This window comes from Alligator mississippiensis, chromosome 14 (genome assembly GCF_030867095.1).
Source record: "Alligator mississippiensis isolate rAllMis1 chromosome 14, rAllMis1, whole genome shotgun sequence".
Lineage (NCBI taxonomy): Eukaryota > Metazoa > Chordata > Crocodylia > Alligatoridae > Alligator > Alligator mississippiensis.
In genome coordinates this window covers 45,014,252-45,065,998 of record NC_081837.1, presented here as the reverse complement: position 1 = coordinate 45,065,998, position 51,747 = coordinate 45,014,252, and the positions used below count along the sequence as shown (strand labels likewise).

General features: G+C 50.2%; 1 protein-coding gene across 1 annotated transcript; it reads right to left on the bottom strand.

Moving 5' to 3' along the window:
• Positions 1 to 227: 227 nt before the first annotated feature.
• Positions 228 to 35,572, bottom strand: LRIG2 (leucine rich repeats and immunoglobulin like domains 2). Its single transcript, XM_059717432.1, has 18 exons — positions 35,378 to 35,572; positions 23,104 to 23,175; positions 22,489 to 22,563; positions 21,817 to 21,951; positions 20,838 to 20,981; positions 20,552 to 20,695; positions 19,481 to 19,624; positions 19,067 to 19,210; positions 16,062 to 16,142; positions 14,516 to 14,587; positions 14,304 to 14,372; positions 12,055 to 12,218; positions 10,415 to 10,735; positions 8,617 to 8,898; positions 7,410 to 7,859; positions 6,687 to 6,836; positions 4,975 to 5,256; positions 228 to 4,261 (listed from the first exon to the last, which is right to left on the bottom strand). Exons 3-18 carry the CDS (start codon positions 22,557 to 22,559, stop codon positions 4,032 to 4,034), a joined length of 2,883 nt encoding a protein of 960 aa, XP_059573415.1. The 5' UTR covers positions 22,560 to 22,563; positions 23,104 to 23,175; positions 35,378 to 35,572; the 3' UTR covers positions 228 to 4,031.
• Positions 35,573 to 51,747: the final 16,175 nt, after the last annotated feature.

Genomic DNA, 51,747 nt, shown 5'->3' with positions numbered 1-51,747 from the left:
CCGGCCAACCCCCTTCCTCAAGGAAGAGAAAGGATGGATGTTACCGAGCACCCAGTCCCCTTCTAGCCGCATTTCCAGGGTTACTTTGAGAGGAGAGCCAGCTCCTCCACCACCCGACTGGAAAGGACTGACCAGCTTTGCTACATTTTTCCCCTAGGGAAAAAACTTACAAACATTTCCTGTTTAAGCGCTGAATGTCCTGCATGCTATGGAAGCCACACCAGAGGTTCACAAGGTACGTAGTGTTTTATTGAATGGAGGTATATTACAGTAGACAAACGTATGTTACACATGCTATACAAAATATACATTCTTAAGTGAGAAAAATATAAATAGAGACTAGGAAAGGGGAAAGCTTTGCTCACACTGTTGTAGGTACTCCCAGTACCAGAGCTGCTACTGCTTTGACATTTGCATAAAGGTACCTGTCGTCGTCAAGCAAATAGACTATCCGCTCTGCGCAAGTTGGGGCTCCTGGAAAACAGCCGGGGGAACCTTTTTGCAGAATAAGTTTTTCTCCAGTGTGAATGTCTAGGAGCCGTTTCCCTTACCGCTGCGGATGGGAAGTTAGCCTGGTTCTCACAATGCGAATAAGGCACATTCCCGCTTAGCTCACCTTTTTAGTGGCAAAGGCTGTTTACATCCAGCTGAGAACCACTATAAAAGGGAGGTGCCGTTGTTCATACAATGACAATAAATCTGCTCTGGCGCAGGTAGGACAAGTTCCCTGACAAGCCCTGGTCCCAATTCTGCTCGTTGTACGAGGAGACGCTGCTTCTGACCTCTTCTGCCCATTCCTGCATGTTTGCAATCATGGAGCAATTGCAAACAGAGAAGCCTGAACAGCATTGATTTACGCTCCATACAAGAGACAGGAGGGAAAGTCATTAAGCGTTTGCCAAACCGACAGAGAGGACAAAGCACAACAGGATTATTTTCCTGCTGGCAAGACGTCGTGGCTTTCAGTGTGCCACGGATCAACTAGGCCACGCTGACCTTTACGATGTATGACCAAAGCAGGCAGGAAGCCTGGAATGAGGCAAGTTTTCCATTACAGCAATTCCATGACCTGACATTTCTGCTATGAATTTAGCCTAATGGATATCAGCAGGCTTCTGCAGAACAGAGATAGGCTTGCATCTAAAAAGTGACAGCGTCTTCTTTGCTAATGTTCAGAGAGAAAGCCTACTGTAAATGTATTACAAGCCACAGAAAGAGACTTCAGTTTACTTTCCCTTTAAGCTGTAGTGACTAGATTATGTGCAATACCCTAGAAGTATTAAAAACCTCGCAGTACCGTGGGGCTACAAGTTTGGCGCTCGGTTTCACTTAATCAGAAGCTCGGGAACAATTCTGGCCCCGCTCCAACGAGGCTGCTGCGCTGCTGGGCAAGTCGCTTCGACAGCCCAGGCATCCCTGCCATCACCAAACCCACTGAGAACCTGGGCATCTTGCCATCGCCAGACCCATGGCCCCGGTTTACCTGGCTTAGGCCACCAGCCATGTCAAGGATCACCTCTGGAAAGTAACAGAGAGCCAACACCAGCACACACAACTGATCCCTGCCTTCAGGGATTTTGAGCGGGGGTCTTGGAAAGAGCAAGTCCCCCGACACCCCCACCAAGTCGACACTAGGCACCAGCTCTCACATAGCTCGACCTGCTGTTTGGTGCAGACGCATCTTTCCTGTGAAGTGAAGCAGTGCTGCTGGTCCCACAAACGTGGTGAATTGTCTACGAATTGAACAGAGCCATCGATCCCTAGGAAGCCAGCCCTGGGGCCCCGTTTACCAGAAGGAAGGTGTCGCGCTAACCCACTCGAGCTCTGAGCACACTGGGTTGCTGAAGATGCAACATGGATGAGATCACCAGTATTAAACAACCCCCTCCACTTCCACCTGGATGTTTTTATCAGGAAGCAATGGCTTTTGGGGAACTCTGGTGCCATGCTGCTTCTCTGCGTGACATACGTCAGCAGCGAGAGGAATTGGCAGGTAATGCTCTCTCGATCTAGGGGAAAGGTGGCTAGAAAAGGGGTCTGATTTGAAGCCTATTGATGCTTTGCCAGAGGCCAGAAATGTTTTCTTCATCACCCATTCATCGCCTACCGCTTGGGCAAAGTATCCTGGCTCTACTGGAGAGAATCAGATTCACCACAGACCTAAAAAGGCCCAGGATCTCACTGCTGGCATTTTACAACAGGGCCACAAGCTTTCTGAACAGCAGGTTCACTTCTCGTGCAACGGTGCGAGGCAGAACACCTGCAGAGCACCACGCACACCCTTCCGCCAAGGGAATCACAGGCAGCGAGGGCTGGAAGGGACCTCAGGAGGTCACATCTAGTCCAACCCCTGCTCCAAGCAGGACCAGCCCCAACTACATCATCCCAGACAAGGCTCTGTCCAGCCAGGTCTTCAAAACCTCCAAGGATGGAGACTGCACCACCTCTCCGGTTAGCCCGAGAGGCCCAACACTGCACCTTGACGTCCTCCCTAGGGTTTGCCTGAAGTGACCTGGCTGTCTAAGCAGCAGAGGAGCGTTTGTCTGCTGCACGCTCAGCATTCGCACTTACTGCAAAGGATTCCTCTGTGCCCAGGCCCAGCAGATCTAAGCCTCACATTTTGCAAGTTAAGGCCTTGTCTGTGCTGCTATTCATACTATAAAGCCAGCCTTGGGAACACCAGGTTTGGGAAAAGGCAAGCTGCACTGGTACAAGACAGTCTGCACCAAGCTGCTGCTGGCACCCTGCAGCGCAGCTAACTGGCCCCTGCCTAATTCAGGTGCCTGTACTGATGGCCGCCAAACCAAGGACTAAAGACAAATCAAAGGTACTGTTCACTTAGCCGGAGCTCTCTGCAACCTATGGGCCAGGAAGGCCTTTTAAAGAGATGAAAGCTCAGATGCTGGCAGGACATCAGCCACTCAGAACTCTTTTACGCTTGGTATTATTTCCTTAGATGTGCATGAAGAAGAAGAGTCATTTTGCATTTTGGAGACACTGCTGAGGTGTGTCAATCTCATGGTGCCTGCTGTTACGAGCGCTGCTGGAAGCTGCAGATTAGAATCAGGTTTGTTCCTACAAGGTTCCTGTCGGATTTCACGCTGTAGCAGGGAACAGACAGGTTTCAACACAAAGACTCACAGACCTTTGCAGTCAGGTGTAATGGGCCAGACGGGCCCAGGCCTCCTGGGTACCTACTGGAAGGGAGCAGGCTGCAGTAACACCAGTCAAGCCTGACATCCACTGCTGTATGTAAATGAGCACAATTCATTAGGGTTACTCTTTCACCAACAAGCCTGCACTCTTCCCAACAGGAAAGACACCTCTATTCTTTGGAAACAAGCTTTCAATCTCAGAAAACCAAACCATAAAACTTCTGGTTTGACAGGCAGCTGTCAAAACTAGAACTGAATACATACACTTTGGCATAATAAAAAATATTTACATTACAGCCAACACATGTATATGCTTAGTGTATACAAAATATTTATAAATGCAAATGTATTTACAGCTAGAGTTCATTAGTCGTAGGAGGAAAAACAACCCCAAACATAAGACTGACACAGTAATGCGAAGTGCTGCTAACAGTCGAAGGGAACGCAAGCTGGCCAACAGCTGTACGCTTACAATCACTAGCGAATTCCAAGGGGACACCCTAAATGCTTCTGCCATCCATCACAGAAGGCAACATGAAATAGCTATGCCTTCTTGGGAGCATTTTCAAGACACGCATCCACAAAGGCTGTCCCCACATCAGACTTTACGTGCTCCCGTACTTCTGCCGTGGCTGTCGCTATTCTCTCTTTCACCAGAGCGTTCAGCCAAACCGCTGCACCTTCCCGCCTTTAACACCAGCAAGTCCCGGAGACAAGAGCCCGTGTCACTACCCTACTTGCAGCAGAGTCCATCTTGGTCCACTCAACTTGGAATCGTAGACATGCACGTACAGCGTGGTTGGCCATGGGGTTCATCCTGAGGTAGTAATAGAGTCAGTTGGTCTGAACCTGCTTCCAAGGTTTCTCCTTGCTGCCTTATGTAGTTTCACTGTAATCCTGCATGTTCCGAGTCCTATTAAAATCAAAGTTATGCTCACATAACCTGTGGCAAGGTCTGGGCGAAGCAGCTTGCTCTCGGTCGTCGTCAAGGACGCCCTCGCTTCGGAGAGCTCGAGGGGCCTCGTGTACTGATGGTTGATGCAGGCAGTGCGAGCGCGACAGCCCGAGGTCTTTGTTTATTCCCCACAGGGGTAGCTGGAAAGGTTCTGAGGGAAAAAAACGAAGAGGGATCTGAGTTCGTGATCAATGCACCAAGTTTTAAACAGATTTCTGACATGCCATACGACTTGGCAGAAAGGGGTTTGTTAAAAAAAGAAGGTTATTTTCTACTTTGCTTCCAAGTACACATTTTCCTGGAGGCCTCTCTCTGTAGCAGGCTGTTACTGTAACCAGCAACAACATGCTTGATAGTCTTTCCATGTACACCAAAGCAGTTCCCTGGAAGAGACTCGCAACAAGACCCAACTATCGAACCTACCAGACGTTTTTCAAATGCTTTGAAACACTGAGCCCTGCTGGATACAAACACAAAAGCGCTCTCTGGATTTCCCGAGAGATATCTGCATGCAACTCTACTCTGCAGCTGAGAGGATCTTGGCGGAGGAAAATACCCGATAGTCAAGGGCAAGAGATTACACCTCACAAGCGCCACGAGGGGGGAACTGCAGGTTCAAAGGTGCCGTTTTTTCAGCAGGAACTGCCATGTCCCTCAAAGCCAGGAGCATTTGGTGCCAATTCCAGCCTCCTCTCTGCTCAACGCAGCCAGGAGCGCAAGCACTTAGCAATCAGATCAGCTCTCGCACGCACTACCGCACCCGGTCAGATACACGGGAGTAAACGGTACCAACGCAAGGGCAGCAGACAGGCCGGCACCCACCTGACAGCACAAAACAGAGCAGACAATAGGTCCGGCACTCACCATTCGTCTGCTGAGAGGGGAGTTTCTTCTCACTTATTCTGTCATGGTTGGTGAGGAAGACGGACATCTCTCTGTCTGCAATTAGGTTGTCCAGGGTGCTGGTGTCATGCTGGACGTGTGCTGGATAGGTCTCCTTGGGCATCTGCACCATAAGATTGGAGAGGGTTTGATCCAGCGGGTCATCTTCTGTGATGTACGCATAAGGGCAGTACTCTCGGGTCCTGGAGTAGATGTTGGCGTTGTCGTAACAATCCGAGCAGATCACTAATGGACCCGTGCCACCTAATAAACGCGATGCAGAACAAAAACAGTCCGTTTAGAAGGGCTGAGGTGCCCGATTTCTACAGCTGCTTTCACAAATAAATCATGAGCACATAACATTACAGTGGCATGGCTTCAAAAAGCCTGGCATAGATTAGCACTGAATCCAAGGAAGTTTGCTCACTTTTTCTGGATGACTCGGAGGCAATGGCCTGATATAACAGATGTGGTCCTTGGAGGCTGAAGCAGCTCTGCCAAGGGCGGCATCCAACCCAGGCACCTCTACCAGGGCGCAGCAATTGTGAATATCTAGAGCAATGCCTGCGTGTTGCTCTGAACTCTCCTACTGCATCCTCCAAGCAGCGGCGGAACGGACGAACCCGTCCTTCCATCTGCCTTTTCAGAGGTTGAACCATATATGTAGGCACGTCATGGGGGCGTGCAGGTTCCACTGTCCTTCCTGTACTGTAACAGGCAGCCTGCATGGCCTTGATGTTGTCTGATGCCAGACCACCCTCAGGATTTCTCCTGCACTATGTTGAATGGCATGTCATGCCTCTCCCATAAGAGGGAGCTAGGTCTGTAGGACTGCACCCTTGTTGGGGGAAGGTGAAGAGATGACAGCAGGGGCATATTCAGCTGACCAACTGCTAATACCTGTCTACAGCTAACTTACAGCTGCGTGCTAAACATACAAGAGAACGTAGCTTTTACACTTCCAAGCAGGAGACACTCCTCTCGTCTCTGTCTCAATCACAGGCAGCAGGGAGGAATGGAGCGGGGCATCAACTAGCCCCACTGGATACCCTATCCCCTTGGGGGCATGTCAGGCTTGCAGGGAGCTGGCATGAGGCCAGTGGGCACAAGGCCCCAACCGTTCCAGCCTGGAGCCACCGACCAATTCATCAGGGGGACGCAGCAAGGGATCGGAGATGCCCTGTTCACCAGGGTGCCTCTTGGGGCAACAAGGAACCATGGTCACAAACTGACAGAGAGCAGATTTAGGCTGGATATCTGGAAAAACTTCTTCACGGTAAGCGTGGCCAAAATTTGGACTGGGCTTCCAAGGGAGGTGGTGCTCTCCCCTATCTTGGGGGTCTTTAAGAGAAGGCTGGACAGGCACCTGGCTCTTCCCTGCCTAGGCGGGCGCAGGGGTCGGACTCGATGATCTGTTGAGGTCCCTTCTGACCCTAGCATCTATGAATCTACGAGCTCGTCCACCCACAAGAGTGAAGCATATGTGAACACCACCCTAAGACTAAACAGAAAACATCTACTTACAGAAAAATACACCGAAGTCTTAGAATTACTTGCCAGCCTTGTAGAAGAGTCACCTTTGGGCCTAAAGCCACATTTCCTGGCTTTGTACAAGCTGTTATTAGTTACCAGAACTCAGAGCTACGCTGGAGTGCTGCTGCAAGGCAAACAATGTGTGCAAGGGCTGTGCTTACCGTCCGTGCCTTTATGCACGTAGCCACTGGCTGGAGGCATAAGCTGCTGATGACTTCCTGCCTCCGAATTGCTGTAGCCTTCCTGAGGTTCTGACAGAGTTCCCTGGGATGATAAGTAACTGGGAATATCTGCAGGTAAATTCATCTCCTCTGAAAGAGATGCAATCAATAATGACTGAATCAACACAGGTGTTGTCACTGGCTGGCAGACCGATGCAGAGTAAGAAATGGATCCCACTTGTGCACCGTCCCTTCTCCACTTCAAGGAGATGAGAAAATCACCAGCGTTGGCTTAGTCAAACCCCCACCCAAACGGAGTAAAATAAATGATGGATCTTGTCCTATACCCTGAGGTCTGCGAGTTACTTCAGGTTACCAGTTACTCCCAAAACCGCATATTTCATTTGTTCCATTCAGTTCAGCAGGGTGGCAGGACACAAGCATCAAAGTATGACGTCTAAACAAACGACTGTGCTTAACATGGAAGGCTCCAAATCTGACTCCTTCCCTAGCCCAAAGGGGAGCAGATATAAGGGGCACCTTGAAAAATATACCCAGTCAATTGCGTGCCGTGAGCAAGAGAAGTTCAGCTATGAGAAACAAAAGACTCGTCTCTCTGGCCTAATCCAGGCCTGGCAAATCGGGGGCTTTACATTCTTTCTGTAAGTGTTTCACACGTGACTGCCTGAAACAGAACAGAAGCAAGCTAGTCCTGCGTTTTACCTGTGTTAGTGATGCTGTAGTCTTCACTTTTCCTTCTCATGTGATAGATAACTATGACCCATACCAGAGAGGTGCCCACAACACAGCAGACCACAACAATAATCACAATGCCAACTGTCGTCCAGCCATCTTCTTCATGCACAATGCCACCTTGGGACGAATCGCAGTTTGGGGAAGACAGGACATTCAGGTAAATGTGGCCACGCTCTGTGCCTAGCGTGTTGGACATGATACACGTGTATTTCCCAGCATCCTCCAGGCCAGCATCCACAATGATCAGGAGCTGATTGGCAGCAGCAAAGAAGTGCCGTTCTGTCACCGTTAAAGGCCCATCATCTTTAGTCCAGTTGAGGCGCGGGGCAGGGCTGCCGCCAGCGATACACTGCAGCACAGCGGTTTCCCCACGGGTTACTGTCCTGTCTTCCAGAGGCCTCACAAACGAAGGGGTTTCTGGCAGGAGAGGAGAGAGGCCTTTAGTTAACCTGAAAGATAAGGGCACTGAACCTTGACTACAGTAAGCCCAGGTGCACTGAAAGGGATGCAGAAGTCTGCCTAAGCCTGGTCTCCGGTAGCGAGATCAAAGCAACACAGTAGTAAGGAGGTACTCTGCAGCTGTCATGCCAACTCAACTGAATACCGTCCCACTGAGTATGCCAAAGTGAACCTCAGGGCACGGGCAACAGGGTCCCCACGTGTCATTTCTGCTCCTAAGTCAGCATATGGCCACAATATTAAGAGGCTGCAAGCCTTCAAGAAGCCTCCAGCCCTGAAGATGCAACTTTCCCTTTGCTGCTAACTGGCACACTCGAGGCTGCTCTCGAGTTCCCGCAATGTAGCAGAGACTATCAGGTCTACACGCTCCTCGATCAAGTACACCCCTTAAATCCTCTCTTTTACAACTCACGTTAGCATAAGCTGTACCTGACAGAAGTGGCGGCACAGCAAGCACAACCGAATGGAAGCTACCCTCATGCATCTCATCATGCAGCTAGACGACAATGGACAAGGGAATAGCATTACAAGCTATTTCATCAAGTTTGGGATTCAACTGTAAAAATCACATGTCCGCATTGTGCATGCCTGCCTGCTGGGGAGAGACGGGCCAGAGCCTTTAAAGCAATTGCCCTCTCTTGCTCCCTGCTGCATTTACAACTAGAAGGAAGAAAAGGAGAGGATCCACACAATCCCAGACCCACACTTCACTTACCCAACACCGTCAGTGTGGCGTTTGCCGACAGACCTCCAGCGACGTTCTGTGCCATACAGCTGTAGATCCCCATGTCTTCTATTTTTACATTTGCAATGAAGAAGACATCATCTTCAGGCATAACGTGCATTCGCCTCTCACGTGCTGCCGGGAAATCCGTGCCGCCGTCTTTCTGCCAGGAGATCTGGGGCGTGGGGTGGCCCTCTGCGGCACACTCCAGTCGAGCCATAGCCCCAGTACGGATCGTGAGATCCATGGGGGTTTTCAGGAAGGAAGGCAGTTCTGCACCAGAAAAGACATCGTGAACTCAGCGAGGGAAGCATTTCAGCACGTGGGATACAGCAGAAAGCTAGAGGAATTGCTGCATGATAGCAGATCTTACTCCTTGCTGCAATTCTACCCCCTCATACAGGCTGATACAGTCAGTCTCTTATTTTTGGTTTCTAATAGTGTATGATATGGGCAAGGCTCACTTCAACTAGTCTTAGCGGGGAGGGACAATATTTCAGCCACTACAACACAGCGAAAATTGAAGGAAAGAAGCGTAACTTAATCTCCCCTCTCGAATTTCAGGGCTGGAAAGAACGTCACAGGTCATCTAGCCCAGCACAAATGCAGGATGTGCCATTGCTGACCCTTCCCAGACAGAAGTCCCTCCAGACTCTTCTCACAAAACTGCAATGAGGGAGATTCTGCAACTTCCCTGGACAGCCTGTTCCACTGTTCCAAGAAAATTGTGTGGAAGTTTAATCTAAATCTTCTCGGCTGCAGTTTAAACCCATTATTCTGCATCTTGGCCTCCGTTCCCCTCTTCTTTATGGCAACCTTTCAAATAGTTAAAAACTGCTCTTTAAATCTCCTTTTATCCCTACCTAAACACAACTAAGTTCTCAACCCTGCTTTGTACAGATGCATCCCAAAACCTCCATCAACTAACTTGTCACTCACTTCTGGAGCCTCTCGTTTCTCTAGAACCTTCTTAACCTGCAGAGCCCGGAAGGACACTTGATACCCTCACGGATACCTATCCACCACTGAGTAGAGTAATGCCGTCACCTCCCGTATCTTACACATGACCTTCCCGTTAACACCGCCCAAAACTGCATTTGCTTTTTTTTTTTTTTTGCAACTGTGCTACATGGCTGACTCATTCTTACCCTTCCCCGGTGAAGGGAGAAGTGAATGCATGTCTGAATGGCAAACAGCAGTTTCCTCTATGGCTCTGGTACAGGCTCACCACCTGCAAGGAAGTCTTTGCCTTTCAAGCAAAGCTGGAAATACAGACGCCCCCTAAGAAAAGGGATCACTGCTCTTGAAAGACCCTGCTGCTGCACTTACCCAGTATCTCCACGGGCCTGGTTTAACATGGGTTTTTCCTTTGCCTTCATCCAGAACAAGAAAACGGGAAGTCTAAAATGGCACGGCATTTATATTTTAGCCCTATTACTGCAGTTTACGTGGAAGTCACTAGTTGGGTCTCCCTCAGCTCTGTGAGCCCGAGCAGGACCCATCCTCGCATTCACGCTAACTAGCAGAGGGAGTTTTGCACCGAGGAAGGATTACGTTTGTCATCGTTCTCAGTATCTTCTTTACCTGCTCCGACTGGGGCTCTTCCATGGACCTAAATGGATCCCTAATGGGATCTTTATAGAACCTGAAGCTAGCCTGGCACAATTACAGGGGAAGAGGGGAGAAGCAAGCTTTCATCTGTCACAACTAGCTTCTAAAGCATTTTTCACGCAAGCTTAACAACAGCTCTCGGTTAAAAGCAAGGTCTTTTGTTGGCGTAACTGCTTACCGTTGACAGTCAGCTTGGCTTTGTTGGAATAGTTAGAACCAAAATGGTTGGTGACAATGCACTGGTATTTCCCTTCATCGGTGAAATTCACGTTGAAAAGGTGTAGGACTGTGGTGTATTCAAGGACCTCGCCTCCTTGCTGTTGATACCTGGCAAAATTCTCTATCTCAGCATCGTACAGTACTTCACTGTCCTTACGCCAGGCCGTGGACATTGGTGAATCGCTGCTGCTGACAGCAGTGCATGTCAGAGTCACATTCATGCCTCGCAGAGCAACTGTGGTCTCAGGATGTATTCTTATCTGTGGTTTGGGAAAGTCATCTGCAAAAAACGATGGCAGAAAGATTAATCAAGTTTCTCCTTCCACACGCAGCTGATCTTTCTGAACAAATGTTAAGAGGAATAGTATTTTATGAAGGAACAGTGCTGTTTTATCCTGCAGATGACAGATCCATCCTCACTATCTGTTCTCCACATTCAATTACCTTCAGCTTGAAGTCAGGTGGCTATAGGAAAAAGGAAGCTGTGAAACAGGATTATGACAACAGGTGGTCGTAGACGATAAGCAGTAAGAACAGAGGAGTAACCACAGCAAGGTCTATTGTGGGGCCTTGCATTTGCCTTGGCCATCTGGAATTTGCTGCAGATTCTTCACACCAATGCTGAACTGTGCTGCGTATTTTTATTTTCAAGGGGCAGATTGTACGGCAAAGGCACATCCTCAAGAATAACAGAATTAATCGTGCTTGGTGCCCGAGAAGCAACTGAAAGAAATACCTTAGGGAAAACTGAACAGTTGCATTATGCCTTAGTGACCTGAATCCTCTCACTTGCCTGCCATTAACATATAGCTGTTTTACTGCCATTTGTTTTAACAAACACCTTGATATAGGCCACAGCACTGAAAAAAACTTGGAGGACTGGGGCGGGAGAAGCTGGAGCACTCAGTTGCCTAAGATAGTAGTTCTCTTTCCTATGGAAGAAGAGAAGCACAGATGGAGAAGAACAGTCAACTGGCTAGAGCGCCCATCTGGAACTCAGGACACCCAGGTCAGCCGTCTACTCCCTCTGCGACCCTGGTCCTGTTACACAGCCTTTGCACATCAGCTCCCCATCTGTAAAGCAGGGGTAATCTCACTGCCCTACTTCCCAGTCTAAACGTGAGGATAATGTGTTGCAGTCTGACACATCCCAAACCTGTGGTGAGGAAGGCTAGGTGAGCACGACAGGATGCTCTCTGCCACGGAGCCCTCATCACCTGCCGCACCAGAACTAAAGGGCCTTGCTTGTCGGGTACTTAGAAAACCAACACTCTGGTGCCCAACAGCTTCTACAATGCAGAAAACCCAAGGCACTGAACATTTATTTGAAACTGCGTCAGGATTTCCTCTTTCAGTACGATTCTTCACTACTCAACTGCTCCAGAGTCCAGGGAGCGTAGGCAAAAAACCCACTGCAAAAAAGAGACAGCACTAGAGCAAAAAGCCAGTGGCAGGCTATGGATCACAGAGACACGATTCCTTTTTCTGCTGCCAAGACCTAGGCTATCTTACTTAGACGTCACAGACTGGCTTCCAAAGAAGCATGCATCTATTTAGGCATTGCAGCGCCCTTAAGTCAAAGAAATAAACAATACGAACCACAGACAAAATCTTCAGGGTCCACATTGAGAACGCTGTGCCCAGCTAGCCACTCGGGGTGAGCACAACTAACGTTAACAGCCTGCTCCAAATGGCTGTCACTGAGCCACTGAGGCAGCCATTTCAACTGGCAGTCACAGAGTAAGCTGCTGGTGTTCAACATCCTGCAGAAACAAGGAAAAGGTGAAGTCATTCTTTTCTTGATTGAATGCCCCTCCTCCATTTGCAGTGACCTAAAGCTGCCAAACGTTACTAGGATATATTCACTTGCAGGTATCTGGCGTGCACCCATCAAGCAACAGTATCTTCAGCCAAAAGTTTCTACTGCTTTTAGCAGGTGTCACACCAGGAACTGTGACTCAGGTGCCGAAAAGATTCATCTTCCAGAAAGGAGTGGCCTACCACTAACACAAGCCGGGCTTCTTCAGTAACAGATGGAAAAGGTGCAATTCACAGCACAAGGGATTTTTTTCTGCTACTTGAGAGCTATTTACCCTCATCCACCATCCTATAAACAGGAGGCAGTCTAGAAAACCTCACAATAGAAAATGCCTGATGTCTATAACATGGTCTTCTCACCTCCCCCCTCACAAAGACTGGCCTCATTTTCATCTGGTAATCTGGCCAGAATTAATAGGATTTAAAAAAAAGATTAAAAGACAGTTGCTTGTAAGAAGGCTATGAGTTATGCTCAGGCTAGCTTGGGGTGTGTAGGTCACCTAGCATTAGAATGGTTTACATGTTTGAAGATCACGTGCGATCTGGGCAGCCTGTCTGAGCAACAACAACAAATCTCTGTACTACTGCAAAGTTTATAAAAAGGCTTTTTCCCCATAAAGGGAAAGCAAAACATGATGGTTGTCAAGTGCCCTGGAAAGGCTCCTGATGGAACATTTTTCTTGCTTGCTGGCTGCATTCCAACTTATTTTGAACTTTTTACTGTATTTCACAACATGCAAGTTGAGTTTTGAAGCCCAATTTTTAACTCTTAAAATTTAACCTTGACTTATACATCATATCACCATCTCCTGAGAGCAGCACCGGGCTCAGTGTTTGGCTGGCACGGGCCAGGCAGAACCCCTCACAGGGGGTGGGGACGCGCTAGCCAAGCGCTGAGCCTGGCCCTGGCGAGCAGCACCAGGCTTGGCAGCGCCGCTCGCATGGGATGGGGCTGCACCAGCTGAGAGCTGCTACCCCCAGGTGCCTGGACCACAGAGGCCGGTATAAGCCGATCCCTTATTTCTGATCCAAAAAGGGAAGTCAACTTATATACCACATCTACAAAATTCCTAACTTTGGATCAGAAAAATGGGGTTGAATTCTACACCAGGTTGACCTATACACCATGAAATATGGTATGCAAGGAAGTAAGAACTGAGGCTTCGGTTTGAACAAAGTTCTCTTAATTACGCAAAAATTGGCCTTTTATGTGCCTTAGTTAGTACCTTTGGGTAGACAAGTACACAGTTCTATCATCTGGCCTCAGAGGGGCCATGTGCAGAGCTGAACTTTGTAATAATGAGGGGAGTAGTGCTAACAGCCACATTAGTAACCATAATGGCACCACCCGCTTGGTGGACCATCAAGGGATATAAAGCCTGCTCTAAGATAGAACAGTAATGCAGTCATGCACAGCAAACATTTAAACCTGGGTTTAACTTTTTGTAACTTCTTCCTGTTATAAGACATTTTCAGGCACAATATTCTCCACTTTCAAATTTTAATGCATCCTTCACAGCAAAAGGAGAGAGCATGCCAAACTCTGCTGAACTGGCTGATTTGCAGCCTGCTGACATGCCATCACACGGCACTATCAAACTGGGACAGACACAGCCCAGAGCTGCAAAGCCAAATCCGAAAGAGACAGGAAACCCCCAACAAAATCAAGAGCCAAGATAAGAACAGCTAACCACAGCTTTACTGATTAGAACATTGCTTTTAACTCCAGCACCTATTCAAGAGGTCTCTCAAACTATTCTTAAACAAGACAGAATAAACACAGGGAAAAAATGTGCCCAACGCTGCAAGAAAAAAGAGATACTTTACAGCATTTATGTTCAGGAAATGAAGATACCCATTTCATAGCAGACCCTAGATACCAGCAAAACAAAAGCCCACAGCATCTAACTGATTTTTACAAAGCTGTTTCTTATTCATATTTTGTCACAGAACTGCGACCCAGCAGAACCAACTGGAAGCTGCAGGGGATTCGATATGGGGCAGTATGCCACCAGCAAACATATACTTACAGCTCTTTGAGGCGAGTCTGAGAAAAAGCATCTTCTTGGACGGACATGATTGCATTGTTGTTCAAATCTCTGTAAATTAAGCAGAATGTCACACAAAGCACTGCATTTCATATGCTACTCTAAACAGTTACACAACTTGCATGCTGGAAGGAGAGAGAAATCTGACATTGATACAGAGGAAGCTGCAAGATCTGCAAGGCAAGAATACTTACAGATGTTCAAGTGCTTCAAGGCCCGAGAACGCTTTCTTTATGATGGACTTAATCTGGTTTCCTTGCAGAATTCTGAAAGAAACCCCCCACAGAAAGAAAACCTGAAAGTCAATATTAGTTCAAGAATACAAGTTCCTTGTAATGTCTGATAGTCCAATAGAATAGGAAACCCACAGTCATACACAGCACTTTATTAACTGGCAAATTAAGGCTCAAGTGTTTGTGTAAAAATCTGACAGGCTAAGTACTACAGCTCTGCAGAACAGCACTGCCCACCGTACGGACCTACCAGGAGGTCTTTCCTGACCTGGACAGAAACCTCCTGTTAGCACCCCTGCATACAAAGCCTTCCTCCTTCCCCCAAAGAATTTTGAAGTGAAATCTAATATTCTGACAAGGCTGACGAAAGTTAATCAATGCCCACTGCCAAACCCAAGTTCCACCCGTGGCACAAGAAAAAGGAGAATTCCAGAAAGTTCGAACGCTGCAGAGGCAGATGCTCTTAGCCTGCACAAGCTACTGCAACCATGCAAGCTTTCAGGTTATTACATACATTAGACATCAGAATTAAGTTGTTTCTTTTTGGGAGATGAAAATGCCAGGCACCGTTAGTTCTTTCTATGCGAACAGCTGAACCACTGGCTCGCAATCTCTCTCGGCAAAGCTTTCAGTAAAATGCTACCGAGAGCAGTTTTAGGTATCAACATAGCCAACAGAGCTATTTTAGAAAGCACAACTGAGACTTCAGGTCTCAAGCCTCCTTTCTGAAACGGTACTGGAAATGGTTTTGTTCTACATGTGCAGGCACTTCTCACATGTTTGACAGAAGCTCAGGGGAGATCTACCTCTGAATACAACTGGTAAACAAGCAGCTGATTTCCTAGCCTGGGCCAAGGACCTGGGCATACACTAGTGCTAACAACTCACACAGTGGTCATGCACACACCCATACGGCTTATATCAGTGTTGGGAGCAGATAAATCAAAAAGCCCTCCCAGAGTACAAACTACCAAAGTAAGCACTAATGCAGCATCTCATCACTAGATGCTGGAAGCCAGGGAGGGTATGACAAGGGACAGATCACTTCAGGTGTATCCTGTTCAGATGCTTTCCTTCTAAAAAAGCCACTCCTACCACTGTCAGAGGATACTGGGTTAGATGGGCTACTGGTGTGATGCAATTGGGCACTTCTGACATTTTATGATGGCAGAAAATCTGCTAAGAGCCCATCTACCTTGAGGAAGTGGCTATCCCAGGACAAAAATAAACAGTTTACACCCACATAATTTACAGCAGCATAGCTCCCACCTTAGGTTTTTTCTCGAGTTATTCTGTATTGGATTCTATTAACTGCATTACTTGGTGTCTGCACTGAGTAACATCTAGCACACAGGAGGTACAACTATATATAAGCATTGTTGACTGGAAAGACTTTTTGTCTTGTTTCATGTTTGAACTTAAACTACTTGTCAGTTAATATTTCTAGCTTCTTTTTTATTCCAAATGCTTTGAGATAATGGTCATTTCTATGGCTCATAATACGTACAATTTACTGAGCTTGTTGAGACCTGCGAAGGCTTCACTGGCATCTTCTATGGCCCATGAGATCTCATTGTTCCGCATATCGCTACAAAAATAGAAAAGTCTTGCTTACACACTTGGAAAATTATATCGCTCACTAGTTATTAGTAACCATGATAAAGAATATTTTTGTATAAATAGTACTGGGCTTTTGTGCAGCGCTTTCCAAAGGATTTTTTTACTGTTTCACAAACATTAAGCCTTGACATGATCAACAGGAAAACAACTGCTACAAGACAGGAAGACAAAAAACCTGTCCACGGCCACAACGTCATTGGCAGAGCCACAAACCGAACCCAGAAGCTCCAAGGTGCGGTCTTTGAGCCAATATTTACGAAAGCACGACTGACAATCTGGCTAATGCTCGTGCGAGACAAGTCCTTTACCAGAAACAGGGAGCAACTCCTGAAGTGAGTTGGCTTGTTTAAGTCAATTAAGCAATATGCTAGTCATGTTAACCTTACTGAGTGACAGGTTTGTAATAACATTAGCATATTGAAAGATTACATATAGATTGCAGCACAGAGCTGCCAGCCAAGATGGACCATATTTCCAGAGTGAGTGCGAGTGTTCTGCTCACAAATCTTGTTACCAGCTAATCAGATTTCTGTCTGACCCTTGGACAACATTTGTGTCCCTAGTAGAGCAGAAGAATAAATGATAAAAGCAAAATGGTGTCTGTGGTGTGGACAGGATTAGATGCTTCAGCTGGGGAGGGGAGGGAAGGATAATAGTTGCAGTAATATTTCCTTATCGCCTGAATGTCAAGGATTCATCAACGATTTTTCCTTCAAGCTACAATTTTCATCTGCCTTTCAATACTTTCGTACAATCGAGGTTATCTGTAGATATGGCAGTGTATGATGTGGGAGATGTTAAAGTAAAGCAATCAATATTTTAAATGCATTCATTTATGAGCCTGAGCTGACATGCAACTGTCATAAAAGAAGTTCTGAAAGTTAAGGACAGCGATAGTTAAATCCACCATTTAATATAAAAGTTGTTTCCTGGCGGTCATTTTTGGGTAGGTCAATTACCACATAGGAATACACCAGAAGTCCCTGACTCAGGCATTCCCCCTGTGGCAATCACTGCTATTTATTTTTATTCCTCCTGTTTTGTAACCTCAGCTGTTTGCATTAGCATCCTACAGCAGCATCTTCCACAATACAGATCTGTCTGTTCTATTCAGAATGAATTTAAAGGAAAGCTAATTAAGAGCATCCAGAATTCCACCGGGCAAATATTATAAACGAGGGTCTGACCTCTGCCACCTTTACTCACGTTGACAAGCACGTGCTCACAAGTAATTTCACTGACTCCAATGAGCAGCAATGCTCTCCACTCTAAGCAGAGGCCACACAATCTAGCCCAAGCAGCAATTTATGTGAATGCCAAATCAGAGCTCTCCCTGACAGACTCGTTTGTATTTTGTAACATATTCATGCTAGATGATACATGTGAGGTTCTTGATAAAAAGTGTATTCCAAATAAGTGGCACTGCCTGGGGCTACATTTATTCAGAGGTACTAGTCAAGTCTCCCAACTGGAAAACTTGCTTCTGGAGTTCTCCGAGGGTCTGCCCATTCCAGACCTTTGCATTGTTAGTACTGGTGTAGTGTTCCTGCCAAGTCCGTCACAATAATGCAAAGTAAAAAACAAGGCGATAAGATTGAAGACTTCGGAACTTCTCCTCTGTTCTTAGATGTAATCTGTTCTGCACCTGTTAATCTAATGCATTTATAACCCATATATAATCTGCAGTTTCTCTATGGTAACCACACGCACTACCTTTCAAGGAAAAAGTGGGGTGTAAAAGCACCGGGTACAAAGAGCAGTTTTAAGCCTGTCTTAACACTGAAATGTCAGGCAGGCAGGGGACAACAATGGAAATAATTTGACTATTATTCTGCATGCTTGAAGTAACTGCACTTACCTGTACGACGTGAACAAACTCCCCTGCCCCCTTCTCAACAGCCCAAGAGAAAAAGAGAACCTCATTGTGTGCACCAACAGTTTGCTCCTCATGCTTCGTTAGGCATGAATGCTTGGAGCCTTGTTAATCACCACTGCCCCTTGTCTGAGAACATTCCCCCATCCTGAACCAAGTGGCCTGTCTGTCAGCTGTGTGACGCCCCTTAACAGCCCAACAAAATCTACTAATTAATCTGCTCTTGTTCTTTTTCATGCTACTCTAAATCCAAGGGATTAGTTTTAATTATTCCATTAAAAGGTTGCACTAAGGTTAACAGAATATGACTGCTTACATAAGTCCCTCTGGTGATTTTGCCTATTTAGGCACTTCTTAATGAACAAACAGAGAGTTATAAACTTTAGCTCTTTTTCCAGTGAGCTCTGTTTAGGAAAATTAGAGGGTTCAGATCTACTGAGGGTGTTGTCAGTAAGTGCCAGGATGGACTTCTGGCAAAATAGAAGGGAATAGAGTATTCATTAGGAATACTCAGTAAAGCTGCTGCAGAAAGCCTGCCTTTGAATGGAGATGGCACTGCATACCTCTAGCCAGTTTGAGTTTTCGGTCTTTGGAGTCCAAACGATACACAATGAGAAGTTAAATTGGCATATGGGGTCTGGACTGACAGGCTATCCCCATAACTAGCACTTAAAAGACTAAGATGACCACACCACCTCCCTTCCCAAAGGAGGTGAGGTAAGACTGTCACTGGTGGTATACATTAATTAGTTCTGTGGGTTCACAGGACGCTCTCAAGGGTGGCTGAACTCCTGCTTTCCACCTGCACTAAATCTGCTTTGTTTATATATGTATTTATTTCTCGAAATACAGCCTGAAGTCTGGGCCCCTGCAGACCCTGCTGTCACTAAAGGCAAAGCGGAATCCCAGCAGCCACAAAAACTCACAGGCTGTTTAGTGCGTTAGATCCCCGTGTCAGCAGCATTCATGGCCTCTGCTGCCTTTATTTTAAAAGCAAATCAGCACCTGCCTGTACTTACAGAATCTGAAGATTTGACAATCCTTTAAAGACACCATCTGCAATATGACTGACTCGGTTGTCACCCAGGTTTAATTTTTCCAGTAAGCTGAGTCCCACAAAAGCAGATTCATCCAGGCGGGTCAGCTGGTTGTATGACAAGTCCCTACAAACATCAGAAGTACACTGTAAGAGGGCGGGGAGGAAGGACCAACTGAAGGTAAAAATATCAAATGATAGGCCTTGAGGAATTAAATCCCCTTGTTCAGACTTATTCTCACAAGCTTTTCATTACAAATTATGCAGTTTTCCACAAAGGCCTAGAAAGGGGACTGTGAACTTTCTTCAGCAATCTTCATTCTTGCCATACATGTTCAATCCAATCTGTTCTTGGTAACATCACAACAGCCCCACTGAAATTCAGCCCAGCACTTACAGTTCAGAAAGCCTCTGGCAGAACTCCCATGCATCTGGGCTGATCCTGTTAATGGCATTCTGACTAACGTAGAGCTGTTGCAGCGACCGCAAGCCATACAGCCAGCCCTTGTTTACTTCAGTCAGGTTATTATGTTCCAGCTCTCTAAAGAATTAGAGAAAACATTTTTCAAACAGATATTCAATGAGGCAACACATATTTTTGCAATACTCCCCAGCCGTGGATTTCTAAGTAATTTATTAGCACTGAACTCTCCAGCACCCCGATACACATGAACATACCCAGTTTAGAGAGCCCACTTGGGTAAGAAGAAACCCAAACCCACCACATGCACCACCAAAAGGTTAAGTGACTAGACCAAGGTCACCACGAGCGAGCAGCCAATCCAGGTTCCTGTCATCTCTTCCTGCTCTTGCTGTTTGAGGAACACGGATTCTTGTTTTACAAAAAACAACTCCCCTGAAACTTTTGGAAGCACAGCGTGGCTAACGTCAGACACTAATACAGCTAAGACACTGAACCCATACCTCAGTTGGAAGGCCATCCTATTTATAATGCCATCATCAGATAAATCAGTCAGACCTTGTTCCATTATGTATTTTTCTTTGGAGTGCCATTCCTCAGGAGGTTGGGGAGGGGAAAACAAAATTATCTAATTATTGCTGTAAGGCAGCACCAACGACTGGCTGACAACTACAACACCTAGGTTGCAGGGGCTGACTGGAACCCACTATGGGTGGACACAATTTGTTCAACAGCCAGGAGACTGCAAAGCCTTAGCGAAGTAGCAGAAAGAGTCAACCAGAGGGTGAAATGCTCTGGATGACCTGGGTGAAGCAGAAAGATGGCAGAGGAGACATGCACTACTGTCCATGGACCCTCTGTAGTTTCTCTTCAAGGTCAGAAGCCATAAGCTTCCATGGGGAAGAAGGACAGTGTAAATACATTTGTTGTGTTGCTCACTGACAACTGCAATGAAGCCTGGAAACATGAACAAATGTTCAGTGAGTGGCCCACTCCCAGAGCTGCAACCAGGACCCCCAACACAAATTCCACACCAAACACACTTACAATTCTTCAATACTATCCAAGCCAAAGAACGCTCCATCCATAAGTTTGCTAATCCCATTACGCTGCATCTTTAATGACTTTAAAGATTCCAGACCCTGGAATGTAAGACTTTCCACCGTTTTAATCCGGTTCCTTTTAAGTTCCCTTAAAAAAAAAAAGGAGGGGGGGGGTTGAAAAGATAGCTGTATGTATTAAGACATCTTCAGAAACACTTCGGCATCCACCAAGAATACATGCTCAAGTGAGTGATACAAATATAAGTACTAGGCCGGGGGCCTCCACTTACAGGAACTGCACATGAGGCAATTTGAAAATCTTTGGTGGAATCGCGCTGATTCGATTTCTGTTCAGTTTCACCACCATTAGAGAGCTGGAAAGATTATCAAGGCAACCCGCTTCCAGGGTAGTTATTCTGTTGTTACTCAGATTCCTAGGAGGGGAGAAGAAAAGAATTCTGGAACTTAGAAAAAACTCTACTAAACATGGCACGTACGACTCAGACTCGCTAACTTACACTAAACCTAAAGATTTCTTGCAAGGCTGTCAGGTCCCCAGTGTTGGGGATTTCAGCTCCAGTATCACAACTCAACTTGTCTTCCCAAAGGAACAGCTGGCAAATGATTCCCATTCCCCCCCACCCCCCAATTCTCTAAAAAAAACAGGCGTGACTAAGACAAAAAGCAGTTAAGCAACCTGCCCAAGATGAACAAGAACAAGCCTTCACAAGGAGGCCACCCATTCCTGCTGCTGGTCGTCAGAAACAGGCTTCCTGATCTCACATGACTTCTACCAGAGCCAAGAAGATAAAAATAATTTTCAGTGCAATGTGAGGAAAGAATGATGAAGACCTTGTTTCAATGTGTGCAATGAATTTAAAGGAAGGCAGTGGAGTGGGGGTGGAAATCGCATCATGAGGTGCACAGTTCACCATGACTCTGCCATCCATCTCTAAATAAACCTAGTGTAGATGGGCCCTTCAACTCTCAGACTCCCTTGGGCAGGGGACCATCACTTCTCTATGCAGAGCACAGGCACTTCAGGGTAGTTCCAAGGATAAGGATCAGAATCACGTGGCAAGTCGACCAAGGGGTCTGGACCGACTCCTCGCTCCCAACCCAAGTCACTAGGAAAAAAAACAGGGGCATTTGGGGGGGGGCACTAGACTGTGACAACCTAATCTTGTAATCTTGTGCCGTGTGATGGCATGTCACCAGGCTGCACATCAGCCAGTTCAGCTCATCACAGGCCAACTCTCTCATACTTACAGGTACTTCAGCTGCATTCGTGGGAACGAAGACGCTTTGATTTCCGAGATGAGGTTAAAGCTAAGATCTAGGTTCTCCAATGAAAGATAAACTTGGAGTTGCTCAGCATTTATCTCTGGAATGGTATTGTGAACTCTACAAACAAGAGAGAGCAACTTAAGGACAATCACTGGACCACACTGCAAGCTCCGCACCACAACTAGCTATAGGGCTTTGGGCGAGACATTTCATGTGTGCTTCAGAGTGCAAATGAACAGAGCCATATGTGTTTTGCATCCTGGCACAGCCCCTCCCTGCCACCCTGATGGCTACAATCTGTCGGGCTGCTTTTTTAAAGCAAGGTTTGAATTCTGGGGGCCTGGTTGCAGGGAGTTTTTGAATTCGGAAAACATTTCCTCCACTGCAGCAAAACCACACACGTCTCATGACAAGAGGACAAAGGGGACACCCAGTCGACTGGATTTCACTTAATAGGGGCTGCTGGTTTTGGGGCGGGGGCTTTTTTTTTTTTTAAAGAACAAACTACATTGACCCTGACACTATAATTCTGAGAGGTTTAAACAAGTTTAGGGGTTGTTTTTTTTAATCTGGTTTTCAACTTCTTTCAATCTTCCCCACTTGTTTAAGAGAAATAAGTTATTTTTCAACGTCGTTAAATAAATATTTACTTACAATGAGAGAAGAGTAATATTAGAAGTTGGTTCTCCAAAGTACGGAATTTCACTTAGCTCATTGTAATTCATCTTCCTGAAAGAGAGATTTCTTTACTGGCATTTTAAGAAGGGAAAAAGCCATTCTAGACAGCAGGGTAACTGATAAACATTTCCCCTGACACCACAGCATTGTAAACCCTCCAGCTGTATTCATGACATTCAGCAGTGGATAAAGCTAAGAGACTCCCAAACACCAAGTATAGAAACAAATCTGAAGAGAATAATAGGAAAAAGTCGTCTTACCCTGTACGTAAATTAGTTTAGCAGGATCAAAACTTAACAGTGCTCAAAAACCAATGCCCAGTTTCCAGTTTTAAACCCTGCCATCAGTGCTAGTCCTGCTAGAGCAGGCCTCTACAGGTGAGCAACTCCTGGCCTAGCGTGTAGCATGCAGGTAAGGGGGGCAGGGGGTGGGGACAGGAGACCACCTCTTCTACCTTGCTTCAGATATTTTTCAGTAATACAGACCAAGTCTCTCGACATGCCTTAGGAGTCCTAGCTTAGAAACTAATTAGGAATATGCAGGAACTCTGCACTTAATTATTTAAAACAAACAATAACTTGATTAACTTACACTTCTTGCAGCGTGTGAATAGACACTTCAATGCTCCAGTTAGATGACAGTAAGTGATTATGACTTAAATCCCTGGAGGACAAAGAGAACCGGGAGGTTATTCTGCAGCCTGGATCCAGGTCATTGTGTGCTACATAATGCAAGTCATTTAATCTGAAATCCGCAACAAGGGAAGTTCAATCTCTTTGTGTTTCTGGAATGCATTATTCATATTATACTAGAGGAAAGGTTTCTTTGAGCTTGCCATACTAGTTACTTGTGAAGACGACCCAGCTATGTTTTATGCCACTGTTTGACTAGGTTAACCTTTTGTTAAAAAGCATGGTTTGACAGGATAAAAGGTCATTACTGCTGAAACACCTACTGCAAGGATGCTTTATGTGATTTTAGCAGCAAACTTTTACAATACCTCAAGGTAAGGAAGGACGTAGAAGGAAACCCACCCCCCACACCCTTCAGCACCTCAACCATTGGGAAGGGCTTTACAGCAGTGACCCCATCTTCTCTCTCCTTCCTCCCCCACCACGTGCAAAACTTTTGACAGATGGCTTCACTGGTAAAGGTGGGTTTATTTTATGTAACAGTCTCTGCACAAAAAGCACACAAACGAGGAGCGGGAACACAGTACTGCTTTTGCCCCAATCATCTGCTTTTGCTTATGGGGAGGGAATGCAGAACCTGGGCAGCTTGCGAAGGCCAAGTCCTACTGGGCCTTTTCATCTCATCCCCTTCATCATTTTGCAAAATCCCCTGCTCTTGCCCCTGACCAGGTGTAAGAACTGCTATCTGTATTACACAGGCAATGATGAGATGAGATAAAGCTCCTTAGGGCAGGGGCTAAGACACATTCTGAAGCGACTCGGGGATCATCCAGAGCAGGCTTACAATGGAAACTTGGTTTCAGCCTTTGTTATATAGAGAGACAACTAGCACTTTACACAGAGCTGGTCATTAAAAAAAAAAAAAAATCCACCGTATTAATGCATTTTGGCATCTCTCTGGATCCGAGATGAAACCCAGGTGGGCTTGTCCTGACAATCCCAGCCTGGTGTTTTAACAACACCGAGTTTGTGAGACAAACTGTTACCCGTCTCTGTTACCTGTACTATCTCATCAGCACAAGCGCCGTGTTGACAGACGCATGCATGTTTGAACAACGGCCATCACAGCAGAAAGTCGCGTCCCAGTTAGCGCAAGTCAGACCTATCAGCAAAACGTTAGATACTTTCACCCTGAATGGCTATTATAGCTGTAACCATGATAATCAAGTTAAGCTGGCACAAGCAACAGCCCGTCACCTTTGTGGGGCTCTTTCAGATGTGGTAAACCGTCACGCACTGAATTGCTTATAAAAAGTTGAGCAACTAAAGCCTGGAGAAAGTTAGGACGTACGCAGCACGTGGCACAGATGCTTCTAGACACGTTGGTAAGTCTTTATAGGCAGTTTCTAAGCAGAACCTTCTAATATAATTGCATGTTCCACGCTTTAATTGGGTTTGCAGTCAGGATTGCTTTTGTGTTTTAAGAGAAAGGAATACTCTTCACGAATGTAACAAAAGACAAGTTTGAATTTGAAGCAAGTTCCATCAGGATTTCAGTCCTTTAGCACCTTGAGAGCGCTCCAAATTCATTTCCAGAAAACATCCTTTGCAACTCGTCCCCAAGGTCTGGGCACGTGCAAGCCCTTCTGACACTGCTGCCGTTAGCAAGGGGACCCAGGCGGGTCAGAAGTACACACGGAACGGGATCTTTCTGCTGATTTACCTCCACAAAAGCACTTTTTTACTTCATTTCGTAAGCCCGAGTCTGGTAATTGCAGCTCCACACGTGCATTTTACACCACAACGCTACTGCTCTATCACAGCTACTCTAACATTTCTGTGAGCTTCGAAGCCAAGTCTGCATAATCTTATTTTTATTTTCTTGTACTTCTATATTGTTTACCTTCCTCCTGCTACAGTAACGTTTTGCAGAAGAGACCTCTCTTGATCCTACGAGAAATGCCGAGGAAAATGGACTGTCAAAGCAAACTACGCAATACCAATAATCCTGTTACAACTGCTACAGCAAGAGAGAGAGAGAAAGAGAAAAAAAACAACATCAGATACCTTGTTAGCTTCTGAACCTTCAAGCAACTAGTTGCACAGACTGATCGCACTGTTAACTAGCTGATTTACGGTATTCACCGAGTGGTATACGGTACTGTTTAGCAGCCAGAGCCTACACTGTTAGGCACACTACAAACATGAAGACAAACCTTTCCAAGACCACTAACAAGTCAAATTACGGTAGGAGCTGCAAAGAACGTTTCTCCAGCAGACCGATTAATTTTCTAAACATAGTCCTTAGAGGTCTCCAAAAGGATACGGGCTAAAAACTCTTCCTTACATAAAATGTCGTGAGCTATTCATTTCTCTCAATACCAACACTATGTGAAAGGAAACACTTTTATCCTGACACTTAACCGAGGAGATAAAAAAGCCCACCTTTACCAAAAGACTAAGAAGCCACTCATTTTTAGAAGCAGGCAATATTTATCTGACAGTGATCTGAAATTTAAGAGTCACAAATTAAGCCATGCTTGAAAGACGGTTTTTGCTCTTCCCCAGAATCACCTTCAGGTGCAGCGAGATTTATGCTTTCTAGACAGAGTTTCGGTACGGACCAAGACGACCCCCAGAGCCTCCTAAAACACCTTCCAAGCGTGCGAGGCAAACATTGTCTATGTTGCAACAGTGACATTGTTTGAATCACACACACACCCCCCCGTCTCTTGCTTATAAACCTCTCAATTCAGAGCTTGGTTGAAGACAAAACGGTATTTTTGTAAAATCATGCAGCTTGTTTATGCGGTTGCGACTGCCACATCCAGAGACAAAACAACTGGCCTCAAATTATCAAGAAGGCTGAATGAGGATGGGGAAACCATGAGCTACAAACACCAACAAATACCTACAGATGCAAACATACTGCATTTGATTTGGACAACTAGAGGGAAGGGCAGATCAGAACCAACTGAGAAGTGCATTGAAGAACAGGGATCTGTCCTCTTTGCAAGCTCTTTAGCAGTTCCCAGTTGCCATGCACTGCAGGGCTGGGATAGGCAAGCATGTCTTTTCATAGATTTGATGGATTCCAGTTCTACACCATAGCCACGCTGCCATTCAAACGTAAGGAGAGAAGGCAGGTGAATCCACAGGAATCCACACAAGTCAGCAGAAGCGGCAGCAGAAACAGAAGAGTTTACCTGCCGTTCTACAAGGGCAGCATTCGTCTCAAAACCGCTGTTTACCAGTTGAGTTCTGAGGCTGGCTGCCAACAATATGTCTAGCCTGCGATCTGAGGACTTCCCTGGCTAATGTGCTAATTCGGGAAGTCAAGTGCATTGTACAAGTAGAGACAGTTAATCCATCTGAGGACCCTGACAGTGGCCAGTCTTAGCTGCTTTGGAACAATTGCAAAAACCCCCTAACACCACAATATCGTACAGCAGTGCGTTGTACTGGTGTGGACTTACCACTCAAGACTCAGCAATTGCATATGCATTTCAGGTTTCTAAACATGCTTGACCTGCCTTGGGAATTTTCTCCTCCAAAAACACCTAACAGTCCATCCCTCACTACATCCGAGACTTGTTACAAAGCCAGACTGAGTCTTTATTCTTCAACATCAACTCGACCTGAGGTCCCTTCCGACCCTAACATCTATGAGCAGTCAGTAATATAGCTTACCTTCCTTTCATCGTTCCCATTACCAGAAACCCTGATGCTGTTTGAATATTTATGGGCAGATGAGAAAAAACAGATCTTCAAGAGAGAAGAAATAAGGCCTTATTAATGTTGTGAACTAAATTCCCACTCATGCTAACCTATAGGGATCAAGCTGTAATAAGCGATGAATTATTAACATTCTTGATATCATGCAGAGTCAGAGGTGCTGCTAATGTACTCATTTAGTTCCATCAGGATGTAAATAATTCAGATAAGACACGCAGAAAAACAACAGATTTGTGAATGATAACTTGGGCCTGCAAAGAAAATTTCAGAGATAACCTACAGAAAGCTATGGAAATCACTCAATGCTTTTTCTTCTTCCGAGACGGTGGAGATGAAATGGAGCAGTCTGCAATTGAAATTCTGGGCCCAATAGCTTTGTGGACTTGTTTCTACACTATGTACTGTTTGTCAGCAGCAAAAATAAAAAAAGAGGGGAAAGTCAAGCAAGCATTTAACCCCCACCCCACAGACCTACATAGGAAAGTAATAAAATAAGCTTATCTTCCTTCCACCTAGTTAGTTATTGGGGCTGTAGCTCTTTTTGGCACTAAGCTGCAACACTCAGGAACTAACCGATTTTATTTTAATTCACATGGTTACAATAGACGAAGGACACCTTAAAGAGCGCGCACAACAGGTCTGACATGATGGTAAAATACCCCAGACCTGCCCTCCTGGGATTCTGCCGCACACACAGACAAGGCTACAGCTGCAAAACCTTAAACCTTGCCCCCCAAACTTGTCCCTTAGGACTTTCACAGATCATCTCTAACCCAACCCACGCAACCCCTTGCAATCTGGACTGGATCTCTGGCAAAAATATCAGGAATGAGCCATCTCAGCTCACCCACTGCCGAGCACAGACCAGCTCCTCATGGAAGTGGTGGCTGGAGTCTTCTACCTCCTCAGCAGCAGGAGTGACCACTGGTCACCGACCAGTGATCCCAGCTCAATCAGACTGGTGGACTCCTACCACTTCCAACACCACTGAGCAGCAGCCCAACGGCAGCCCCGGAGCCCAGCCCAGTTGCTTGTCAAGGAGCTGCGGACACACAGGCGTCTGAACTCTGCCCCTCCTGCCTGGTGAAAGGGTCACTAACACCAGAAGCCTCTTGACCGAAACAGCCAACACAGAGCTCCGAGGAGGAATCCTTCCTTCTCCCTTCAGTTGTACGGCAGTCCAGCTCCCCACCCTGAGCCACCTCGAAGAAGCTAGCCAGAGGCCAGGTGCAGGCTCACCTCTGTTGGCTGCCGGGGCAGAGGGAGACAGAACAAAACTTGTGGCAGATGCGAGTCCCGCTGCTAAGCACGCTATCAGACGGTGCCCGGGTACTGCAGCAATAAACGCTACGTGAACTAATACAGAAGAGAACTAGGCCGTGGAAGACTGAACTTGTCTCACTCGCTCTGTGGTTTAGGCACGGTGGTAGCAGTCACTAGCACTTAACTCTGAAGAAGCAGATTAATGTTTAATGACCTCTGAAATTTGGGTTTCTAAGCTTTCAGAAGGGCATAGTTATAACACCGGTTTCTAATGCAACCAACAGATAGCAACGACTAAAAATCCCTTCAGAACTAAATATGGAGAAAGAGCACGGATGAAAGCAAAAATGCGGTGAATAATATCCCGCGCGCAGGGATACAAATGCTGAGCTCCCCAGACCTTTTCAGTTCTGGAGAGCATAAGCTGCGCTCTATGGGCTACGGGCCAGCAGCGAACAGATCTGCCTGCTCGTATGGTGCAAAGGCCTCATTTCCAGCTAGACTACAGGAACTGCCAGATATGTTAAGCAGCTTTCTCAATGCATCTTTCCATGTCAGTAGCTGTTCCTGTAGAGGAGGACTTATTAGATTATAAATGGGGTGGGAGTATAGGGAGCTCTGCAGGCAGCAGGGAAAAATGACCATGAGATATTCTCTGTATGAAAAAAGTCTACAGTAAGAAATAAAAGTCAGCCTAGAACTGTGACACAGCTTTCATGATTAGTCCTGATGGTTTGCCAGATAATACCTTCAATCTTACTGCTTTGTAAGATATAGCACAGGTCCTGCACTATTATTGCAGACCTGGGAAAAGCAAAGCCTGGGCTTTGGGCCCAAGTAAATTTTGTTCCCTGAGGATTCACGTGTTATCACAGAAACGGAAACTTTAACTAAAACTAGCCTACCTTATACCTGGTGGTTGAAACTGTTACATCATCATTACCATGTCATGTTAAATACCACACTGCAACTAACTAAGAGTCTTTGGCCCCTGCCACCCCCAAAAAGGATGGGGGCGGGAATCTCAGGCACAATTCCTGCCAATTCCTTGCATTAATCATTTTGCACACGCTGGATTGAGAATGTCTAGAAAGGCTACAGGTAAGAAAAAAGGAAGTTTAGACTAATTCCTGGGTTCAAAAGGTAAGAAATCAGTGTTCTGCTGCTCTATGCCCAGAGCAGTCCACAGCCAAAGCTCTTAAATTTGCTCTTCTGGAATCCTGTGTCATTACAGACAAAACCCATAGTGTCTTTAACAGATTGCTAAAAGGAAAAGAAACTAAATATTGAATCTCCTTAGGAACCACCTTGCATTTCACCTGATAATGAACTACAGATTCGGTACCATTATTCTTTTAAGATTTGGTAAAACGGACCCTTTCACTTTTCTACCTCTTCCACCAGACCATGTCATGTGCCAGCCTACAGTAGATCTTGCTTCACTTTCTCAATAGGGACCATGAACCAAATCCCTTAATTTTCAGGACGGTGAATAAGAGATTGGAGAGAAGCCAGCCAGGTATAATCCAGCGCATCAAAGTGGGAAAGGAAGTAGAAAAATGTGTTTTCCCATTGTACAGATCAAACTTTTTCCAAATGAACCCTGTACTGCGGGATTCCATGGCGCGTGGTGACCTTTCTACGGTGAGAATCTGCTGGATTTAACTTTTAAAGCACAAATGAACAAGGGCACAACAAAACTGTCTGAACACTCTAATAAGAGTCACAATTTGTATGCAAGCCAGTAGAGCCCATCAAGTATGGAGATATTACAAAGAACACAGGAAACTACTGATCTGGCTTACAATACTGGGGAAAGGCAGTAGGGTCATCACCTCTCTATGAGTTTGTGCAAAGTCTTGATGTCCAAACTTGCCCGCATTAAGCTCTCTCAACTGACAGTATCAATCAGTTTTTATTAATTAATCTACCTTCTTCATTAGTTTCATCATGTAGAAACAAATTAAAGCAGAATAGCAAAGCATAAAAGCATATTCATAAAAGCTACAAGATTAATGCAATGATCTATTACTACGTTTTAGAACAACTGTTTTACAATAAATAATTCAAAGAGATCTACTGCAGAAATATACTGGGACCAGCAGCAGGACAATAAATTTGCATTCTGCTTGGGAAAGGATACAGCTTAAGAGTCAACAGTTTACAATCTTGATTACTACTACAATCTTTTCCCTCTACAAGACCCACATAGTTTATCCTGATAGAGTCAGAGTATCTTCTCTATCACATGCTATTATTATGCATTTGATTGGTCTTTCCATCAACCTTCTTTGTGAAAATTTAAATTAAAATTCTTATGTGAAGGGCGCACTCCTATGATAAATTAGGCCTAGCTGGTAACAGAAGTTTTCATTGACAAAAAAACACCTAGAGGGTATGACTACCTGCTTTTACAAGAACTTTTGTATTTGGTTTGTTACTTACAAGATAATTCTGGCACTACTTAGAGCTCGTTACCACTACTGCTGACCTTGTTATTTTGGCAAAAAGACCAACGGGATACAACATGTATATTGGTAAGGGAAAAAACAAGAGCCCGGCTTTCCTTACTTGGATGTATCACTCAATCATAGAGATAAGATTTTCTGTTGTTTCCATCCAGGACAAAGTATAATCTGTACTTCCTTCTTCTGAAAAACAACCGTCTCAGACATGCTTGGATCTGCACTCCGAAGTCCAGGTTTTGCAATATACAATGATGTGCAAACTCTGTATTTAAAGGTTCATCTGGCATTGTACACAGCAGCAATCTAAACATTCATTGTGAGACGCACTGCTTTGTTTGTTGAGTAAACAGGAGGAAACAAATACCAAATTAACTGTTTTTACAGAAGTCCCCAAAAAGCCAGTGGAACCGACAAAGTATATGAAGCTTGCTTCGTCTGACAATTACCATTGCTCAAGTTTTATTAAAATGCATACAATTTTAACCTCTGTGGACTAAAACTGCACACACAATTTAGAGAGTTTATCATAAATTATATCTGACTGCAGCTGAAGAAAGCTCTTCAGATTTATCCACTAAAACCACTTGGGAATTTTCTCTCCATATGGGGAAAAAAGCCTAGCTGTCTTGTGCACGAGGTCAAATCAGATGTCATTCCTAGGCCACCCTGTCTAGATTTTATTCCGCTACACAAAATTAGTTGGGTGCTATATTCAGAAGTTACAACATTTTATGGCTAGAAGGGAATGCATCATCTTGTCTAATCTCCTGCATAATATGGAGCACAGGACACAGCTGTTTTTCCTAAAAATTACAGTCTAGTTGAACCTTAGTTACTGAACTTGAACTAGTAATTAATTCTATGTTGGCTTTAAAGTAACCAGCGATAGAGAACTCGCTGTAAGCCATAGTAACTAACCACTGGAACAAACAACCCCCACTGTTAAAACAATCCTTGCTTAATATAACGTGCAGATTTTTAACTTTTATTTCTAACCACTGCATCGTGTCAGTTTATTGGCTAGACTGCAGCAAAGTTACCCAATTTCTGTTTCAGGCTCACACTGGCAGTTTGCATTCAACTTGTTGTCCAACACAACCCCCAAGTCTCTCCCCTGTAAGCATGGCCTACAATCTTTGCTCCAAAATGTGCGAGCTCGCTGAAACGTGCATGGATGGCTTGCGCCAAGACCTTAAATGAGGTCACCTCCACGATGTACCATGTTTACTCCTTCATTTACAAGAGATCTGTCTACAGTTACGGTTGTCTGAAATGTCCATCACAAAACCCACATTTACAGAACTCTTACTTGGTGGTAGGCAAGCTCTGCTTGAAGCTTATGCAGACAGTTAGGCAAAGTTTTATTAAAATAATAAGGAGTCTTTCTGGTCCTTTAAGTGAAGCAGAAGGAAGCTGTAGTGCAGAACTGCTGTCTAAATGCACAGATCTTTCCCTCCTGAGAGGGGGAAATTGTGTAAATTATTTAAATCCCTCTAGCAATTTTATCATTAAACAGCTTTTGTGCACTATTCCTTGTTTGGAGCCAGAATATCTAGAGTAGCTGTAGCGAAGAAAAGATGTCACCCGCCCCATACACTTCCTATGCCAAAATCCTGAAAGCCACAACAGAGAACATGCACTTAATTATTGTTTACAGCGTTCATCAGATTGCACAACTCTGCAAAGCAGCCAACACCACTTCTTCCCATTGCATGCCATGCCCAAGCAGTTTTAAACACACCCTTCGTCTGCTCAGAGGGAAATACAAGTACTGTTGTAATCCTGAAAACCTGCTCTCAGACACAAAAGCCTTTTTGTGTTCTTCATTAGCTACCTGACTAACTCCCAGTCATTTTTCCAGGAACACAGTAGCTTCCTTGGAGAAAAGCAATGTATGGACATCCCAAACCTTCCCAAGTTTGCCCAGTCTTGTAAAAGCCTAATTTCTGGGTGTATGCATACCCATCAACACCGATTTAAACTCCACAGTTCTCCTTTACCACTTTCCCTCATTTACTGGAAGGGAGTAAACTTCCTTGTCTTACATGCTGCATTAACTAGCTACAAAGAAATGAGCAGAACAAGATACCATGAAGGCATGTCTGGCTTCCCACAGTTCAGACAGACCCCTGCCTCGACAAAACTACCAAGTCCCCCCAACACGTTCTGTTCCTGAGCACCTACATAAGCCAAGGTATTCCACAACTTGCTATAAGTAACTGAATATGGAGTTTGCATATATCTTCGAAACAAACGCGTTTGTTCGGATCTTCTTTCTAAACTGCTTGAAATGTAAAAGTCAAAGGGACCTAAGCTAGAGGAAACTGAAGCAACAACACTACCCATGAACAGGGCCCATCTATTCCTTCATACACACACACAGGTACTAGATTTTCCTCAGTAATTTAACCGCTCTTCCAAACTAGCCATTTAATGTTCAGCTGAAATGAAGATGACAACTAAAAATATGCATGGAGTAGCAGAAAGTCCCAACCATAAAGGCCTTACAGCAGTCAGACAACACAGGACAAGAGGAAGGGTGAACAACAAACAAAAATGATGAGCTGCAGTGATGTTGTACCTGTGACGGTCCAGGAAAGATGCAACAGGTGGGGATTGCTGCAGGTGATTACTAGAGCTGTTCAAAAAGTATCGAAACTATTTCCTGCAGCATCATTTGCAGGTGTTTTAGCTTAATCTCCTTCAAAGTATGCTCCTTCTGCAGCCACACACTTCTCCCAATGTTTCCGCCATTGTTAGAAGCACCCCTGATGAGCGGTTTGTGGAATCGCTAAAAGCTGCTCTGTTGCATTTTGCTATATGGTTTCCACATCACAAAATCATCTTCCTTTCAAGATTTTCTCAGTTGTGGGAAGACAAAAAAGTCACACCATATCCCACAAGTGCTGCAGCTTCCATTTTCACCTGATTCGGCCCCATGCAACCCTAAACTAAGTAAAACCTTGGAAGAAGACTTTGTGATGTGGAAACCATACAGCAAAGTGCAACCGAGCAGCTTTTAGCAATTCCACAAATTGCTTATCAGAGGTGCTTCCAACAATGGCAGAAACATTGGGAGAAGTGTGTGGCTACGGAAGGAGCATACTTCAAAGAAGATTAACTCAAAACCCCTGTAAATGAAATATTTTGTTTCCTACAGGATCAGTTTCATTACTTTTTGAACAGCCCTTTTATGTTTTACTGGGCAAACTGCACGGTTGGTATAGACACAGACAAGCTTTCAGATGCAATGCATTTTGCTTCAGGTCACACAGCAATAACACATGTATATACCCATATTTTTTGGATAGGGGCTTAAATAATCCCCTTCTAATTAACCAGAAAGAATTCAAAGGGGGGGGGGTGCAGCACCGGGCAGAAGAGGGTGAGAGGACAGCTGTATCCCACAACGGGGAAAGAGCAAGAGACAACGTTGGCACAAAAAGCCAGCCAGTTTGCACAAGGTAGGGAATATCCAGTATAATCTACAGCCAATTCCTGAAACATTCAAGGTCCTGCCGTGGGCTGCCAGGTGGTGGTGGAAAGAGGCACATCAGTCCTAGAGCGTTAGCACGTGGCACCTTCCCAGCAGGGATCCAAGTCCAGCCGTGCTGGAAGGCAGGGCCCTGCCCGGGCTCCACTCCATTCCTTTGCCCCCATGCACCAGGTGCTGCTTAAGCTGCTTTCGCAGCTGCTCTTAACTGTGCAATAACAAAGGCCTAGCAACCTGTAACGCTTCAACACATTTTACTCCTGACACCAGCTGAAGAGGGCTATGAGCCCTTCTCCTCCTTTTTTGTCAGTCAGTTGGGGCTGAATAGAAACAGTGACATGAATTACTAGAATTAGCTAAGCAACACCTTAAATACACGGGCTGTTTACACAGCAGTCAAGTACGTTCCCTGAAGGACTGCTGGATCGTTACATGCCTTCGCGACCTTCCGTGTCTCCCCAAGTGAGCTCTCCAACCCCGAGTGCTGCTAGAGACCACCTCAGCCTACCCTGACGAAAGCCGTCACATTTTGCGTGGGTTAGCAACTTAAATCGCTTGTCTGCACCTCCGCTTTCCATTACAAATGCCCAATACTGCCAGGACTGGAAGAGCGGATCAAGAACGCTGCCTCCGGCAGCCCGCTGGCGGGGGCTCCCCTCCGCTGCCTCCATCGCAGATGCAGTTTGGGGCAGGTCTTTACCGGGAAGAGGCCCGTTTCCAATACGTGAGAGGAGGAAGTATCTAGCGCCAAAACAAAAAGCAAGGAAGACGACACCAAGCTGTCAGAGACAAGCAGGGGACACACGGCACCTGGAACGTAACACCGTTTAACCCGAGTGGCGCGTCCTACATGCAGCGAGCACGGGGCGCCAAGCGCAGGCGTCGAAGCAGACGATGCATCCCAACCACCTGCGCAAACGCGAGTCCTACAAGCTCTGCCCTCCTCCTTTCTCTCGCACAAGCATTGCCCAAGTGACTCTCTGACAGCCAATTAACGCTGGGACACGAGAAAGTCTGACCACCGCACCACTAAGAATAAATAAAAACAAAATGCCAGCTCTTTTCACAGCAGCATCTCGGCTGATCGGGCCGAATTACTCTACGAATCTGAAGCAATTCTCAAGTGAGCTGCGACATCCTCCCGGGCCACCCAAGGACAGCTCGTCTCCAACCGGCCGAAAGCCCGCCGTGCGCCGCCGGGGCCACCACACCGCCCCGCGCCACGCGTGACAGGGACGGCTCCCCCCCCGGGGTCTGCACGCGGCCGCACTCACAGGGCGGTGGTGCCGGCGGGCAGCGGCGGCAGGCGGCGGGCGGGCGCGGGCAGGCGGTGGCGGCTGCAGTCGAGCAAGCCGCGGCGGCAGGCGCAGGGCGCGGCGCAGGGCGCGGGCGGGGCGGCGCAGGCCCCCAGCACCAGCGGCAGCAGCAGCAGCAGGAGGCGGCGGCGAGGGCGAGGACGAGGCCGGGCCCGGCCCGCGGCCCCCGCGCGCGCCCCCCGCATCCCCCCGAGCGGCCCGGCCCGGCCCGGCCCAGGCGGCTCCGCGGCGCAGGCCCACGCCCCGCCCACGCCGCGCCGTGACGCCAGCGCGCGCGCCGGAGGGGCGGGGCCCGGGAGGGACCAATCGCCGCTGGGGGGGCGGGGCCGAGCCGCCACCCGCTCCTTGACACGGAGGGGGGCAAGAGCGGGCAGGGGCGTGGCCCGGGAGCGCCACGCCCCCTCGCAGGCGGGCCAATAGGGAAGGGGCGGGGCCTGACCCGGAAGCGGGCGGGCGGCACGTGGTTCCCTAATGCACCTCCTGCAGTTGGCGGTTATCCCGCCCTCGCTGGTGTGTGCGGAGCCGTCTCCTCTGCGCGACCTCCTCCTTCTGTGACACCCGACCAGATGTCAGCTTGCATTTCTATCATCTTTTCCCGCACGCCTGGGGAAGGGGGCTGTGCGCCACAGCTTGCCATTAAAGACTTTTTTTTTTTTTTTCTCGCAATAATCTTGTCGGTGCAATCAAAGAGATCATCTCTGCTATGAGCCCTTCCCTAGCACTCATCCTCGCTGCCCTTCTCTGGGACACGCGGAGCCAGCGCAGGGCACCGTATTCGAGGTGCGGCTGCACGGTGGATTTATCACGGGGCATCAAGATCGTTTCATAGGTGCTAAAGCCCACTGCCCTGCTGCGTCTGCCCCAGGCTGTGCAGCAGGAGAGCTGCTCTGCACTTCTGGGCAGAATACAAGTGGCAGCTGGCAGCTGACACGTTGCGTGGGGGGCTGGAGTCTGAAAGGGGGGTTGGAGTCTAAAAGGGTTGGGAACGGCTGGCTTCGAGCACCTCCCAACGGCCGCCGGCGGAGGAGCTGAAAAGCCCGTCCCTCCTTATCAACGCTCGTCACTGCAGTTTCAGCAGAGCTTTGCGCAGCCTTCGGCTCCCGGGACGCTCGCCTCTGAGCATGGAGGGCTGCGGCTGCCTCGGCGCGTGGCTGGCCCGCGCAGGAGGGGGATGGAGCGGCCTTGCCTCGGCTTGCGTTCCCGCCACGTGCGGCCGTACCGGCCTGCCATGGAGCCAACACCAGTTGGGAGCAGCTAGCTGAACGCACCGACGGGCTGGTGCCGAGCAGGGCCCTGCCCGTTGCAGCCCAACCCCAGCGCAGGGAAGGGGCAGGTGTCTCCCAGGGGACCATCTCGGGCACTGGGGAGGAAGCGGTGGCACTTGCTTCAGATTGAGCAGACACCTTGAGGGTCGCTGGAAGCCGGCTGTGGCCTGTGCCGGCTTCTAGGGACTGAACCAGTCCTGTCACGCTCCCTAGCCCAGGTCTGTGCTGCCGGGGCTGCACCGAGTGCCACCTGGCGGCACAGCTGCAGAGCGGCATCTGTGCATGCAGGGGAGCTGGGTGGGTGCGCTCCCGGCTCTGCCGTTCCTCCCCTCGAGCCCCAGTGGGGCTAGTTCAGCTCTCGGGAGAGGTGCCCAGCTGTCGGCCTGGAGGGCCGGCTTCTCCCTACACCCACAGAGCGGGTCCACCGTGGGCAGCGGCCCTCAGGCCCCACGCTTCTGTTTCAGAAGCAGCCTGCTTGTCCAGCATCCCAGGCCACAAAACGCTCCGGCCGGTATTGTCGATTGCTGTTGACTAGCGTCGCAGGGCAGCACTGCCGGAGCCCTGCTCAGGAGGTGCTGCGGGCAGAGAGTGCCCCCTGCTCCAGGGCCACCTCTGGTGCACACCCTAGCCGGGCTGGCCTCAGACACGGCGCACAGATAATTACAACCAACTGCACAATTGTTCCCTTGGGGTCAGGAGCCGGGCGCACAGGGGACCGACCAGCTGATGTGCTGGGCTCAGAAGGCAGCGACAGGCAGCCCTGCAGGCCGCGATTGCCCTTTCCCATAGGGCTGGGCCAGCCTAGCACACTGTCCCAATCAAAGTTGGGGTGCCCCATGCTAGGGAGCCTGACTCCTCCAAGTGCTGAGCACCCCCACGTTCGAGATGATTCCCTGGATAAATGTTGACAGTGGGGGGACACAACTCTATGCTGCTGCCCCTGCCGCTGCCAGGCACTGGCTGCAGCGACACAGAAACCAGGGGGTCATGTGCCCCCCACAAGTGACCTATACCTGCTCAGCTGGCCTGGGGCTACCCAGGACTGGGCACCGGGGTCAGTGGCCATCTCAGAGCCTGCTTGCTTGGAGCAGCCGCGTCTGCACCTCCACCTGGCGACCGCCCAGAACAGGACTGCGACGGATTTGCAGCCAGGGGCTGCCACGTGCTCGCAGCGCTGCCAGGAGCCCGTGCTCAGCACCCTGGAAGGCAGGCGGGGGTGGGCTGCTCTCCTAGCTCCGCTTGGACCTGCAGCAGGAGGTGCGGGTTTCTGCCGGCTGCCCCGTGATGAACTCCACAGGTTGTTACTGCAAACACACGGGACTGTTCCCACCTCACTAACAACACGGGCAAGAACCTGTTTTACAGATGCTCTGCTCTTCGCATGCCAGACTTTGGACTAGGAGCAGCCTTGTGACTCCTCTTCAAACTGCCCATCACCCGGCCTGGGTGCAGGCTGACTGGTTCAGCCGGCTCCCCTCAAAGAGACCTCCCTCGGTGAGCCCCCCAACCCAGCCCAGCCAGCAGCGCTCTGGGCACTCTGGGAGGGGGCTGGCCCTTGGAGCTTCAGCACTTGGGGTCTGGTTGCTTCACTCTCTCCTTTCCCCTTGGGCAGCTTAATAAGGGCCTCAAGACTCTTCTTTCTGCGTCTTGGCTCATAGCAGCCAAAGCTTCAGCTGGAAGGACAGAGCCCCCGGGGGGGGGGGCCGAGGTCAGGCAGGTATCTTGGAGCAAGCAGGCAACCCACCCTCTGGCTCCCTTGCATTATCCTACTGATGTAGCCCAGCCAGGCAGGACAGGGGCTCTGAATTGCACCCAGGTTTGCTCAGGCTGCTCCTTAGAGGGGCAGCATGCCCCACCCCACTGCGGGGACCAGGCCCAGTGCTCTTGGGGCAGAGCCTTTGGGGCTGGCTGCTGCCTGTGCCTCTATGCTTCACTTCCTCGTCCACGGTTGCCCCCAGTGTCGTCTGTGCCCAGACGCCACGCTGAGGCTGTGCTCTAAACCCTGCATTCACCTCTCTGTACCCCCGTGTCCCCGCTCCGCCCCTGGGGCTGACCCAGAACGGGGTGTGGATGAGGTCTGGCAGGTGCAGACAGAGCGCCCCAGCTCTGAGCCAGTGCTCTCCGAGGATGCACACACAGGACTTCCTTACATTTGCTCTGCAGGATGAAGGACTGACCTGGTGCATCTGGTTTGCAAATGCAGGGGCTGAAGCTGTGGAAATGCTCCCTGCTGCGCTGCTGGGCCAGAGCCTGGAGGGCTGGGCTCACCCAGGAGCAGGGCTGTGGGGATGGATGGAGTGGGGAGGGAAGATGGCGACAGGGTCCCTTGGCCCCTTTGCTAACCCTGGAAGCAGCTCCCTGGGTTTTCTCCAAAACCACATGCCCACTGCCCAGCCACAGCGACAGGACCCGGCTTTCACCACTGGATGGCACGCAAGAGCCACCAGGCTCCGTCGGGTCACGGAGTTTCCTTCCTTGAGGCTCATTCCTGGAGGAGCTCCCGGCCCCCCATGCTGGGAGCTGGGGCAGGCAGTGCACTGTGCTGCGGGGTACTGGGGACCCTGACCTTGGCTCTCAGCATGTGCATTTAGCATTATCCTTCCCATTGCCTGGGTGGGAAGACAAAGGGGGGCTGCAGTCACAACCGGCACAGCCAGCAGACCTGCCCCTGCAGCCTGGCGCGGGACCTAGAAGGCTGCAGCCAAGGCTTTGCAACCTGCAGGCCCCTTCTGGGTCTCTGCTGCCCTGATCCCCACCCCTGCCCAGCCTCCCTGGCCAGCCTGGCCTCCAGATCAGAGTTCCCATCCCCACCCAACTAGCTATGGGGATGCTTGCCCCAGGTGGCTGCCCCGGCAGCCCCCAGCGGGGATGTGCTGCCCCGGGGCAGAATGGAGCGTGGGACCTGTTCACTTCCCCTGGTCCAGACGGGGCCTGGGCTCCAGTGCAGCTGGCAGGGTGTTGTGCGCACTTAGGCGATTTCCAAGGAAGATGAGTGCATGTGAAGATAAGGGCTATCCTGGCCAGGTCCTTCCGCAGCCATTTGGCCTCATTGTTCTTTGAGTGCAGCTTTGTCAATAGGAGCTGGGAGCGGAAGCTGGGATACCAGTGGGAAGGGAGCCTCCAGGGGCCGAGAGCGTGCAGCAAAGCTGCCTTCGTGAGGCCACAGGTCAGAGGCACCATATAGACAGGCCCTGCCTTGACTGCAGCCACGGACAGATGGGACACGTGCCTTTGGGCATCTGATGTGAGACACCTCCCGAGGCCTGCCTTGGAGAGGGTCGTGAGGTCCCTGAGACCACCTCCAGGTGCAGCCTCCCCACCACCCAGCCCCGAAAACCTTGTTGGACATCATCTCGCAGCAAGAGCTGGTGCACAAAGCCAGGGCACTGGGCCCTAAACTCCACAGCAGAGTAGCACTGCCCAGAAGCACGTCCCAGCTAACTCCTGGGCACAGAGCTGCTCAGCTAGGGCCCCTGTGGGCAACAGGAGAGCCGTGAACTTCTCACTGACTGAGCTCTGCTTATGGCTTCAGCGATCTCAAGTGAACTGGAGTCTAATATAAGTATTTGCAGGAGCTGGCAAAGCTTCTCCATCCCTGTAGGCACCACTAGGATGCAGCAGCGTGCCACATGGCCAGACGGGAAAGTTAGAGGGGACCTTTTCCCGGCTCCCTGCTGCCTGCAAACAGCAAGTTACTGTGAACTAAAGTCCAGAGAAAAAGCACTTTCCAGCTTAAGAAGTGGCAGCTGCTTGGCAGGGGCCCCGGCTGTCTGCTTTAATTATGAGCTGTACACAAGTATTAGATTTGCATTATCTCCACTTCTGGCCCTGAGGCTTTTAATGAGGAATTTGGTTCAGTTGTCACTGAGTGCACGTTGCACAAGGGCTGCGGTTTCTGGGCTGTGTAGGCGTTTCTTAGCACGCAGAAGCTTGGAAGTGAGCAGAGATGCTTTGTTCTGCCGGGCTGCAAAGCCGTGGACCAGACTCTGGTTGCCGTTAAAGGCTCCCTGGTGTTTTCTGGCAGAGCTGGGGTGGCAAAACCCTGAAGTCAAGGGAAGCGGTTTTCTAGGTTTGCAGGAAGGCAATGTTTCTTCACATCCCATCTCACCTGGTTGTGTTTCATTCTCAGCCAGTTGCCAGCTGTCATCCCAGGAGCGGCTGCCTTCGCTGGTGGGCCTGTGTTTCCCACGTGCAGGTGTGCAGTGATGTGCGTCCCTTTGGGTGATGGCTGCTGCAGTGGCACTCCCTGCAACGGTGAGATTGGCATGTCTTGCTTGTTGACAGCTGGGGCCCAACGTTTGTTCCTGGCCCTGTGGTTTTTCGCTCCACTTCTCTGCACCCCAGTCACCTGCACACGGCTGGGAACGCTCTGTACAATATCTGCACGTATCCCGCCTCTCCAGCCTTCTCCCAGTGCCCTTCGCCGCGCCTTCCTAAATTGCAAGTGACAGTCTGAAACCCTACAGCCGGCAACATTTCCTCTGGCTAATGACACAACCACTGGGATCTCTGTCTGTGTTTAGCATCTCATGGCCCCAGGCCGCACCTCACGCAGCTGCAAAGGCACGCCAGTGGAGTGCTAGGGAACACAGCCTTGCAACGCGGAGGTTTCTGTCGCAGCTTCGGGCCGGGATCGGGTTTGGAAGGCATGTGGCCAGTGCCCTGGGCTCTGCTCCGCATCAGAGCAGAGATACGTGTGTGCTGGGGCACGTGCTGGTATTGTCAGCTCAGCTCAGAGCAGGTGCACCCCCGTCGCTCCCTGACCTGTGCTTCTGCTGCCCAGAAAGCAAGGGGCGAGCAGGGCTCACCAATGGAGCAGTCACAGCACGCAGGAGTCTGCTTTGAAGCATGCAGGATGGATGCTGTGATAGGTGTGCACATGCTGGGGGCCCCTGTCTGATTTCTGGGGCCTGGGCAGCACAGAGGGCGTCACAGCAAAGGCGGGGACGTGCATCCCTCTTGTCCCCTGCCAGGTGCATGTTGTCTGGCTCTTGGCAAACAGGAGGTCCTGCATTAACCGGCTAGCTAGTTTTAATGATTAGGAGGGCCCTCGTCAGAGACTAGGAAATCAAGAATTAATGATCTCCCTTAACTGCATCTTACCAGCAGTAAATTAGAGACAATTTAATATTTATTCCAGTGGTGAGGCCAAACGCCATGATAAATTTAACTGTAAAAGATGACTGTTACTTTATGACCTTTAAGTTATGTTTAAATTAAATGGGACTATATGAAATTAATCTTTAAATCAAGCCCAAATCCAATTAATTAAAACCTGTGTGTTCAGCTCCAGGGCGGATCCTGGTGCCTTTGGAAAAGTTCATCGGAGTGCGCTTTGCAGGCTGTAGCCGGTGACGCTGTTTACGTGAGGATGCATGGGATGAGCGACCTATCTGCCCGGCAGGTTGCTGCTATGTCTCTGCTTTGCAAGGACTCATTTGGGCTGCTCAGAAAAGGACCTTTCCCCTCCCCGAGCCAAGTCCAGCGATTGGGGCCTGCAGTGAAGTCAGCATGTTGGACTGGTGATGTCACAGCCATTGCCATAGAAACCAACTATTTTTCACTCCTGGCAGGATCTGGGGGACCGAGAGGGGAGGGCCAGAGGATCTTTTCCTGTTGGCGCCCGGAGGAAGGTCTCAGTTGGGGCTGAAGGGACTCCAGCCCTTCCCAGGGCAGCCACACTGATGGCTCTGGGTGGGGACCCGGTCCTTGCTGAGTGTGCTTGGAGCCACATTGCAAAGGCAGGCCCCAGCACTGGCTGCAAAGGGTGGGACTGGCTATTACAGGAATGGAGCAAGTGACTTCATCAGCTCATCGTGCATGGTTGCCCGTGAAGGCTTTCAACCCCTGCAAGCCCAGCCCAGCCCAGCACAGGGGAGTTCAGCAGCTGGATCCGTTCCTGTGGCTTGGAAAGGGCCTAAAGCAGGCTCCAAAGGCTGCACTTGGTAACCAGCAGAGCAAAGTTCAGCAAAACAGCGCAGGGTCCCCAGGGCCAAAGGCAGCAGCAGCCCCACGTCTGTGCGCCAAGACTGCCAGGGCAGAGGCAGCGCGCCCAGGCTCTGCCCTTCCTCCCTGGGACCCCATGCCCCTTCCCTGCTGGCCTCCATGAGAGCCAGGCCTGCTGGGGGCAGAAACTTGCTTAGACATGCGGGGCTTGAGGGCAGCAAGCACCTGGGCTTGGGCTGCCCGGGGGTGTGAGGTGGTGGCTGGCCACATCCCTGCAACGCTAGCGTGCCAGCGCTGCTGTGCCCAGCCCCTGAGTCGTGTGGTGCGGAGCGTCCCGGGATCCCTCCTCTCCCGGAAGGGCCTGCCCTAGGATGAACCGGGCTGCCACAATGGGACCGTGCCTTCACCGGCTGGGGGCACTGAGCGAGCGGCGTGCACCTGTGTCTGCGCGTCTGGGCGCGCGCTGGGGCTGCAGCATCCTCTTTCATGGGGCTGGGTCTGCGCCACCGCTAATAATATCAAGGTGTTCTGCCAAGTCCCTTCCAGTGGACCTGTGACTTTATTCACAGTGACAGGGGATCTGATTCATTATACTAACGAGTCGGCGATAAATCAACATGACCTGAGAGAATCCCAGCCCCACAATTCCACTCCTGCTCAGATGAAAGGTTACCGACCGTTTCCCAGTGCTGCCAGAATCTCCCCACTTGAGCTGCCAAAGCCTTTCGCTGCTGTCGAGCCTGGCATCTGATTGACTTGACAGAAGCGGCTTATTAATTGTACTAATGAGGAGTGCCGTAATATGGAGCGATGGAGAGAGTCCAGGGTGGCTCATGAGCCGTTCGGGGCCAAGCAGAGCACAAGGTGGCTGCGATGCCGGGCTATACGCTGAAGACAGGACCAGGAGGGGATGCTGGGGAAACTGCTCCGGACCTCTCCCCGTGGACAGGACAGCGATGCTGTTTCCTGAGAACATGCAACAGGGCAGTGTGACTGGACAGGCCGCGTCCCTGCTCTGACTGCAGTGCATGCAGAAGGCAGGAGTGCAGGGGCTGCCAGCACATCTAAAGCAGCTGGGCACAGGCTCAAGCTAGTGCCAGGCCAGGTCCCCCCTTAGGGAGTCCAGCCACTTGCTGGCGACTGCTGGGAGACCTCTGGGCCTGCCTGGGGAGGGCAGGTGCCCCTCCGGTGTGTTGGCACAGAAGGAACAGGGATGCAGAGCTGCTGAGAGAGAGGGAGACAGCTCTGCTTCCAGATGTCAGGGGCCGGCTGGCACTGGGGTCAGGTCAGGTGCCTGCCAGGTGCAGCCCGGGCAGTCCAAGGTTGGGGGAATCTCCCTACGGAGACTGCCTGAAAGCTGGCCCACAGGAGCAGCCAGGTCCTGGCATCTGCTGCAACTGCCGAGCGCAGAATTGTCCTTTGTCTCCCTTGTTAATAGCTCCCCTGTGCTGGAGGACGCGGGGGATGGAGCTGGCTCCTCTGTCCAGGCACCAGTGCCAGAGGCAGGGGAGGTGGCCAGGAGCTTGGGGGACTCTCAAAAGGGGCACTGTCCTGCATCACGGCAGGGCAGGCTCCAAATCGGCTTCTCTGCGAGGCTGGGCTCTACAGCAGCCTCCGCCGTGTCCACACACGCAGCTGTTCTGCTTCAGCTAGCCAGGCACAAACCCCGTATGGACGTGCTTCTCCTGCGTCGGGAGGGGCTCGTTTGAGTGCATGTGAAACCTGTCCCCAGCTGACCTGAGCAAAGCTGAACCAAGCTTGGATTGTGATCACGCCATGAGGTCAGCTCTGTGCTAGACCAGCCTCGCTGGGCTTTGTCCTCCCTGGGATAAAAAGCGAGTCCTGCCCTTGTGCTAGCCGACACGTGTGACTAACTGGAGGGACAGGACAGTCGACTTGGAGCCAGGACAGTGCAGCTTATCCCAGGGGACCAGGTCAGTGAGGGCAAGCCCCAGGGTCCCTGACAGCCTTAACCCCTGACCCCCCAAATCAGGACAAGAGTGGAGAGTCCAACCCAGGGCTGCTGAGTATCCCTGTCAGTGCAGACAGGGCTGGTACCGTGTGGAGGGGGTTGTGGGGTGCGGCTGCCTCGAGCTGCTGCTAGCGCCCGTGGAGGCCCTCGCTGCATCATGGGTTGGATCCTAGCACGGAGAGCTTGTTATCACTGCAGACAGCATGGGAAAGAGGCTCCGGAGGCACCGGGCATTGCTTGATACCAGTGCAGTGAGCTGGGGCCCGTGCCGGCAGCATGGCTCATGGGTGTGTGTGTGTGTATGCATGTGTGTGCATGTGAGTGTGCATGTGTGTGCACGTGCAATGCCTAACAAGCAAGGCACCAGCATGCCTGCTTTAGAAAGAGCACCAAGCTGGCAGCGAGGCTGGATCCGGCCTCCCTGGGGAGGCCTTTGCTGACCCGTGTGCATGGCCAGGTGACAGGCTCAGGGCTCAGAGCTGGACGGAGGGCGGTACGGGAGGCTGGGGAAGGGGAGGAAGGGCAGGGGCGGCAGCAGCGTGGAGGCTCCTCACGTCCCAGCCTGCAGAACAATGGGAGGGAAGGTGTCAGGGATTTGACCTGGGTGAGAACTCTCCAGGTCTTATCTGGCTGCCCCGCAGGCATTTCCCTGTCTCTGCCCCCTGCCAGCCCCCTCCCCTGGGAGGCATTCCAGCCTCAGGCCCGGCTCCTGGCTTCCCTTCTGGAGGGGGCTTTCCTCTGGCAGGATAGCAGCGCTTGCTCCCTGGCTCTGGGAGGAAAGCACACGCTCCAAGGGTCCCACAATAGCAAAGCCACGTCTGCTCCGCATTGCTGGTACCAGGGGTGGCTTGAACCAGCTCAGTGGGGTCTGAGTTTTTACACCAGAAACCCCATTGAAAAGAGCCCCTAAAGCCTCCCCTATAGGGCGCGAGTCCCCTCCTGGCCCCCAGCAGCCCCCCACCCCCTTCCCCATGTGCCCCAGGGTGCAGCAGCCTGTGCATGCGGACCTGTGGGAATGTGGAGTTGGTTCCTCCTTTGCATAGTGCTCTTGTGAGTCACGCAGATAAGGGCTCCATGTTGCAGGGGAAACTGGGATGCCTTGCCAGGGTCCGCAGCCAGGGGAGAACCATGGATCAACCCAGCAGCCAAAAACCCCTGGATGAAGTGAAATGCTTCCTGCCTTGCAGCCTCTGGGGGCTTTCTGCAGGGCGGCAAGTGGTGCTTTCTCGCTCGGAGGCCTCCAGCGTTCGGTTGACCAGAACCGAGCCGTGCAGACGCATGGGGAGGGAAAGGGATCCTGGAAACAGCGCCTTGAACCACAGCTGCAGCACGAGGAAAATGAGGGGAGAGGCTGAGCAGCAATGTCCCAGGACCCCTCACCTGCAGGCCCCTTCTCTACACTGGGGAGGGGGATGTCCTCCTGACTGCCCTGCAGTTAGCCACATGCAATGCTCTCCAGCACTTTTGCAGCCATGAGTGGAGTTTGCCCTATTTGCCCTGCCAGGCATGCTGAAAGAAGGGACTGCATTGCAGGCTCAGCCAGCAAAACAGCCAGCAGAAGCATGGCCCCTGCCCCAGAGGCACCCAGAGGTGCGGTGAGCCAGTGGAGGCCAGCTGCATGGTCCGGAAGGAGCAAGCCTGTCTGGCCGGCTGGTGCAAGGGCCAAGCAAACAAGCAGAGCACTGGTGGCCCAGTGGGGAGACAATGGGACCTGCCAGCACCGGACGGCTCTCATCTGATAACCCCAACTACACTGCAGGGCTCCACGGAGAGCATATGGGTCCTGGAGGGAGTGAGGACCGCCTGGAGTTCTGGCCAGCCGCAGCTAGTTGCGGGCAGTGCTCTGCCCTCATCGACGCGGCAGGATCACACCAGAGCATAATCAGATCCTGGGGTTTATTGCATGCAGCGGTGGATTATCTCACAGCGGTCATATCACTGGCTAATCTTGTTATGGCCTTACGCGGCCTCATGCAGGTCCCGGTCCGGGTGCTACACGGGGGAAGGAGCAGAGGGATCGGTCTGTGCAGTCTGGGCAGGCCCCTGCTTGTCCCGGGGAGGCAGGTCTGACTACGGAGAGGGGTGCCTGGCCCCAGGGCAGGATGCGCCCCTGAGAAACATAGACCTGCGGTGCTGATAGCAGCAGCATCTCCTGCCCTTCACTGGCCCTGAGGTTTTGGCCTCGGGGACACTTCAGATGGCTTTTGTCACCCCCCTACAGAGCCTGTGCGGAGGGGGCAAGCCGCTGCCGGCTTGGCACGGGGGCTCCCCCGCGGGGAGCTCTCTGCCCCCCATAGTCTGAGGGACACGTCTCAGGCCCAGCGCAGCCAGGAGAAAGAGTCCAGGTGATTTTGAAGGGCTCTGGACCCATCCCCAAAAGAGAACTACCTGGTGTGGTAACGTTTAACCCCCTTATTGCACGAGGAGCTCCCTTGGCCTGTCCCGCAGCTTTGTGGTTTACACACGAGTTGTCTGAGGAAGAATCTCCCAAGTCACCTCGCCGCACCTTGGCTTCCTACCAGAGAGCTGGCCACGGCCCTTCACGAGGCGCGGGGGGACTCTGTCCGTCAGTGTGTGACGTGCGGCTGGCAGCCCCGGAGCACCGTGTCTGCAGGCATCCCCACAAAACACTGGGTGAGCTTGATAAGCAGTGCCAGTGGCGGCTGTCTAGTCCCGAAGGAGCAGGGATCCCCCCTGAGACCCAGGGCTGACCCCGCAAAGTTCAGGGCAGTTACTCAGTAAAAGGGCAGGAGGAAGGGAAAAAGCCAGCCCAACATCCCCTCTGTGCTTCTGGTATCTGACCAGCCCTTATCTGCGTCTCCCTGCTGCAGACGCAGGTTGGCTAAACATTACAGGACAGTCAGGAAGATAAAAAGCAGCTGAAGTGGGTTTCCAGGTGATAAGGGTTTCTGTGGGTCCCGTTGTTTTTGTTTCAAGCTCCCAGCAAACATTTGGGGCTGTATAAATAGCCCATCATGGGTGGGGGGATTTTCAAACAGGATACAGGAATTAGGCGCCTTTTTACGTGAGGGTAGGGGCTGAACCAGTACTACCCAGGCCTTTGGGAGGCGAGGCTGCCCTGCGCGCTGGGCACTGCGCTGGGGGGTGGCGTGCCTGGTGGCGCTCCGACCGCATAGGTGTTGCCAAGCCCTGCCTTTCCCCGACTGCTTCTCACCTGTGCTGAAGGAGCGTGGCAGTGGCATGCCATCTACCCAACGTGCCCGCATCTCACCGTCTCCCGACTATGAAAGCACGTCGGGGGTTTTGGCTCTTCTTCTGCCTTCTCCTCTCCAGAGCATCCGCGCTTCCACAGTCCTGCCTTGAATGTCCCTGCCTCCATGTCATGAAGGGCAGCACGAGAGAGTGAGCTATTGCCTGGCTAAGGTGTGCAGGACAACAGGCAGCAGTGGGAGGGGTCATCGATGCCCTGCCCAGCTTTTACTGAGCATCAGAGAGCAGAGTTGAAAGGCCCGGGCTCCATCCAGAGCTTCGGTGAGCAACATCAGGCTTCACCCCCTCTTCTCCAGACCACGGAGCCCACAGTGCGCAGGGGAGGCTGCTGGTCCCTGTTGGCCATGCCCTAGTGAACTTCCACCTACACAGAGAATAGCTTTGACCTGGCAGCAGAGGGTTTAATCACAAACAAGACCTTGCTGCTCTTTGGGGCTGTTGACGTCCACCTAGATCATAGGACAGGAGGCCAAATCCCAGACAGCGGGTTTCAAGAGCATGTTAACTTTGGCCTGGGGTGATAAAGAAATGATCTTCCAAACACACATTTGAAAGCGAGATGATGCCAGCATGCTTCCTGTCCTTCCAGGTTCCCGGACTTTCTGTGCCATCCAAGACACCTGTTCTTGTCCACGGGGCTTCCCGAGTAGCCATCTGGCTTCCTGGGACTAAAAGGGACAGGACGTTTGCCCTGAGATGGACATTGGACAACATCTTCCTTCTTAGAAATGAGGGCTTCTTTTCTTCATGGGATGTTTGGGTTAGAGAGTTCGGTCATGCAGAAAAAACAACAACTTTATGAGCTATTATCAGAGCAGAGGAAATCATCCAGCAAGCTCAGCCTATTCTAAAGATTTGTGATTGTTCAGTGGCTCCTGGCTTCTCTCCCAGTTCCCTCCTGCTTCAGGTGGGCCACGTGCACTGGGAGCGCTGGTTCTGCTGCTGATTGGAGCTGGCGGGACTGGCCAAACACCACTGCATCTGCTCCCTGCCTGGGCGAGCACAGGCCACTCGGGCTTGAATTCTTGTGGCTGAGGCTCGTTCATTTGCCCCGAGTGCATGTTCACACCTGTGCGGCACAGAGATTAATGTGGGTCGGGGGCAGACACAAGGATGGGTGCCAGCGTGGCCCAAACTGAGCATTCGAGGCAAACATGCTTGGACTCTTTGTAGCCTTTGTCCAGCTCTTGTCCTTGACAATGGCAGATGCATTTGCCAGGTAGAATTTCATAGTGACGGGATCATCACTATGCATTTTCCACTAGCAAGTCAGGAGCTTTGCTGGGAGCAGAGTGCTTTCCCCAGCCAGCCTGTTCTGGCTCCTCTGCCTCCACGGGCAGCTGATGCTGGGTCAGCCGCTGCACCCTGAAGCCCCTGTTTACTGTGCAACTGTACGTGTGTCCTGAAGAAATGAGCCATGGGTTAGCCAAACAGAGCATGGTCAGGCCAGCATTCACCTAAGATGTACTTTGCGGGTAGGTAATCAGGTGTGTGCAGTGTTTCCCACCCAGGCCATGGTTTCTTTCCTGGGCATGATGAGCTGAGACCTCATGAGCATGTGTGCAGCTTGGGCTTACTGCAATATTCATCCTTCCCCCAACTTATTCCAGCAAAGAGCCTGACTTGCTCGTGGCCTGCGCCCGTGCCCACTTTTGGGCAATTGTGGGTGATATCTCTGCTGCCCTGATGCAGAGTCCCAGTAACTTCAGCAGGACTCGGATTTCCCTCAACTGGAGTCATTCAAGGTGCTTTGCCGGGCAGTGGATTTGACCCTATGTTTGCGCAGGGAAATGGCCTGAGGTGGCCAGCAGGAGCAAGCAGATGCTGGCTCTGCGGTGAGCTTCTTGGCCTGGCATCTCATGCCTCCCCGTGCCATGTTCCCCCTCTCATTTCCTGTGCTGAGCTCCCTCTTGCATTCCTGCTTTGCAGGCATTTGGCAACTGCTTCTCTCTCCTTGCTGCCAGACTTAGTGGAGACAAAGTGCAGCCCCCAAAGCATTTAGCTCAGCAGCAGAAAACAAGTGTGCAGAGGCTCCAGCCTGCCATTGCCATGTGAGGCGATGTTTGTTATTAGGTTCAACAGCAAGAAGGACCTGCTGGAGCGCGTGGCCGCTGCACAGCCCTCTCCAGGGAGCAAAGCCCAGGAGGTGGAATCTGCTTCCCCCACGGCCTGGCTCTGCCCTCTGGAAAGAGAATGAGAAAAGCATCTGGAGCAAGGAGCACGACTGCCTGAACCTCCCCTTGTGCCCGGGGCCGAGATGAATGCAGACCTTGCTGGGGCACTGCAGCACACTACACTATTTGGTTTGATTGTTGTATAAGAGGGTGGGAAAGTACAGGGATTTGTAGCAGAGTGCATGGTGCTGTGCTGACCACCTTGTCTCAGGTACAAATGCTGTAACTCTTGCTCTGATACACTTGTTAGGCCCAACAGCGTCAGGGCTGTGCTTGTAGACAATAAACCTGGCTGAATCTTTGCCACTAAACCGAGCCTGTGGTCACTCTTTAAGACGAGATCGATGCCGGGATCTCCTGGCTGCGACTTCACCAGCACCGCTGCTCCCGAGACTTCAGCACTGACAACACACCAATAACACCCGAGGAGGACAACGGCACCGATGGCATCGATAACCCCAACGACAACGAGCTGTACCCCATCGACAGAGGCCCAAGCGGGGACGTGCTGGTTGCCACAGAGGCCAGGGCATATGATGCCATTGGATGGGCATGTTCACCCTGCCAGGGCCTGGCCTGGGTTTGGCTGTCAGGCAGGGGCCCTGCGAGAGCCGCAGCTCGGGCTGCTCATGGGAGCTGCGGCCAGGGCTGTGGGGCAGCAATCAGCAGCCTGTGGATTCATACCCCAGCTGTGCTGTGGGGCCTTTCCCGGGGTCACAGCACTTGCTGTGTAAGCTGCAGGCTCCAGGGAGCACTGAACAGCACCCGTTGCAGCAATGGGAGCGGCTCGATCCCCCGGCACCAATTTGCAGGTTGCAGACAAAGCACAGAAGGAAACAAGAGGTGCAGCCCCCGTTCTTCAGCTGTTTATGTGCTTATTTGCACCACTCCCACAGCCGGATCGAGGGGAGCTCAGTGGCCGTCTAACTCGGCGTGCCCGTAGGATGCAGGGAAAGTGCACCCTTGACACATGCATACGTGTGCACTTTGTTCCAGGCTGGGTGATTGTGGTAAGCACAACTGTCCTTCCTGTTGTCCCTGGATCCCTGCCTATGTTCTCAGTTAATGATGGACTTCTGCCTCCACCGACTGTCCTGCCCTTTGGTCCGCGTGAGCATAGTCATCATACCCAGCCCCTTGGCTACCAGCGCCTCAGCCCTCCTGCTGGGTGAGTCTGGCCAGGAGCAACTCTAGAGTTGGGAAGTTGGCTGGAGAAGAGAAAAAATAACCACATTCCTTGGAGATCAGCCTTGGGCCTCCTATCAGGGCTGCCAGGCCCTGCCCAAGCCCAGGAGGGCTGTGTGAGGTGGGGCTGGAGCAGCTGATAGCAGGGAGCGGGGGCCCAGTTCCAGTCCTGCCGGGGGGTGAGAAGGCAGCGGGTCCCTGGGAGCTGCTCTGGCGGGCCGGGGAAGCCTCCATCGTAGCGCTGACGCACCATGATGGAGCCACGTCTTCTCCCTGCTTGGCACCTCTCCTTTGCTCTTCCAGCTTTCCCTCCTGATGACCTCCCCACACTCTGCACTGGCCCTGGAGAGAGGGTTCACCTCCTCTGAGGGTTCCCATTGTCTGGGGAAAAACCCAAGGGGTGTTTACATGCTGTTATGCGCCTACTCAATACAAACGACTTTATACGTAATGTGCCTCGGTGAGGTAAAGCCATTGACAGTCCCAGATTTCCTGGGACAAGCCCCAGTGTCCCCAGACATGAGACGTGCCCTGAATTTGTGCCCCTGTGTCTGC

Excerpts from the sequence above, each read along its gene's own strand:
- LRIG2 (XM_059717432.1), bottom strand. The coding sequence starts at position 22,559 with ATGAATTACAATGAGCTAAGTGAAATTCCGTACTTTGGAGAACCAACT. Across the intron at positions 20,696-20,837 it reads TTGCCTCATGTGCAGTTCCT|GGAACTTAAAAGGAACCGGA; the intron begins GTAAGTGGAGGC and ends TTTTTTTTTAAG. Across the intron at positions 8,899-10,414 it reads AGCCAAGCTGACTGTCAACG|AACTGCCTTCCTTCCTGAAA; the intron begins GTAAGCAGTTAC and ends TTTCTGGTGCAG.